The sequence below is a fragment of the Apium graveolens genome, chromosome 11 (genome assembly GCF_009905375.1).
Source record: "Apium graveolens cultivar Ventura chromosome 11, ASM990537v1, whole genome shotgun sequence".
Taxonomy (NCBI): domain Eukaryota; kingdom Viridiplantae; phylum Streptophyta; class Magnoliopsida; order Apiales; family Apiaceae; genus Apium; species Apium graveolens.
The window spans coordinates 168,948,868-169,020,956 of NC_133657.1; the positions used below are offsets into that span (position 1 = coordinate 168,948,868).

The following is a 72,089-nucleotide window of genomic DNA, read 5'->3' on the forward strand; positions in this document are numbered from 1 at the left end:
AAGGAGGATGATTGATGAACTCAGATATGCTGAGAGATGTTTGTTAAAGAACTATCTCAGAACAACTCCTGACATCGAAGAGATCAGAAAGTGAAGCCAAGTCAAGATCTACAACTACTCAAATTATGATATGTATACAGACTGAAGTTGTTATCAGAAGTTAAAGTTGGTAAAGCTTTAAGGACTATAAGTTGTAGTTATCTAGTCAAATTCTCATGCATTTGTACTTAATGTTTTTGACATCATCAAATATCTGTTAAACTTTTATATTATGCTAATTTACAAGTTGGGGGAGATTGTTAGATATATTTGATAATGTCATGTCTAATATGATTTATGTTTAATTTTCAGATCTTACTTAAACAGGACAAATCAACACTTAACTGAAATCAACACTTATACTGAAGTCAGAACTTAAGTTATCAGTACTTAAGGTTCAGGAGATATTTATCAGGAGATAATATCAGGACTTAAAGGAAACTTTCAGATAAGGAAGGCGGCTGATTGAAAGGAAAGAAGATCAAGACAAACGTAAGAAGAGATATGCATAAAGAAGGAATTCTGTGAAGAATGGAATACTTGGAAGAAAAGATATTTGATTGATATATTTTAGGAAGCAGAATTATATTCCATATCAATTAGCGATTATCTTGTAACTGTGTGATATATAAACACAGATATAGGGTTTACACTATGTGTGTTATCATTATAGAGAATATTGTTCATTGTAACCCTAGCAGCTCTCGTGATATTTGTTCATCACTGAGAGAGGACAGTTCTACATTGTAACAAAGTTTAATAAAGTTTGTTTTCTGTTACTTGTGTTCTTTGAATTCGATTTGATTGTGTTATACACTGTATTCAACCCCCTTCTACAGTGTGTGTGACCTAACAAAAATCAATTATTTTTCTGGATTTTTTTTAACTCGACGGATAACTGTTTTATCTTCATCCGTCGAATTGTCTCAATCCTAGCCGTTAATTGTCTGAACATTATCCATCAAGTATACTTACAGTTTGTAAGCATGACACGACGGATAAGTGACAGAATTTTTACAGTTTATTCATTTTTAAAAGGCTATTTTGGGCAATTTTTATTGGTCCTTTATTTCACTTTATTGTTTTTGTCAGTTTTTCTCTGAGATAGTATAAAAGCTAAATTATTTTTCTTTCTTTTCTTTTATCATTCTCAAGATTCAATTGCTCTAATTTCTTTCTTCTCAAAAGCAAATTCTCTCTCTGCAAACTTTCAAATCTTTAGCAATGGCACCTGTAGTGAAAATCATGTCTCAAACTGGTTACATCTATGAGAAAAACAACTTCTCAGCTTTAATAAACAAGGAGATTCAACAGTCTGGTGACTACCACAAAATGATGGATTTTGTGAAGAACTGCAAACTTAACTATGCTATGCTGGAATCACCCACCATTTACTATGAGGTTGTAGAGGAGATGTGGACAACTGCAGTATACAACTCAACAGACAAAACCATCTCTTTCACTCTAAAAGGTAAGCAGTTTTACATAAATAGTGATATTGTCAAAGCATGCTTTAGGATTCCTGATAATACTGTAACTGCTCCACACACAGACACTGATATTGTTAACATGCTTAACTCTATGGGCTATGCACTCACTACCTCTAAGTTAAGTGAAATTAGAAGGTTGGGTCTTAGGAAAGAATGGAGTTATCTGTGCGATGTGGTAACTAAAGTGTTTTCTGGTAAGATTAGCAATTTTAATTCTATCAATATATCCATGCTTAACATGTTTTACATGCTAGTTACTGATAAATACTTTAATTTCAGTGACTTGGTTTTGTTTGAGTTAGGCTTTAAGTTGGGAGAACTTAATAAGAGAGGTAAAAGTGTCTACTATGCTAGATTCTTTATGATGCTTGCTAACCATCTTATTGAGAATATTGTGATTGAGAACCCAACCAACAAGCTGAATTGTTGGGTTCAAGAAAGAAGGATTTTTACAGATTTAAATAGAGCAAATCATCATAAGGAGGTGCCCTTGTTCTATTTTCCAGTAATGGAGAGACCTCAGGTAAGTGAGGTAATTTCTTCTGTCTCTACTCTTCCAACCTCACACATTTCTTTGCCTTCTAGTGTAGCTATGGTACCTATGCCAACGACCAAACAGATGCCTACCTAAGCTGCCAAAACAAAAATTCCAAAATCCAAAACTAAGAAAGCCCCTTTAGATTTCTTTCAAAAGAAATCAGTTGTAAAATCTACTAAACCTAAAGAGGGGAGTGCGAAGGAGGTTAAGAAAGGTGAGCGACAGGGTAAAAATCAAAGAAGCCCTAAGAATAAGGTTGGAGAGGTGAGTGTTTCCCACCCTAGCCACACTGCAGTTTCTCAACAAACTGCAGTGCTTAAAAAGGATTTAAGCTTATTACTAGTTGCATCCTCCCAAAAGGATGTGACTATTGAACAAAGCTCTCAGCCAAGAGCACAGGCCAAGAAGGTAAGGGACACAAGCTCACCCCAAACTTATATCAGAAAGAATAAATCAAAAAGCCTTGGGGATACATAGGGCACACACTTAGTGCAAACTGGTGCTAAAGACCCAGTCACTGCACCTTCTCAAAGTCAGGTTGATGTGGCTCCAATAAATATGGAGTCACAGCCAAGATCTCTCATAATTGAAGTACCTGATACACCAAATTCTCCCACACACTCACTGGATGTTGACATGATCAATAAATTAATTCTAAATTCTCCATCTTTAAATCTCTTGGAGAGGCAAAAAATCCAAGTAAGTGAGCATCATTTTTTCGATGATTTGTTGGCTCATTTACCATTCCTTTCTGAGACTGTTGAGACATTTGTTCCAAAATTTTCATCAATCTGCACAGAGTCTATAATAGTCTCCACTCCAAACTCTTTCATTTCTACTATCCCGATGGATATTCATCATCCGGCGAGTAGTAATTATATCCCGACGGATAAGCCTAACAGCAGACATCCGTCGGATAGCAATACTACTAACCCGATGGATATTCATCATCCGTCAGGTGTCTCTGCACAACTTTAAATTTCTTCAATTCTTACAAGTGTAGAAGACTTAGCAGTAGTGCAATCACTCTTAGGACTGAGGGAAGGGAGTGATTTGAGTGAGAGTCTGGGTTGCTCCCAGGAAAAAGGAGAGGAAAAGAGTGAACCAATGCAAACCATTTCTTCAGGACTGGAAAAAGTGAGTAAGAGAAGTCTCACCTTAGATGGTGAAGGTGAGGGTGTGAGGGTGGGAAGCCAAGGGGAGCCCTTGATGTAAAAACAGAGAGATCATGAGAGAAAAGCATATACAGGAGTGATAAGGATGGAAATCATTGCAAGTGAGTCAATGAGTGTCAATGAAGCAGAAATGAAAAGACTATTTCAACAAGACTATCAAGGTGATATAGACTCTATTTCCCTAGATGCTGAGACATTTACTCACCCTGCTACAGCTTACCAAACTTTAGCTGTACAGGACAATGAGGAGGCTGAAAGGATGATACAATTGGTGCACACTACACAATCTCTACAAAGAGCAAAAGATGCAATCACTACTATGCCTTCCAACACTGGCAGTGATTTTAAATTGGCTGAAGATTCATTTGGAGATGCTGGTGGGGATGATGAGGAAGACAACATGAGCATGGGGGGGATGCAGACACTCCATCCTGGATGCTAACAAAAGATTGTTCCTACTCACATCTTCAATCAACACTATTCAAGCTGATCCATGACACCCAAGCAGCAATTCAATCATCTAATAATGTCAGCACAAAGAAGCTCCTTACAGCTCACCTTGAAGCACTTCAGCTACACAAAATCCAAGCTCTTAATCACAGTTAGAGTGTAGATGAAATCAAACAAGAAATTTCTAAAGTAAAACAGGATTTTATAGTAAGGTTGGATGCTAGAATGCCTGGAACTACCATGACTGAAATAGCTCATAAGCTAAGGAAGAAAACTGATCTCAATAGAAAAGTTGAGGCCATGGACTCAAGATTATCTGATGTAGAGAAGTCAATGGCCAAGATACTTACCAATCAATAAACTCAAACTGCTCTACTCCAACAGTTGGTGGCTGCTCAACTCCCCTCCACTCAACAACTTGATGCTAACAAAAAGGGGGAGAAAAGCTCAAGTAAGGGGGAGAAAGGCGCAAGTGAGGGGGAGCTACAGCTAAACATACAAGTCAGTAAAGTGATTGTGCCAACAATTGCTTTCACAAAGCCACCAGCCCTGGACAGCATTGACATCATAAATTTGGCAGCAGCAAAACTGAACATAGATGACAATCTGCTAAAGATTGATATAGCAGCAGCTGAGAAGGAATTGAAAGAGAAGTGGAGAAAGATAGATGCAGGGATTCAACAAAAGTTTGGGCCAATTCAGAAACCAGATAAAGTCTTTAGTCATCACTCTCAAGTCATGAAAATTTCTGTGAATGACATAAGTATGAACTATCTGGAAAATGGTCAAACTTCCTGCATCAAATCTCTAAAAGCAGATTTAATCATGAAGCCTAAAAGAAACTATCCAAAGTTTTCAGACAAGAATCATATGGATACTGTATATGAGACACCTAGGCCAGATGAGAAGAAGCTGTTGGCAAGGTCAATTGTATTTTACAAGGATCCAGCAGATTCAGCACTTAAAAAGAGAATTGCAAAGATCTACAGAAATGGTAAAGAAATATGTGTGGTGACTGGACACCCTCAGTTTGTAGAAGCCAAAAGGGAATATAAAGAGAGGATAAGGCAAGAAAAGAAGCAAGATGCCATAGATGCTAAGAAGCTCAAACAAAAGAAGGAGCAAGCTGTTATCTTAGCCAAACTTCAAGCTGTGAAGACTACAACTGAGATCTCTGCACAACCATCTGTGATTGCTAAACCTCAAAATCAGAAAGTGCAAGATGAACCTCAACAGACAAAGAAACCAAGGTACAACCAAGGAATCAAGAGAAAATTGGACTTCAGTGATGAGGAAAAGGAAGACTCTATTCCCAAGAAGCCTACAACTACAACTCAAACATCAAAACCCTCTGTGGTATTTGAAGAATTCAAAGTGTTGGATCCAACAAGGAATATTCATGGTGAGCCCATTATTCCTAAGAATAAGCCAGTAGACTGGGATAGTTTGCCAATTCCTGAGCTAAATTTACCTATTTTCAAGCCAAAGAAGACAAAGATAAGAGCAAGCAATAAAGTGAAGCCTGTGATTCTCAAATCTAAGACCTCAATCAAAGCTAAATCTACAGTCAACAAGGGAGACATATTGTACATCTGTGACATCAAGGAGTTTTCTGACATAAACCTTTACTTAGATGAATTGGAAGAAGTTAGAGGAATTGATGCTCACAGACATCTCCCTGAAAGGTTGGTATTCAAATACAAGGGAGGAAGAGAGATCATTTGGCCACTTCACGGGATTCTCCTAGAAAACTAAAATGTGCTAATAAAGGTCTACTCTTCATTCAAAAAGAATTTTGGTTACAATGTGACTGCAAGAAGACTAGTTCTAAAGAAGATTGAGGAGCTGAGGAGTATAAGAGCCAAAGATGCACTTCCAAAAATTCTATCTATTCCCTTTACAGGAAAGAGAGTGCATCTGAGGCCCTATTGGCTGATGGAATTCAGGGATGAAAAAGGAGTTAGAAGACTCTTCAGGTTGAAGGACCAATTGAGTATCTCTAGCAATGAGACTCTTTTGGAAATGCAGGAAATGCTAAATCTCTCAGAAGCTGATGAACTTGAATTCCACAGACAACTCCAGAATCAAATTGAAGAAAACAACAGAAGGCTTGGAAAGAAATCCAGACAATCAAGGAAATAGATCTATCTGCTCAGACTAGAGGAGCACCTTGATTATTATTGTGAGCAATTTCTTTGTTTACTTTGCACTGTTCAATTTTCAGTAATATTGTAGCACTTATCAGTTTTATCTACTATTTTTCAATCTGTATTTTTAGGATGTTTTGTTATCATCAAGTTTCTCTTAATTTATGGCTACAATTCCAGTAGACATAAATTGGGGGAGATTGCTAGGAATATGTTGTGAACTTGATGATAAATTAAATAAAACACCTTAGTAGATTTAACTTAGTAAATTTTGTAGCACCCGATGGATGATCAATTATAGTCCCGACGGATGATTCAATATAGTCCCGAAGGATGACTAATTGATATCCATCGGGTGAGTAGCTTATGTAACAATAAGTAATATAGCACATTTCTGCAAACAAGTTTATGTAGATTCTGCAGTAGAATATGAGTCATGTTTACTACTAGTAGATATGCAGAATAGGTTGATTAATTGTAAATATTAGATGTCTTGTAATTCTGCATAAATGAAATGGATTCAAGTGTCAAATATCTACCCGATGGATGATCAACAAAGCTACCCGACGGATGATCAACAAGACTACCCGACGGATAACAAACATGTACCTGACGGATGATCAATTCAAATATTTATTGACAGTGACAACACAGTCACATGCGTTGGGTGTTTGCAAAAGGAATTTGGCAGCCTGTTTAGCAGGGTTTGAGAACAAGAAGCATTACCATTTCCATGCTATTATGAAGATATTTAAAGATGCTGGAATAGAGTAGTGAAGCAGCATGGAGTTAGACTTGATAGGTTTTGTTTTATTATCCTGTCTTATTACCATATAAATTTGGTGATATATAAACCAAGTGTAGCTAGTAGAACAAACAACGAAGAAAACACATTTTAGAAGGGAAATAGAAAAGGCTGTAACTGTTAAGAATTTCTCGGTAGTTTTGTTTGTTCACTTGTAAAAAGCAGCTGTGAGCTATTCAAGCTTCACATGGTTCTCTCTATATATATATATATGGTGGATACATTCAAATCCACCAAAAAGTTTTAAAGACTTATGTTCTTATTACTTGTGTTTTGATTTATACAATTCTCTTATTCCGCACTTTGCAAATCAAACACTTATATATTATTGAGTTAGAACAGTTTTAAAAATCTCAAAAGAAGCCAGAATTATATTCAACCCCCCTTATGTAATTCTTGTTGTATTCTTAGGGAATAACAATTCCATCACAAATTCTGCCAGAGCTTGAGCTTTTATTATTGTCCCGGGTACAAATATAATTTTGAACTGGCTAAGTTCAATTGCCTAATTGACCAGTCTCCCGGATGTGTCGGGTTTGTGAATGATCTTTCTTAGAGGTTGGTTTGTGACCACTTGGATTTCTCGGCCTTGGAAGTATTTCCTTAGTTTCCTACTTGTTTGGATGAGGGCCCAGGAAAATTTTTCCAAGTTTGGGTACTGAGTTTCATCATCTTTGAGAACTTGGCTCACATAGTATATCGGGCTTTACGTTCCTTTTTCTTCTCGGATGAGCGCGGCAGAAATGGCCTTTGGGCCAGCCGCAATGTTGAGAGAGAGGGGTCCCGGGGTTCTGTTTTAGACATGATTGGATGGTTCATAAGATGCCTCTTTACTTCTTAAAATGTGATGTTGCACTCCGGAATCCATTCTATTAGCTTTTTGTTTCGGGCACCTTTAAGCAATTTGAAGAACGAAAGACATCTCTCTGCAAGTTTTGGGATAAACCTGTGAAGTGCTGCAAGATATTTTGCTAGCTTCTAAATATCTTTCTGGGTTTGGGGGACTTTCATTTCCATGTTTGCGTTTATCTTTTCCTGATTTGCTTCAATTCTTCTTTCGCTAACTAGGAAACCCAAAAACTTTCCTGCGAACACCCCGAATAAACATTTTTCTGGGTTTAGCTTCATATTGTATTTCCTCATGTTGTTAAAATATTCTTTGAGATCATTGATGTGGTCTGGGATTATTGTGGACTTGGAGATCATGTCATCTATATATGACTCCATGTTTCTTCCCAGTTGACTTTTAAAGATCATGTTCATCATTTTCTAGTAGGTTGCTCCGGCGTTGATAAGCCCGAATGGCATCATGATAAAAGCATAGATGGCCCAGTAAGTTATGAAGGCTGTTTTTGCAATGTCCTTTGGATCCATTTTGACCTGGTTGTATCCGGAGAAATCGTCCATGAAGCTTAGCATCACATTCCCTGCGGTTGCATCAATCAGCTGATTGATGTGAGGGGGAGGGTGAGAATCTTTTGGGCAAGCATAATTTAGGCTCGTGTAATCAACACACATCCTCCACTTTCCATTCGGCTTCTTAACCAGGACCATATTGGATAACTAGTCCTAATACTTAATTTCGTAAATGATATCTACCTTAAGAAGTTTCTCTATTTCTTTATCGATAGCTTGTTGACGTTCCGGGGTTAAATTTTTTCGTTTGTGTTTGATTGGCCTCTGCTTGGAATCAACATCTAGACTGTGCATCGCCACCAATTCATCAATCCCGGGCATATCCCCTGGGCTCCATGCGAATGTATCAGCATACACCTTCAACAGGTTTATGAGTTCCTTCTGAAAAGCTGACTCCAGGCCCTTTTCGACTTTTAGCTTCCAGTGAGGTTTCTAGGGTCGAATTCGACATCTATTGTTCGTGAGGCTGGTTCGACTTTGGTTTTTCTCTTTTGTCTTGATGAATTTTTGGATTCGAGCATCTGCATTGGTTAAGTTGTATCCCGAATCTTCTATGACGTTCACGTCTAATTTTGGCCTTTTACTGAGATGTTCCCGGTGCTTTTTTCGGCTTTGTCCCTTAGGTACTGTTTTCTGGGTATGTTTCGGCCATGACTAAAGCTTGCACATAACATCTGGCCGCCATGTCTGTCTCCATTAAGTTCCCCAATCCTTTCCGGGGTGGGGAACTTGAGCTTTAGGTGTATGGTCGATGGGATAGCCCGGAGCTTAGTAATTGTAGATCTTCCCAAGATCATATTGTAAGATGATGCTACACGTATCACATAAAACTCCATAACATGGGAGACTTGTCGGGGCCCTGTTCCAAAAGTGACGGGAAGGTAGATCACTCCCCGGATTTGTTAGGTCCCAATTTGTTTGTAGAAGGGGGGGTTGAATACAAACAGTACCAAATAATCGAATAAATGCGGAATAAAAAATGTGAAACAAAATTCAAGTTAAATAAAAATATTATTAAACTTGAAAGGTGTTACAACAACTGTATCGATTACAAGGTATTAATCTCAAATCAATTATCACAAATCTAGAATAAATTCGACATGAACTTTTTCTATTTTTGCAATAATTAGAATCAAATGCTAAACGCGATTTGAGATTAAGTTCTAGGGATTTTGATCCGCTAGATTGTTACACAAGAACAAGATAAAGATTTCTAGTTGATTGGATTTAACTTTACAATCTAGAAATTGATCTTGAAGTTTGCAGAGAAGAATGTAATATTGTTCTGCTTCTTTTTCTTTTGTTCTCGGGTTCTGTATTTTGGATAATTGAGTTGAATGACTTCTGCTTCTATTTATCAACAGCCGAATTAATTGAATTGGAATGACAATCCTTTAAGCTTGTATGACAATCGGTGAGACTATCCTTTTGAGCTAGCAAGACAATCGTTTGAACCAGCATGACTATCGGTAGGACAATCTTTTGAACTGGCATGACAATCTCCTTCCTAGTGTAACTTTCGGTATGACAATTGAAATGACTTGGCATGACAATCGGTATGACAATCCAGATTGTCATGCTAGTTCATTTTCAATTGTCTTGCTGATTTAAGATTGAATTTAATCCAATTAAACTTCTGAAAATTCCTAAAATTAATTTTGAATTAATTAATCAATTAATTTAATTAATCAATAAATTAATCTTTGCAGATATAATTTATTTACTTAATTAAATTATATGACTTAATTAATTAATAGAGAATTAATACTAACCCTGAGCAGCATCCATTCTTCTGAATATCTTCTGAAAATCACTGAGAATTATGAATCAATTCCGCCATTTCAACGTTGACACTCGATGTACTGTCTGGTTCATGAGTGACTAACTTCCGTGACGTTTCTTCATGTCTTGACTTTGACGCTTTGATTTTCTTCAGATTAAATCCTTGTAATTAATGATACTCTGACGAGATCTCTGTCACTTGATTAAATCCACGATCTTGATTTATATCACTGAGGCATGATCAACTTCTTGAACTTCTTCCAGTGAATTAACTCCTCAAGTCTGTAGATGAACCTTGTTTCTGAATCCTTTGACAGATATTACTTTGCGAGATCTCTCTGACGGTCGATCCACTATTTACTTATTACATTCTTATTTGAGTTGAGTTGAATCCTCGAATATACAAATAGGTCTATGACATATGACTTACAATCTCCCCCTATTTGTTTGTTAGACAATAACACACAAATACCTAGAGGATAACTCAACTAACAAATAAGAAAAAGATATAAACATACATGCAAAGTAAATAGCAGAAAAGTTCTGGATGAGATTTAACATTTTCCAGATTCCAAGTAGATGTTCCTCTAGACTGAACATATCTTCAAGTAGTTTCATCTTCATTTGTACAACCACATTTCCTGTTGAGAAGCCCATATCTCTTGCTTCTCCCCCTATGAGAATCAACTGATTAAATAAGAGCACCTTCGTTTTACCACCTCTCCCGTACAATAGGATCCGCAGATAAAAACCAATGGTAATCCCTTAACAGCTTCTTCCCTTATCAGAAAATCACCTTGTGTTTACCACCTCTCCCGTTCAATAGGATCCGTAGTTACAAACAACAATGGTGTGGAGTAGTGTACATTTTTAGGATCTTTTTCTTCCTCCCTGCTATTTCTCCCCCTTAGTTGAGGAATCCTCCAAACTATTTCTTAAGCTTTTATCTCCCCCTTAAAGAAGGAATGTATGCCGTCGTCTGAAGGAGTTCTCATATTTCACTTGGTTGGAAAAGAAATAACAAGTAGTTTCTCTTTCTTCCTCACTGTGAGTGTGTGATTCTGTTTAGTGTACCTCACATGTGTTTCACTCTTCTCTCCACTCGTGTTTACACTCTTTCTCACAAGTGTATCACTCCTCTCATAGCTCCATATTCCAGCTGTACCTGCAAGGAAAATCACCTTAGCCATCCTTAAGGAGGTCACAGGTGGTGCAATGGGAGTTCACAAATCCCCATCCTTGTTAAACTCGTCAGATGAATCTGAGTCATAATCTACAAGTTGCTAGTTTCCCTTTTAGGGTTCCAGATTTGAATTCTGGGAAGGTAAACAATGATCCAAAGAATTTAGCATAAAGATCAAGGTTCCCTTCTAATGTCTGTGAAGACATTTCCTTGTGACTCATCAGGTAATATCTGAATCATTGTCAACAAGTTGCCGATCTGCATCTATGTCAGATCCACTATCCGCAGATGCATCCAGGGGATTTAAGCCTGGGGAGGTAGACACTGACCACTGACATATGGCTTTTGGATCAGTATCCTCTCCTAACACCTGTAAAGGCAATTGGTCCACTAACGAACCTTGAACAATCGAATCTGACCTTAAAATGGTCGAAACTCTTGTTTCCGTCAACTCATCCTTTGTGTGTGTAACCTCTCCTTGTGCATCAAAAATTGATTATGTTTGAAGTGGTGACACTACATCGGATACCTTGGCCGACAGGCAAAATTTCAATAGACGCACCCTGTTGAGAGAATGAATCTAGTAACTGTTTTTGTGCCTTTTCAGCCATTACATCTTTTTGAGAAGATGTATGGGGGCTAGCAGTTGTCTCGATTTAAATACTACTCATCTATGTAGGAGACAGAGCTACTGGGTTGACTACAGAACCTTCCTTATGTGGTGCACTAGGCACTATCTCCCTCATGCTCATTCATACTACTTTTAGTGGTAAGAGAGTGTTGGTTGGTTCTGTTTTTGTGTTTGTCTTTACAGTCTGGGATAGATGTTGTGGGTTTTCAACCTCATGACTGTCAATGAAAGAAAGTCATTGGAGACTGAACCTGTAACACAGAACATATGGTAATAGAGAGAAAATGATTTACACTAGTGATTTCAAAAGATTTTACATGAAATAAGAAACCACTAATGTAGAAAGAAGTTTAATTTTGTTTTTCAATATGAATGAGTTTTTGGATAAAACATTGATCACTTAGGGTAAAGTCTAAGTAATTCTCATTCATGTCAAAAGCTTACAAATATCTGCAACATAATGTTAACAACATATCATTGACCGATACTTGTCAAGTACTTTAGATACTAATTGTTATGTTGCATAAACAATATATCACTGCACATATAAAACAATATGATTGTGCCTAGTGATAAGATAGTTATAAATATGACGACTCTACTTATTCATATAAAACTGTAACTGCAGTTAGAGTGCCATACCATGGCCTTGACGATTGCTTGAGCAGTATACTAGTTCATACCAACCTGAAGTGAGATTGTGAAGAAGAGATTGCATAGTCCAATAGATCTGCAGCTGCAAAGTCCATGAACTGTGGTGCACTGACTTCTTCTTTTAACTCACCAATCAGGAGTACACTTGTACACATCTTACTAGAGTACAATTCCAAGTGTAATGTGCAGCAGGTGCCTGATATGTCGTAATATTCTCAAGTCTCGTCACTGGTGCTATATGTTAGATACTGCTTCCTGATAATAACCTAGCACAATATACAAAATTACAATGATAACATTCCCAGCTTGCAAACAGCCATATCCCTCGGATACACCTTTGCTGTTATCTCCAAAGGTAACCAGGGGGCCAGCTTTCTCAATCCTCATTTGATAGCAGGGCTCTATCTCCGGTCATATGTCTTGATGATCCACTGTCAAGAATCCACACTACCGGTTACACCTGTTTAATGCCCTGCACTTCAAATGGATTAGACCTTCTTCGGAACCCAAACTTGGTTGGGCCCGGCATACTTGTAGAATTGTCCTTTGTCAGGCAAAACAACATTTTTAATTTTAACGATCTCAACATCCTCAATGACTGAACATTTGACCTTGTAAACAGCCTTAACAAATTTCTGTTTAAGCTTAGGCACAAATGTCTCCTTTCTAGCCTTAGAAGGACTAGCAGTCTTAGACCTATCATGCTTCTTGTTATTCACATGCTGACGAGTAGTACTCTTATCATTAGACACATGCTTACCATTAAAATAAGCATACATCATATTAAAAGCACAAGACATACAATTAGCAACACTACATGCTTTATGAGAGTGATTAACAGCAGGTAATTTATGCATGGTAGACATGGAATTATTGTTATCCAACTCATGTGTGTCTGAGTTAGTCTCAGTTGCTTTCACAACTTTGACTGGAACTTTCGACTCACTTGACTTGGAAACAATCTTCTCATTAGCATGATCTTCAGCACGTATTTCTTCATGAATAACAGAAGAGGTCGCATCAAATGGTTCAGCAATTGATGCTTTATAGAGGGGTTCATCAACACCCTTAAGCACATGTGGTACTTCCCTCCCTTTAGCACAGACATGAGGAGGGGAGTTTATGCCTAATTCTCCAATAGCAGCATTGTAATCATAACCTATTCCAGATGTTTGATTAACAGCTTGCTTACTGTAGAACTCTTTAGCCTTCGAACAAGAATTGAAGTAGGCTCTAACCTTAGTCTCAAGACCGGTGATCTTGTCTTTGAGAATAGTTTCGAGTTTTCTATAACAGTCAACTCTATTCTCTAGAAAAGATACCTGTTCTTTTAATTTGTCTTGATTAATGTGCACAAGTCTTAATTCATTGACCTCTTTCTCAAGGTCTGTGATCTGTAAACTTAACAGTTCATTATCACGACGTGCACAATCTAAGTTACCTCTTAGATGATAAACCATTTCAGCATCAGAAAGTTTTACCTCTATTTTTGACGATGAAGCTTTTCCATCAATAGCCATAAGAGCAAGATTTCCTTCATCTTCATCTTCACTGTCAGTATCATCCCAGCTTCTTCCCTTTGCCAGATAAGCCCTTTCAGAGTTCTTTCTTACTTGCTTTGGCTTCCTACATTCTGTGGCAAAGTGTCCCAACTCATTACAGTTATAGCATCTAATGGTGCTTCGATCAACCATCCCTGTTTTGTACCCACCACTGCTGGTGTTAGAGGATGAAGATCCACCTTTCTGGAATTTGTTGTAGTTGGACTTGTACTTAAGCTTGGGATTCCTCCTGAATCTGACATGGGAGAATCTCTTGACAATTTGGGCCATTGATTCATCTTCTAATTGCTCCAGCTCTTCCAAGGAATAAAAATCATCACTTGATTGATTTGTAGTAGGAGGATCATATTCTGCTACTAACTCATTTTCCTCACCCTTGGAAAACTGTACCATTCTTTCTAACTGTTGAGATTGTTGTTGTTGTTGACCTTCAGCTACAAGTGCAGTAGATGTGCTGACCATTCTATCCTTCCCGTAGACTTCCTTCTGTTGAATCTGCTCCAACTCATAGGTTTTTAACACTCCATAGAGCCTGTCCAAAGAAATCTCACTCAGATCTCTAGCTTCTCTAATGGCAGTGATTCTATGTTCAAGATGAGCTGGCAGTGTTAAAAGGAACTTTTTGTTGACCTCCCTGATTGAATAATACTTTCCATTGATGTTCAGATTGTTGATCAACGCATTGTACCTCTCAAACACTTCAGTAATTCCTTCTCCTGGATTTGATTTGAAATGTTCATATTCAGAGGTTAGGATTTCCAACTTGTTCTCCCTAACTTCCTCTGTGCCTTCATTAATCACCTCAATAGTTTCCCACATATGTTTGGAATTTTTACAGTTCATCACATGTCTGTTCATCAAGGGATCAAGGGAATCAATTAATATTAATTGAAGGCTGGCATCCAAGGAGGCTTCTTCCTTCTCAGCAGGAGTAAAATCTTCAGGCTCTTTTGGATAGGTTCTAGCTTCAGTAGTCACCACACCATCTATTATTACCTCCGGTTCAATAACCATCGGAGTTTTTATACCCTTCTTTAACAAGTTTGAATATTTGGGATTTGCAACTTGTAAAAATAATAGCATCTTCTTCTTCCACATGATATAATTCTCTTTATCAAATTATGGAATTTTAACGGTTCCAACTTTATGTGAAGTCATTATGAATTTTTGAATAAATAAAAATTCAAGGAGTTGAAAAATCACAAAAGTCTAGGATCTTGATTTGTTCGTTAATCAGAAGGCTCTGATACCAATTGTTAGGTCCCAATTTGTTTGTAGAAGGGGGGGTTGAATACAAACAGTACCAAATAATCGAATAAATGCGGAATAAAAAATGTGAAACAAAATTCAAGTTAAATAAAAATATTATTAAACTTGAAAGGTGTTACAACAACTGTATCGATTACAAGGTATTAATCTCAAATCAATTATCACAAATCTAGAATAAATTCGACATGAACTTTTTCTATTTTTGCAATAATTAGAATCAAATGCTAAACGTGATTTGAGATTAAGTTCTAGGGATTTTGATCCGCTAGATTGTTACACAAGAACAAGATAAAGATTTCTAGTTGATTGGATTTAACTTTACAATCTAGAAATTGATCTTGAAGTTTGCAGAGAAGAATGTAATATTGTTCTGCTTCTTTTTCTTTTGTTCTCGGGTTCTGTATTTTGGATAATTGAGTTGAATGACTTCTGCTTCTATTTATCAACAGCCGAATTAATTGAATTGGAATGACAATCCTTTAAGCTTGTATGACAATCGGTGAGACTATCCTTTTGAGCTAGCAAGACAATCGTTTGAACCAGCATGACTATCGGTAGGACAATCTTTTGAACTGGCATGACAATCTCCTTCCTAGTGTAACTTTCGGTATGACAATTGAAATGACTTGGCATGACAATCGGTATGACAATCCAGATTGTCATGCTAGTTCATTTTCAATTGTCTTGCTGATTTAAGATTGAATTTAATCCAATTAAACTTCTGAAAATTCCTAAAATTAATTTTGAATTAATTAATCAATTAATTTAATTAATCAATAAATTAATCTTTGCAGATATAATTTATTTACTTAATTAAATTATATGACTTAATTAATTAATAGAGAATTAATACTAACCCTGGGCAGCATCCATTCTTCTGAATATCTTCTGAAAATCACTGAGAATTATGAATCAATTCCGCCATTTCAACGTTGACACTCGATGTACTGTCTGGTTCATGAGTGACTAACTTCCGTGACGTTTCTTCATGTCTTGACTTTGACGCTTTGATTTTCTTCAGATTAAATCCTTGTAATTAATGATACTCTGACGAGATCTCTGTCACTTGATTAAATCCACGATCTTGATTTATATCACTGAGGCATGATCAACTTCTTGAACTTCTTCCAGTGAATTAACTCCTCAAGTCTGTAGATGAACCTTGTTTCTGAATCCTTTGAAAGATATTACTTTGCGAGATCTCTCTGACGGTCGATCCACTATTTACTTATTACATTCTTATTTGAGTTGAGTTGAATCCTCGAATATATAAATAGGTCTATGACATATGACTTACAGGATTGGAATCATAGAATTCCCGAAGCCATAAAACGGGTCTTTAAGGTAGGGGTCCATGCGTAAATGGCCCAGCTTCATCCGGTTGAGTGTGTGCTAAAAAACTATGTTTGCACAAGAACCGTTGTCCACTAGAATCCTTTTTACTTTGTTTTATGCAACATCCAGGGTTACTACCAACGCTTGGTTGTGTTTGAGATCCAGTCCTTCATAGTCGGAGTAAGAGAAGTAAATTGGTTCATCCTGAAAGGGCTGGATTATCATGACATCATTATCCATATATGGGCTCTGGGGTGGTGATGGCGTGCCTCTTATGACAATATTGACCATGTGTTTGACGTTCCCCGGGGCATTGTCTTTGTCATTGGGCTTTCTCTGCACATACTGGTTCATGTTCCCTTTTTTGATTTGATCTTCAATGAACATTTTGAATAAAAAATAGTTTTCGGTCGTGTGTCCGTGATCTTCATGATATCCACAGTGTTTCTCCATTGCCCTGTTCTCTGGGGGTGCGAGTAAAGGTTTCGGGGGATAGTAGAAGGGTTTCCTTTAACTTCCCTTAAGATATCAGCCCGGGACCTGTTGAGAGGCGTCCATTCGGGTTCCGGTTTGAGTTTTCTTTTGGCTTTCGGCTTTCTTTCATTCTTCTCAGGTCCTGTGTAACCGCTCCGGGGTGGGGTTCCCTGGGAGTGTTGAATCTAGTTGGACTTCCTGTCAGTCTTGAACCTTTTGTCTATTCTATAGGATGAACGCTTTTCCGGGGACTCGTCATAATCATTGATCATTAGATTCATATTCAGGGATTTGAGGAAATAGTTCTCCTTAATGAACTTTAAGGTTAGGGCATATGTCGAGATAAGACTATGGGGTTCTCTATGGATTAAGTATTTGACATATCCTTCGCATGATACCGGGTGTAAGTTTGTCCGGAAGATATTGATGGCATCTTTTTCTTCAAGGTTGAAAAGTTGATTGACATCTTCTTGGAATCTTTTGATGAATTCAGGGAGCGATTTTTTGCTCTTCTGTTGAATTGTTTCCAGATGGCACATCTGCAATTCGTTCATGTGATTGGCCCGGAATCGCTTTAGGAATATTTCTTGAAAGTCTTTCCATGAGTCTAGACTATAGGATGGAATTCTTCCAAACCATTTTTTAGCTCCACCCTTCAGCATTGATGCGAAGAAATGACACCTCGTTAGATCACTGTAGTCGTAGATGTTCGCGATTTGCTCGAATTAGTTAAGGTGTTCTTCGGGGTCATCTAACCCATCAAAGGAGCCGAAGTTGAAGTGTTTGAGCCTTGATTCCCGGGGAGTGGATTCTAGATTTCTAGTGAAAAGGTTGGCTGCCACCCCACCTCCATGTCGCATTCAACTTTTCTCTTTAAATCATGTGGAGCCCGGGTCATCTGCTCTCGCTTTGTTTCCATCTCAGGTTCAAAGTCTGAAGAGAAAACATGGATATTGTGGGATTTTCTCTTCAACTTTTCTTCTACCTCTAAGATTCTTTTCTTAATTACTGCTTTAGATTTTGCCTCTTCTTCTCTTCAGATGCGATCTCGGAGTGTTTCCCTTCAAATCTCTTCCTGAATATCTTTAGTTGGCCTTTTCAGGTTCTTAGCAATTCGATCCAGATTCGAGCCGCGGGTTTCTCCGGAATGTTCTTCTTGATCCCCGGGACGGGTTTCTGGTTCCGGGTGGTTCTTCTCTTTCCACAGGCTCATAGCAGCTTGGATCTGTTCCAGGGTCATGTTCCTCCAGGGATTTCCCGAGGTTTCAGCGTATTTGTGGTTGCCTTTTCAATAGTCAATCTTTGATCTCCTGGTTGGTGAGCTTGAGACGAAGTACGTGTTATGGGGAGCCCATCTTCAGTTTCTTCAACTTCTCCGTCCCTGGGTGGGATGATGGTAATCGGAACTGCCCTAGGAGCGGAAATCTTGCTTTTTCTTGTAGTCATTACACTTAGTACCAAGTAAGAATAGATCTAAATTGTGGAAATCACACTAACAACCAAATATGTGCTCACAAGGTACAAACACTACATCCAAACTAGATCTACTAACGATTTCTTAAAAATATGAATGTTAAGCAAAGTAGATATGGGAAAAGCAAAGCAATAATCTTATTGGGGTACAAGATTCTGTTCTCCTGGACGGAGTAGTGTGACTGATATCAACAACACCACTGGACGGGGGTTCGCCCCTCCTTTTAGCGCCAATAATAACTCTAATATTTCCCCAGGCTCTTCTCCTCACTCTATCCGAACTCGACTTCCATTCGTGCAGGAATGGGAGTATATGTGGTTAAGTTGTAGGTTGGGGATCTGCAAAACAGAACCGGAAGGGGGTGGCGTCCATGCGGCACCTCCGGCTTGAGAATGAAACAGAGTTTTGGAGAAGAAAGGTAGAATAATAATTACTATAACTATATGTGGTGTGTATATGTGTGTAAAAGAATAGAATGATTAATCTCCAAAATACCTTTTTTGATGCTTTTCATAGGCCCTCAATTAGGGTTTGGGGGTTTGTACCTCCAATCTGGGTTATTTGAATATTATGAATCGTTGGGCACCTAAACGTCCGTGATAAGCTCATGTCCCCGGATATGGACCGTTGAAAGGTTCTAGATCTTGGTAACCTGGACGCCCGTGATGAGAACACGTGTCCAGGTGTCCTCTGTTGCAGTAGTGTGCCAGAGTGTTCCCGGCGTGTACCACCTGAGAGTGAAAGTGTGTGTCACATGATTCAAGAATATTCATAGTACTAACAAACTTATGATTGAGAGTAATATTATGATATAATAGGACTTTTACTGAGGTCCACTGGCATGGAATCATCTATACTATATTATAATAGACGAAACATTAAAATTTTGGTAGTTGGTCGGTCGGTACTTGCTGAAATTACCGAATTACCCTAACTTAATTATTCATGTTATTTCTACTTAATTGCCCCTAATTTAGTATATTTTAAACCTATTTATTTTAAAATTATTTAAATCATAATTAGTGTATATTATCTTTTTCAACTAAAATACATTAATTTTTTTATCTTTTTTTATAAAACACCTCCTTTCACTACATGATTTATCATGTCAACATGTCGAAATAACACACACAAAAATCACACAGATTCGGGATAGAGATATTATACCCTTCAAATAATAATACGAAAATTTATTAACTGCTCAATATATAAACTCGATTTCTTATTCTACCAAACCAATCACATGAAACTAAAAGTAAAAAAGGTTGATCACGAGATACACTATCTGGATCAACAAGTCTAGAACTATTTAATATAAAAGGTTTGCATCTTTAATGAATTAAGCTCAAATTTGGTCGATATCAAAATCGCTAAAATTAATTCTCCAATCAATATAACAAACCTAGCCGATTATAATAAAAAATTTATTCGACTATATTTATTGATACATAATTATTTTTTAAAAAATATAATTAATAAAATAATAATTATTTAAAACAACCGTGCATCGGTTTTAGGCTAGTAATCTTAAATTTTGGGTACTAAACTTCTCTAATTGGGTTTTTCCTGGGCCATTATGTATGGATATTGAAAAATAAATAAATTGATACATGTAAAAAGGTCTTAGGCATTTCTCTTGGTCCTTTTGCCTAAAGAGGCAAGGATAGGTCCCACAGTCAAGAGTCATGTAAATAACTAAGTCGAAATTGTAGTAGGAATCTGAAATCCGAAATCCGAAATCGTGACTAGTCTAAGTCATCCTTTATTTTCGCAGCTACGAGTATATAAAATTTTGGGGCCATGCATGTATTAGTAATTAGTAAAGAAAGGAATGGGTGGATGAATGGCACAGTGACATTCTCTTAGTAATTATTTTTTATTTTGATGTTTTGTGAGATTGTTGATATGATGCAGCAGCTGATGTGCTGACAACTCTTGGAGGTTATGCCGCTGAATGGGAATGGGCATTGTAATTTAACGGTCGAAATGGTATATTTTTTCTTGTTCTTGTTTAAACTTCTGCACATACTGTGAAATTACCAGGGAAGAACATGGACTTGATTTTTGGAGACAGCTCTTCGCTTCATTTATTAACTTGCTTTCATGCTTTGCCCTCCTTAGATTAACATACACTTGTTGGGGGACACATCTTCCACATTTATTAAAAATTAATAATTTAATATTATATTTTCACTTGTACCCATTTTAAGTGGCACCTTATTAATTATTACACAATTTTTAAAAAATAATTGTAAAAACTGTTCATATAGTTATATTTGAAATTAAAAATGTAAGGGGAAAATATCCCAAAAAACTATTATAATGAGATCAAGAAAGTAACGCCTTTGATTAGAACTCGTGAAATTAAACGAATTGTGTTCAGGTAGTGTTTTAGAATCGATTTAGCGTTAAATTAAATGAACCGGCTTTAATTAAACTCGGCTCAAAATTCAGCTTGCACGAACCAGATTTTAATTTTTAAGGATCCGACACCTTGATAACTGATAAGCGAGTTATTATCTTGCACGGTGAAAAAAATTAAGAAACCATACTTGAATAATTTTAAATAGCAGCACTGTCAGTCCTACAGACTTAGCATATTGCATAATGTTATTGACAGGATTCAGGGCTACAGTGGGTCTGGGGAAGGATTAATAGTCGTGATATAGTAGAAATAAATAGATTAAAAAAAGTAGGAAACGAAGTGAAATTGTAATATATCTGTATAATATTATTATAAGCAAAATATAGTTTCATTTGGTCGGTCAGTTAATACTTTTCAAAAAAATATATTAACATCTTCCAAAATATAATTTAAACAAATATAATTTAATAAAAAAAATTAAAATTATGTATCTAATATAAATATAAACTCTATAAATTATTATATAACTTAATTTTTAATCACACTTAACTTCTTTCTTACCTCTTTTTTAACGAATCAAATACTTTCAAAATTAATTTATATAATTACAGAGAAAATTTCTATGGAGACCACTTTTTTATTGGAGATGTTGGAGACCACATATGTTCTACAATTAAAACATTATAAAATATATTATTTTGTGAAGAATGTTCTACGAGTATCACTAATTCATTTAAATTATTGAAGATCATTTAAGTTTAATAAGTAGAATGTGTATGTTCTGCAAGCTGAACAAATATTCTGCAAACTTAACATGTTTTGCAGAATAAAATATTTTTGTAATATTTTACATGCAGTACATGTATGATATTCAAAATTTTGAATAAAATAAAGATCTTTGTAGAGTATGATTCACAAATAATATGTTTTGCAATGTTTTTATGCAATATTTAACTTGCAGAACACAAGTGGTCTTCAAGGTCTCCAAAAAAAATGGTCTCCATAGAACTTAACCATATATTAATATAATTAATAAATCAAGAAAAAATTAAAAGTTATAAAAAACAATATCAAATCATGCACATACACCCCTCCAATTCAAAACTCTTACTTTCTTATAGGCTCTACACTCACGCAGTTTTATACTATATTATTATAAGAAAAACATGATTTTATTTGGTCTGTCGGTAAACATCTTTTTAAAAAATATAGTAACACCTTCCAAAATAAAATTTAAACAAATATAATTTAATGAAAAAAATAAATAATGTATCTAATATAAATACAAACTTTATGAATTACTATTTAATTTAATTTCTAATCAGACTTAACTTCTTTCTTACCTCTTCTCTAAGGAACCAAACACTTTCCAAACTAATTTTATTAATTAAATTTATAATATAAAAAATAATTAAAAATCAAGAAAAAATAAAAAAATAATTTAAAAAACAATATCAAATCATGCACATAAACCAATACTATTCAAAACTCTCACTATTCTATAGGCTCTGCCCGCGCAACGAAGCGATGATAGGCTTTAGTCGGACTTTTTAAAATTTTAACTATCTAAATTTTGAATCTTTCAATAATATAATACATATAAAATAAAACTTAAATATTTTAACTTCATTAATATTAATAATATATAATTATTATTTTTAATAATTCTTTTTTATAAATATTAAAATACTAAAAATACAAATGTTATAATTAGTTCGTGCATGACAGGGTTATTTAGGAAAAAATATAGCCCCAGAGTTATTTAGGAAAAAATATAGTCGTTGAGTCTAATTTAGGGCGGCAAATTCGAACTCGAGAAGATCCGATTGTAGAATACAAATTTTATTTGGTTATTTAAAATTTATCTATCTATCTATACTATAATAAGCGAAACATAATTTCGTTTGATCGGCCCATTAACATTTTCCTAAAATATGTTAACAACTTCCAAAATAAAGTTTAAAGAAATATAATTTAGTTAAAAAAATTAAATTATGTATATGATATAACCACAAACTCTATGGATTATTATCCAACTTAATTTCTAATTGCACTTAACTTCTTTTTTATCTCATTTGTAGAGAAAAAAAAACTTTTCTAATTTTTATTGTAATTCAAATTATAATATAACAAAATAATTAATAATTCAAGAAAAAAATAAAAAAAATAATATTACAAAAAATAATACCAAATCATCCAAATACATCATTACTATTCAAAACTTCCATTTTCTTATAGTACATGAACATTTTAAGATTTTAACTATCTAAATTTTGAATTATTCAATAATATAATGCATTCAAGATAATAAGTAAATATTTTAATTTCATTAATCTCAATAATATATAATTATTGTCTTTTATAAATTATTTAAAAAATTAAATCATGTATTTAATATAATTACAAACTCTATGAATTATTATTCAACTTAATTTATAATCACACTCAACTTATTTCCTATATCTTTTGTAGAGAAACAAAAACCTTCCAAAAATTTTTGAAACATTTTGGAAGGTTTTTGTTTCTCTACAAAAGATATAGGAAATAAGTTGAGTGTGATTATAAAAAAAATTAATTTTATAATATAATAAAAATAATTAATTTTAGTAATTCAAATTATAATATAATAAAAATAATTAATAAATCATGAAAATATTTAAAAAAACAAAATTACAAAAAATAATATCAACTCATCCCCATACATGGGTGCTATTGAAGACTCTCATATTTTCCGATAGATTTGCACCCGCATAGCGAAGCAACCTACGGTATTTTAAGATTTTAACTATCTAAATTTTGAATTATTCAATAATATAATATATACAAAATAATCCGTCTTTTATAAATTATTTTTATAAAATAATAAAATTATAAATAAATAATCTGTCACATTACACAGGTTACAGGTTAGTTACTACTTAGACAAAAATAGTGAAATTGTAAGAAGATAGTACAAATGTTGACGAATATGAAATAAAAAAAATTCACAAAATAGATTGCCGAGGGAGAGAATTGTGACGGATTCTACAAAAGGCTTAAATTAAGAATCCTATGAGTGTGTTGACGTTGAAATGTCATGATTGTGTTTGGATGATGCAAATAATCATTACTTTGGGAACGAGCCAATTACTATGAAAAGCAACCAAAAAAAGAAGGAAACGACGCAAGTGGTTTGGAAAACGAAACAAAGGAGATGGGGTATGAACAATAAGTGCAGCTCCAATATATTCCTAGCATGTTTCTCAAAAATATTATTATAAAAATAAATTTCGGTATTTTAAAATATTTTATTTTAATTTAACTCCAATAATATTTATTATAAGTGTATTATAATACTATTTTATTATTATATTTAAACTCTAGTTGAGAGAAATGATTTTTTTATTATTAAATACAAGATAAAGAATCACTAGTTTTTTATAAATAAGACATGAATGAAGGATTCTAACTTTTTAAGAAATCATAAAACTCTATTTTATACAAAATTTCTAAAATTTTAGTTTAGGATCCCAAATAAGTAATTTGGTATAATATAGTGCTTCCAATTAGCTACTAAGCATATTATTATAATACAAATATTTAGCTACTCGGAAATTCCAATAGATGCAAATCACAAGATAAGACCTGGGTGAGTCATAAACTCAATCTTCTCAAGCAATGGGCTCAATTTTAAAAAGATGATGATAATTATATAACTGCTGCTGCTGATGACAAAAAAAAGATATCACCATCCATTTGGTAGCTGAAAAATTATGATTTTTAATGAACATACACTATTCTAAACTGCGACTGCTTAAAATGAAGCATTATGTGCAATGTATATTGATGGTATATTAGTCTTCCCAGGATATTACAATTTACTATAAATACAACATTACACAGAGATGGCTTCCCATCCTTGTAAAAGGTAAAAATCACATTCCTTGCCATGGATTTGGAATCTTGCAAGAACTGACTGTCATGTAGACTAATCTTTGAATTTGGCACACAGTCGCGACTCCACTACATATATTTTGTTCCCGTGTACAAGAAACTATTACCGAGCCTTCAAATTCAAAACGCTTTTTTGTTACCCCCTAAAAAGTGATCATTTCACAGAGATCGAATCTCAGTGTCAAGATGAAAGGCCATGTTACTGCTTTGGGTTCTAATCGCAATGAACCAGACAACAGCAAAAACTACAAGTTTAGAAGCGGTTGCTTTGCATCTTGAGTGGAATATTAGTCACCCTTTTGCTAGTCTAAGTGAAAAGCATTTTAAGTTCTTCTAGACGTGCAGACCGAACTTCCTGATCAGTTAAGGCTCCGGATATCATTCGCTGCTTACGTGCTTGCACTGCTTCCATTCTTTCCTCAACTGTTCCCTGCCATCTCAAATGTTCAACTTTAACCCTATGCATATTTCAAATTCATAAATTTTCTTGACTTAAATTGGTATTCTCAAAGTTACACTCATGAGACACTACATTCAAATATTATGTCAAACAAAATTCTAAGGTGCAGAAACCATAGGAAGAAAACCAAAAAGAACATCAAAATGTTTACTCAAAGCTACACTCATGAGACAGTACAGTACATTCAAAGATTATGTCAAACAAAATTCTAAGGTCCAGAAACTATGGGAAGAAAACTAGAAAGAACATCAAAATTACATAGACTCGCACCCACCAACAAGAGAAGATAAAAATGAACCACTTAGCAGAACAAGACGAACTTCGGAAGAATATAAGAAATGATATTTGGGATTCAAGAGAAAACCAAAACTTGAATCACACATCAAATATGTTAATTTTTTTTAAATAAAATAAGTTTACCTTTACAATGAATCGTCTGATATTCACACTATTTGTTTGTCCAATCCGATGAATTCGCATCACAGCTTGTTCTTCCACAGCTGGATTCCACCATGGATCCTACAAAAAATATGAAAAATGTCATGTGGCCGTGAACTGTTTATTTAAAGATATTCTGTAGATACAAAGTAGGATGCGAATTCCATATAATTCAGATCTGAATCATGGTTTCCGACTCTTCTCAATTTGGTAAATTACACTTATATTGAGTATCGGAATTAATATTTCCTAGGGAATTCGACTTAGTCAGGAAGACCTATTGAGTAAACTACATTATCTTCTTAAATACAATTAATTTCCTATATGCTACATCTAATTCTATACTTTAAACAATGTGCACCAGGAACATATCAAAATTAGCCTTTTATTCGTCTAAAATTCACATGCAAACCCATCATGAGTTCCGTCAAATAATTCAGGTAAACATATGCCACAATGAAAAGGATTTAACTCAATCTGCAACAATGTTCAAACTCCCAAGATTGTATAAAACACATTTTTAATCAGTGGTACAAAAGATCAACAATACATAATTAGCTCTATAAAAATATGCATCTCTAAGTTCTAGACTGACCAAGTACGCAACCAGTACAAAGTGGATTTTCCTACAGCTGAACAAATCTGGAACCTAGACCCACACATGTAACATACCATGACAAAGGCATTAGATGCTGCTGTCAGGTTAATTCCAACTCCACCAGCCTTCAACGACATAAGCAGGACCTATATAGAAACCAAAATATCAATACAGGGTTTAGGGTTGTCACATAATAATAGTATGCCAGTACCAAGTACAACTACATGCCCATCCATTTAAGAGATCTGAATTGATGTACGACAAACCAGAATATTGCTATCTTCAGAAAACTGCTTTAAGACTTTCTCACGTTGCTGCTGGTTAAGAGTCCCATCCAAACGAACAAATGAAAATTTGCTCCTGGGCAAAAAATTGTAAGATTTAGTTACGATTAGAAATCTATAAGAAAAAAAAAGGACAACTTAATAATAGTATCCCAACTGGTAAAATCGCATTAATTTTCTCGATTCAACATATGCATAAAATAATTTGAAATGACATGGCCAGAAAATAGCAAATAAGAACAAAAATTATCAATAACAAAAACATTATTGACTAAAAAATTACGAAACCATCTAAAAATTTAACATTTTATATTGCATTGGATGTGATAATATTATTAACTAAGGAGGCAAATACGCAAGGGTAGGGAATCCAATGGAAAAGGAAACAAAAAGATGATGAAGAATAAAAAGCAACAGGACTTAAAAATCATCTAAGCTGCAAAAATCACAGTAGACACTCGATTAAAGCACCAGCTGCAAAGGAACTTTACATTACATAGTAAACACCCAAACATGAACAAAAAGCAAAGGCAAGCAACATGTATTAAACTTGGTATCTGTTCAAGTGCAAACAACCAAGAATACAGCATAAGCTGTAAGCAACAACAGCAACAGCTTTCTCTTATCCTAACAGGCCTCGACCTGATAATTTAAATTAATTTATAAACTAATTCCATATAATGACTCTTTTACAAATCCACATAACTTATTAACTGGACAGTGTGGAAAAATAGACATGTATGCACAGAGATCTATAAATGTCTTTTAAGTTACAGAGAAATGGAGATTGAAAAATCAGATTAGAACATAGAGAATAACAAAACCTGCGATACTCCAATAAGCCTTCTATAATGAGCACAATCAAAATACTAATTGATCATTTTTGGATAATGAAAAGCAACAGGCTCTGACAACGAAACCCAACAAACTATTATGTGATCTCTACAAAACAAGGGGTGATTACCGAGAAAGAGGGATCTGCAAAAGATCTAGAAAGGCTGTCCACTGACTGAAAACAATGCTTTTGGAGCCAGATGAGCGAAGATTTTCTAGTTCACTCAACAGAGTAGAAACTTTTGAAGACTCCACCCAATTTTTCTCAATATCAATCTGGAACCGACTCGAAGTTGGTGCTGTTATTAGATCATTCTTGGTGACGGTCTTTCTGTATAATGTAAAGATGTAATTATATTGACTAACTAGTGACTTCTTACATACTTTAAATAAAATAACAATATACCTACAAACAGGACAAAGACCAGATGTACGAGATTGCCAACTTGCCAACAAACATTCTCGACATATACGATGAGCACAGGGTGTCAACACTGCATCCTCAAAAGCTTCAAGGCATATAGGACATTCTCCCTCGTCCCCCTTGCGTAACTCTTCTACAACTTCCTGAACATAAGCCCGTGAAGGCACCTCGTTTGCTTCCCCTTCCATCAGGCCTGAACCACCCTTAAGGAAGCGTTTGGCAAGCTTATTCAGGTCAGAAAATTCTTGAGTATCACCTCGGCTGAATGCATCAAAGATAATGTCAAACCAGCCGTTTCATACAAACAAAGCATAAAAACAGGTTTCAAAAAAGCACAAACTACAGATGCCAACCAAAAATATAATGTACAAGTGAACTGTAACACTTTGCACTAAAATATCAATTTGGCGAGTAGTTCAAGAAATACTGGCCAAGAACTACCTTATGTCATTATAGGTGGGTAAATAATTAGCATTAACCACTAATGCAAGATCCAATTTACTAATTCCTTAATTTATAAGAAAATGATCATGTATCGCATTCCAAATTTAATCAGGTTGACTATAAAATCAAACCAAGTAGGCGTTGCAAGAATAGGGAGTGAATTTTAAAAGAAAACACAGTAATTGCAAATTAAATAATAGAGAGGAGCTTTATAAATCGTGACTTATGGCTACGGTGCATGTATTTGGATGGGTATGCAATATTAATTAAATAAAATGGAAGCTATGTGATAGCTCAACCATTGAATTGTATTTCTTTTCTAATAATTTCTCGTCAAGTTAGTGATTTATCTTTTACTAATTACTCTTCTTGGCACAAACAAAATGGTGAAATGTAAAGATTAAGTTGGTAAATTTTATAAGATTTATTTGACGGGCAGACAGATAACAATCATTGCACATTATATAAATTAAAAAAGAAACAGTCCAAGACCTATATATATATAATCAGGTCGTAACAGAAATACAAGTCACAGAAAAAGATATATTAATGGTTTTCCCACCTCATCACAAGAAATGGATGGTCACAACATTGGCGTAGACGCAGAAGTAGCTCCAAAATTGAAGCATAGTTATGAAGAACTCGCCCTTGCTCAACAAATTGATCAAACTTCACCTGAAGGAATGTAACCAGATATTTATTAAAACACGATTTGACGAACACCATACACACTAAAAGAGTATGGACGATGTGACAGTTAATTACAAAATACCTTTGATCGTTTAAACAAAGCATCATAGAAGTCCTTTTCAGCTTCTGTAAATGCACAATGGATAACCTTTGTATCCGCTGGCGGAAGAACTAAAATAGGCCTGTAACACAGATATATACACATTTTATGTACTGATTGCAGATTACATCTAATGAAAAGTGTGAAATGAAAATAAAGGAGATAAGATCACTCTGCTACTACACCAGCTGAACTATTTCTCACCTGCCTTCTCGGTCGGTGCTAAATTTTGTTCTTCTCAACATGATTGGGCGTAAGATAGATTGGACCAACTTTAACCCTCTTTCATCACCTCCTTCAAAAGGTTTTTGAACAAGCTTATTCCACCTAAGTTACATAAAAAGACAGATTAATGATATAATACTTGGGTATGTGAATCTTTTGCTAAAACCACATACTACAAACCATAGTTAGGAATTTATGCCGTATTCAATAATTATTACATAATATGTTTACATACTGCTCCTGTAAGAGGTACTTCTGCCCAAATATCTACACATTTGTGTCCTGATAACATCTTAACTTTTCATCAACATTTCTAACCATTGACATACATGATCACAATAGACCAATTAAGGCTCCAATGTAGTAGCCATGTGATTTAACAAGGGAATAGAAAAAGCAAATTTGGGACGATCAATTTTCAGACAAAAAACAGCATCCAGTATATTGGATTACTAAACAATTTTCCCTCTTTGAAAGCAAACCAAACACATCCACTATATCTGGAAGTGTAAGATGCACGCAGGCCTTACTCTTACTCCTGGCAGTACAGAGTCTACTTCCTCTTTATCTAAATCTAAACAACCTTGCCAGATAAAAATCAACCTCTAACGATACCTTGCCAAATTTCAGTCAAAAAATATGTAAAATTAAAACAAGCTAAAAATATTCTAGAATAATCTGCAACGGGATTTTAAAGCTTTTATTTGTTGTTCAATTCAAGTTTGTTGTCCTGCGTGGTAATCTTCCATCAGTATGCACCCGGATAGGAGAGTTAGGTACTTCAGCAATCTACTTTAAGGGTCTATCACCATACACTAAAGCGATCCCTTCAAAGATTACTATACAATCACTTCTCACATTATTTCCAAAGCAATATTCGAGTACAAAGCCGACCAACCACTTAGAAAAAGATGCAATTTATCTCTGAAAAATGAGGCAGTATAATGATGGTCTACCGTTATAAACGGCCTAACGTTAGATACATTGTCTTTACACATCACTATGTGTCCATGTTCACCCTTAATATAGTAAAAGAAGGCAAAAGGTGTAATGTCCAGAAAGTGTTCCACCTGGACATTTTGCCAAGATATATCAACAATAAGCAAGGTTTTGTTGACATATGCAAGCACAACTTTATTCGGTGCAAAATTCAGATAAAAACATACAAGGTTAAAAGTTTCAAAACATGTACATCCATATTGTCCACAAATTATTAACATGCAGAGTAAAACTCATCAATTCTCAACTTTGAAGGATGTTGAAGAAAAAAGGATACCAGGCCCAGCTTCCCCAAGGTTCGACCCTCAGAAAGCGAAGAAGACTGTAGATATCCTCCAAGTTGTTCTACAAAGATAAGAATGAATCAGAAAAGATGGAATATAGTAAATAAAATATGCAACATTAATAACGTTTGTACATCATCGAAAATTCCACAAAACCTACTACGGTAAAAGTATTCCTATATAATATACATTTTACTCTACATCTAACAATACAAAAAATGAATACTCCAATAAAGACAAAAACACAATATTATTATTTACTAAAAATTTTAAAAAATGTAACTGCGCTATTTTTTTGTCAAGGTAACTGCGCTATTAAATGTTGCAACTTTGGGACACAAGGAGACATGTACTTGAAACAAACAGAATCTGCAACTTGGTTAGATATTGTCAAAATCAAGTGTAGAATAAGGTTGTGAGAGCAAAGTATATCAGTTCCAAATGAAATGGCAGGAAGAAATTTAAAAATCAAAGATAAAGTATAGGTTGCAATAGATTTTGAATCTAAAACTCGCCGACAACTTTATTTATAGAAATGGAACTTTAATCCTAATATTTATATATAGGGGTTATATATATATTTATTTATATAAATATATCTATAAATAGTACGGCAAAGTTTATTATCTTCAGTTTTCTGCCTTAAATAACAAACCCTTTAAAGATTTGGATTAACTTTAATTAACATGGATATTCTTGATTACATTAATCATTGAGCTGGGTCGTATGAAAACAAATCACAAAATTGGCCAAGCGGAGGATGAAAATCCAATCAATGCTAGCACTGTAATAGTCAGGACAACTCTTACAATTTTCTAAAGAACCTAACCCCTTCAGTTACCTTTACTTTTACAAATACTTATATTCCAATCGTATAGCCATAATGGATTAACAAAAAGGTAATCATGATTATGCTTGAAGGAACTATAAGTGTTAAGTGCCAGATTCAATCAGTTTTTCACTAAGCACTAAATTTTATAAGTTTAGCTTATTTTGATTGGCTCCTATTTTTGAATAGTAGTGGATCCCCCTGCATACAGAAAAACTACACCAATCAAAATGGACTAAATTTATAGATTTCAGTGCTTAGCATGTACCCATGGGATGGGCACACGCTAGACAAACCCTTTATAAATTTGTATAATGAGCAAAAGATGTAGGCTGGTTTATAATAAAAGAAAGGACAAGGTTCTTCGGCATGCAAATAATTACACTTAATATTATTAAAAGATTAAACACCATGACAAGGTTAACAAAACTACAGAAATACCTGTATAGGAGTACCGGTAAGACACCAGCGCCTATCAGCAATAAGTGCAGCTGCGGCAGTAGAAATTTGGCTCTTAGAATTTTTTATGGTGTGAGCTTCATCAAGCACAACCCTAAACCATCTCACCGAGTAAAGTCCCCCATTATCTTCAGCATTCTACAAAATAGAATCATATATTCAGATATATGATATTGATAAATATATACACGCTTATTCTCCATGGGGCAGAATGAGCCCACATGGAGAAAAAGAAACTGAAACACCCGTCAACTTACCTCTGCTGAAAACTCCGATGCTAATACTCCATAAGTTGTTAGTACAACATCATTCCGCGCTAAAAGCTTTGAATCCTTTGATCTAGTTTGTCCATAATGAAGATATATAGACAAAGACCCGGGTTGTGAATGAGCTTCAATCTCTTCCTGCCGATCAAAGGAAAGATTCAATTACAGGTCGTGTTTCTCCATTAATAATTGGATAATACATTTGCAAGCTTACAGCATCAACACCAGATAAATCTCTACTACTATCCGCACCTTCCATTGTCCTAAAAGAGTCATAGGACATACAATGAGATTTCCTCCACCCCTGAGGGCTAATTGTTGTTTACCAAGTTTATCAAATCCTGGAAACTTCTTTGCTTTCTTAACTGGTGGTGATCGATCAGCTTCAATATTTTCGTTAAAAGACTGACTTGTGGACTCGTTACCCAGTGTTCCACCTTTTTCTGAGTGAGCAAGAAGAAGGGATATGGTCATGATAGTCTTACCAAGCCCCATAGCATCTGCTAAAATCTTCAATGCATTCACAAAAATAAGATTTGAAAATCCATGCCTTTTTAGATATAAAGTAAAGTAAATAAAAATCATTAAGCAGGATAAGATACATACTCCTCCTCTGGCCATCTGAAGGGTGCTTGGCAATTCTACTGTAGCATCGCCAGAAAACGAATTAACGTAAACAACCAACTCCCTCCTAGAAACAACAATGGAGATTAAATCACTAAAAAGATTGAAGGATGACATACACGATACTTTAAGAATCCACTTACTTGTCTGCAAGCCGATATGCATCCCAACATGGATGAAGAGTTGTTGCTGCATCATCCAGATATTGTCCCTTTTCTAGCTGAAGCATCCAATAAAGAGCCTGCTTTTGATAGGGCCGAAGTTCACATTGTAGGGTACTTGGAGGGTCCATTTCCTTAAAGTTCAAGATCGGGAAAAACACTGGTCACCTATATCTTACTCACTACTATACTTTACCACAGAGCAAGCTAAATATGGTCATACCTCCAATTGAGAGCTGTCACCGGCCCCGACAATATTATCCAGATCTGCGTCAGAAATAGGTTCCTCATTTTCAACTACTTCTCCGTTTGGAGATGGATTCTTAAACTTGTTGAGATGCAAGAGTGTGGCAGGACTGTCAGACTTCTCCTGTTTAAATACAGATTATAAGATAATATTCTGCAATTCCATATATCAACAAGTATTAGAGGCAAGAGAGCACAGTACCTTTGAACTTAGAGGAACGCTTTTAATACACAAATCATCTGGAGTAAATTCCGCCTATTTATATTGAGCAAACGTAAGAAACCTACTTTAAAACCTTGAATTAATCTATAGTCTTTATTTTCGGAAGATAAATTAACACTGTAATACATCCATAAAAGTCCTGCTAATTGAGAGCAACTCATAACCTTTTTGAAGGGATCTAATCCTAGTAAACGGAACATAGTTGGTAGAGGGTGGATAACTGAGTCGTCAGTCGAACTTCCAGTTGCCTTGAGTGAAGTTTGGTGTCTTTGGTGAAACATGGAACTATTTATGTACACACTGCAGAAAACAAATTCAATCAACCGATCAGTTTATGCATGCTATGCATTACCTATGCATAAATCTCTTCAACTTTATTCATATAAGCATACCTGACAGACAAGATAATAGTATCCATTAAGCTCAACACGGCAGGAGCAGATTTGCAAGAACCCTCAATCCGTATCTTCTTATCTCTTACCAGTGGCAAAAGACATCTAGCCCACTCATTTGGAATGCGACCAATCTAACCAAGTTAAACCATAGTCCTTTATGAACAGAAAATAAGCATTCACATAGCTTTTACCAGCTTTACAGGCATAATTCTATATAACTATTCGTTCCTCCTACTAGCAAAAGAGGTGCAGAGGCAGAAAAAGACTATGCATAAAACATAATAAATAAATTTAGTGTTTTAAAAGACACGAGTATTCTCAAGATTACAAATAACGTCCACATCTAAATTGAGCAGGAGTGATGTACAAAAGAATATGCTACTGTCCATATCGAGCAATTGGGTTGGAAAAAAGTGAAGTATATAGAAGTAGAGTGGGTTATAGGTATGTATTAACAAACTTTAGCCAAAAAAGAAGAAGAATAAAAATGAATACTGTATTCCTTCATCTGCCGAATAATTAAACAACTTATATAAGCGTATAAATTCAGATATTCGGTTGGTTTAGAAGAGATATTATGACTTGAAAGTTAAAACTACATAGCACTCCTCCAATTAAGTCTTACTGAGTAATGCTAGTTTAATTATATAATGAGGTTTTAATACCATAAAATATACAAGACATAAAACCAATGTTTTGCTTTCAAATGTAATGAAGCGTACTTAAATCAATAATGCAGAGAGGTGCAAAAGGTAAATTTAAAATACCTCCCCACAAGCTTTACTAGAAAACCTCACAATTTCCGAAGAAGCATTACCCCCACGCCCTCGTCCTCCACCAAACTTTCTTGGCGTCCCCTTCCTCTCCGGTGCAAATGTAAAATTCACTTCCTCCCCACACTTCAAACTCCTCCCTTTACACGTCGACAACCCTGCAACATCACTACACCCCACAAACCACCACTCATCACTACTACTACTCGAACACTTACTCAACCCATCCAACCCTTTATTCCCAAAACTACCCACAAATGCACTATCTTTCACCACATTATTCCCATCTCCCCCCAAATGAACACCACCTGTTTGATCCAATGCCTTCAATTTCCTAGTCGTAATTTCGAGTTCTCTGAACCCATCCACACCTTTACTCCCGCCATTCGACACCGAAGCACCAATTTTCCCCACATTATTCCCATCTTCCTTCAAATGCACACCACCTGTTTGATCATATGCCTTGGCTTTACCAGCCATAATTTCGGGTTTTTTCGACTTGGGTGTGTCTAAAATGATGTTAATTGCAGCAGTACAATCATTATTTGACATATGAAGAGCTCGAATTATGTCCATGTCAGAGTAATCTTGACCAACAATTGACCTAATCATTGGTACTAATTCGTCTGTAACTTTGTTGCCCATTTCAGTATATGTTAAACCCTAGTATTAAATCAAATAGATAAGCAATTTGAGGGGGTTTAATGATGATACTAGTAATATGAAAAATGAGTTTGAGAATGAGATGTATGTATATATGTGAATTGGCGGGTAAGTATGAAGCCCGGGAAATGTATGGGAAACGTTAAGAGGTGTAAAGAAGAAAAAATGAAAAGGTGTTCAAACCCAAGATATTTTGCAAAACAAAACACGGAAAATCGGAAAAGCGTCGACGTCATTCAAGTGAAAAGCGGGGTTTTGAGATTTAAAACGATAAAGAACACCGAATTTGGTCCAAAAGTTGAATCAACTAGTCCAAATTTATCGTCTAAATTTCGGTCTGAATATTAAAATATTTTTTTTTAATATTTTAAGTTATTTAATATTTAATAATAAACAGTTTATTCTTATAAAATATAAGATAGTATTTTATTTATTTACTATAAATTTATTATATTATTTTAAAAATATTGTTACGAATAAATAATAAAATTTTAATTAAATACCATATATATATTAAAAATAATAAACACGTTTAATTTTAATTTAGAATTCAAAGAAAAATAGTTTATATCCAAATTTGGACAGATATATTTCACCGATCCAAATTTGTACGGAAATTTAGACTACTTCTACATGAATTTGAACTGAATTTACCTCCTGAACCAGAGCATGTCGCTTAAATGCGGTTTACCTTGGTTCACGTGGTTTGCAGGCTATTACGTGAATCCGAAGGGTAGCGGCTGCGGATTACCTACGATAAAAAAAAAATTTGAACCGAACAGTTCAAATTTGAATTTTTAGGCATTCTTAAAGTTGCTCTTAGACAAATCTTAGTTATTAAAAATTTTGGATGATTATTTTTCCGGAATCTGAATAAAAAAATATAATTTGATATAAATAAATTAAAATATGTGAATAACATGTTAAGTTATGTTGGGATGGAAGTAAACTGAAATTTTTGAAGTCTTTAACGAGTGATTTAACTCCTTCAGTTAATCAATAGCTTAAAAATTAAAATCAACTCCTTCGATATATCAATCAAGTTCTTAAATGATAGTGTGCTGCATAGACGAAAACGACACGGAAATTTCGTGTTTGTTTTTTAATTTTGATTATACGATACGAAAATATACGGACACGAAAGTAAACGATAAAAAATTAGTGTCGGTTTTGTGTTTATACTTGGAGTACACGACACGGGATACACGAAATAAGTAAATTAATAAATAAATAATATATATATATATGTATGTATATGTTGTGTAAAACATACCTCTATGTAACAAGATTAAGTCATTTGACAACCCTAAGATTTAGTTGTGTGATAATCTTTGTATTTTGTAATTTTATTTCTTAAGTCTGTAAAAGTTTTAAGGAGATTAGACCGGTTGATTTTTCTATGAACAACCATCAAACTAAGAAATAAACTCCGGAAAAAGATCAAGTTTGATCGTGTCTCAGAGAGAAATGAAAAGGCTTGGGTTTGAATAAAGTTGTCTATGGAAAAATGTTTTAAATCACATATCGACAAGTCACAAATTGAGAAGTGCTATGGAGTCATATCGATAAGTCAATTATGCCTGTAGACTAGTCATTATACTTGTAGAGTAGTAAATTTGCTTATAGAGAAATAGAGATGTAGACAAGTCATTTCACACATGTAGAGAATTGGAGATATCAACAAGTCATTTTACACATGTAGAGAAGTGGAGATATCGACAAGTCATTTACACTTGTAGAGAAGTGGAGATATCGATAAGTCATTTCCTAATGTAGAGAAGTAGAGATATCGACAATTTAAATACATGTAGAGAAGTGAAGATTTCGAAAAGTCACTTATACATGTAGAGAAGTTGACATATCGATAAGCTTTTGTACATCTCGATAAGGACATCTTTATACAGTATTGAAGATCTCGATACAAGCTCCACATTACAGAATTCAACTCAAATTGAAGATTTAAGATTATCAGTCAACAAACAATTCTATCATTGAAATGGAAAGTCTACAAATGTAGCTTGAAGAGTGCAAGATCAAGGGTCAAGATGAACTGGACAAAGGAGGGTCACAGAGCTGGAAGATTACATGTAGATATGTTGCACTCAAAATGGAAATAGTCAAATAGACTTTAGAAAATGTGCTACTCCATTTAAGTGTAATCTTTTGTAAGTTGTGCATGTTGATCAATAAAACATGTCACGGGTCCTTTATTTAGAGGTAACAAAAACAGATCTATAAATCTTGTATTCTCTCAAGAAAAGTAGTTGAGTTCTTATAAGAACACAAATTTGTGGCACAACAAATTTGGTTTAAATATAAATCAAGTGAGTTTTGATAATTGATTGTGTCTTTTAAATTAAGTTATTTATCACTACAAATTTATATTTAGCTGTTTAAGTTCCAATGCCACAACACGGTCTGATTTTCAAGATAGTAAAATCAAGAAAAGCAAGAAAACACATTTACCCTCCCCCACACTATGTGTTGCACATCATACCTAACAAGTGGTATTAGAGCAAAATATGAAAGTGAACATATTAGATCTTGGAAGTATGAGCACACATAAACTTAACAGTATCGAGATTCATGTCTTTGACAAAGTGAACTACATTCTATGGAAGAAGAAAATGAGGTTGTTCATCAGGATGGCTAATCCACGATATCTTGAAATTCTCAAGCATGGACCCTTCATTCCTATGATGAGGGTACCTGAAGCAACTATGGTGATATAGTCATTCTTGATCACTTTGCTCCTAAGGATCCATCTACATATAATGAACCAGAAAAGAAAAAAGTTTCACTTGACAATAACTTGCAACTAATTCTTATTGAATATATTGATATTGTCATGTACAATAACATTATCAAATGTGAGTCAACTAAGTAGATATGGGAAAGGATAGAGATTCTGTGTGAAGGTACTGAGGAAGTCAGGTCAAATCAAAGAAGAATTTTGATGTCACAATATGAAGATTTCATGGCTAAACCTAAAGAAGGCATAACTGAGGTTTTTGAAAGGTTCAACAAATTGATAAATGACTTACAGTTGCATGACAAGTATTATGAATTTGAGGAGGTCGACCTAAAATCCTTGCTCACTCTTCCTGACCACCTAGAACAAAAGATCTCTTTAATAAGAGAAGGAGAAATCTAGAGAGAATAACTTTGAAGGTTTTATATGGAATTCTTAAAACCTGTGAGTTGGAGATGATGCAGAGAAAATCATTAAAGCTGAGTCAAGTACATGTTGTAGATGTGCCAAGTGCATTGATATCTAATCAAGAAAATAACTGAAGATGAAACTGAATCTCAGACTCAAGTTATGCAATCTGTTGAGAAGAAGAACAAGGAACCTCAAAAGCAAGTTATTCTGGAGTTGGAAGAGGATGAGTATTACACTCTTGATGAATTGGATGAAATTGACCAGTCTATGGCCTACCTGGAAAGGAAATTTTCAAATATAAGAGTCAAGAAGCCTAGGTACTTCAAGGGTAAAGTTCAAATATCCTACAATAACAACTGGAAAGGAAAACCTCAAACAAATACAACTGGAAAAAGTGGCTATAAATCAGGATATATGGACAGATCTAATATTAGATGCTATAATTGTGATGAACTTGATCACTTTTCCATATAATGCAGAAAGCCAAATAAGGTGAAGAAAGATGAGGCATATTTGGAGCTTGAAGCTAAGTACGAAGCACTTCTGAAGAAGCAACAAGGAAAAGCTTATATTGTTGAGGGAAAGCGTTGGGATGACACAGATGATGAAGATGATGGTGAAGAATATATAAATTATGCTCTCATGGCCTTAGAGGAAGGAGGGTCATCTGCATCAAAATCTGTTTCTGTTGCATTTTATGCCTCGAAACCCAACAATTAGGACATAGATCCCCCAGGAATTTAAATTGTCTGCTACCAAGCCTAAGGGGGAGATGGGGTCCAAGCTAAAACCCACAAGTCAAAATGAAAATATTGGAATGGAAGAGAGACTCAAGATGACAGCTAAAGGCCCTTGCTATAACAAGGAGTTTGGGCATTTTCTACAAGGCCTGAGAGTCTTAGTGAATCTTAACCATCACACTTAGAAGAAAGCTGTCAACAACAATATGAACTTCTTGAGAGTGGTACTAGTCACCAGAATAATGCTGAATGAAAAGAGAGTGGTGGTCAATGTAAATGATTCTGGAGTTGAGAGATGCATGCAAGTCTCACTGGCATTTCTCAAATATAGGAGAGCATATCATATGTTAGGACTATGTTGTGAACTTGATGATAAGTTAAACAAAACACCTTAGTAGATTTAACTTAGTGAATTTTGTAGCTCTCGACGGATGTTCTAATATAATCCCGACGGATAAACTTTATAGTCTCGACGGATGACAATTTGATATCCATCGAGAGTGTAGCTTATATAACAAATAAGTACTGTAGCACATTCCTGCAAACAACATATTTTAGTTTAGTAGATTCTGTAGGATTCTCCAAGTCATGTTGACTACTAAATAGATATGTAGAATAGGTTGGCTAATTATAAATATGAGATGTCTTGTAATTCTGTATAAGTGAAACAGAGTCAAGTGACAGATAGACTCCCGACGGATGATCTACAAGTCTTCCAATGGATAATCAACAAGACTCCCGACGGATGACCAACATAGTCCTGGCGGATGATCAAATTCAAAATAGTTGTTGATAGTGACAACATATTCACATGCGTCGGGTGTTTGCAAAAGGAATGTGGCATCCTGTTAAGCAGGATTTTGAGAACAAAGAAGCATTACCATTTCCATGCAAATGTGAAGATTTTCAAAGATACTAGAATAGCGTAGTGAAGCAGTATGGAGTTAGACTAGATATGTTATGCTTTATTATCTTGTCTTACTGTAATGTAACTTGGTGATATATAAACCAAGTGTAACAAGTAAAGCAATAAACTAAGCAAGCTTATTTTCAGAGAAACATATCAAGCTGTATTCTGTAAGAATTTCTCTGTAGTTTTTTTTTTGTTTAACTTGTAAAGCAGTTGTGTGCTATTCAAAGCATTACAGAGTTCTCAATCTGATATATATATATATATATATATATATTTGGTGGATACTTTCAAATCCACTAGAAAGTTTTAAAGCTTGTATTTTATTACTTAATGTTTTGATTTCTATTGCTCTTTTATTCCGCCTTATTGTCAATCAAACACTGTTATATATATATATATATATATATATATATATATATTATAATTTAGAACATTTTTAGAATCTCAAAAAGAAGCCATAATTACATTCACCCCCCCCCCATTCTGTAATTTTTGTTGTATTGTTAGGGAATAACAATCGGTATCAGAGCAAGCTCTTGAAGTACAAAGAGTGTAAAGATCACAAAAAACAACAAAATGAACAAAAAGGATGTTGGAGTAAAGATCCCATTTCTGGACAAAGATAATAATACCATTGGAAGGTGAAGATGCACCTACATCTTCTTTCCCAAGATGAGGCCTATGTGGACTGCATAAAGAGAGGTCCACATGTACCTATGAGAGCTGCAACTGGCAATGAACCATATGTTCTAAAACCTAGGCATGAATGATCAAATCCTAATATTGAGCAAGTCAGGAAGGATAAGAAGGCCATGAACATATTGTTTAATGGTGTTGATGGTGATATGTTTGATAACATCATTAACTGTAAAACAACCAAAGAGGTTTGGGACACAATACAGATTATCTGTGATGGTACTAAGCAAGTAAGGGAGAACAAGATGCAGCTCCTGATTCAGCAATATGAGCATTTCCACTGTGAAGAAAGTGAGTCACTTACTGATATATTTAATAGATTTCAAAAGCTACTAAATGCTCTGAAGCTGCATGAAAGAGTCTATCAAACAAAAGACTCTAACCTCAAGTTTTTTATACCTCTCTTAAAGGAGTGGAAGCCAATGACAGTCTTATTGAGAAATTCTCAGGATTACAAGGAATTCACCTTGGAGAGACTGTATGGCAACCTGAAAACCTATGAGCTTGAAATAGAGTAAGATGAAAGGATGGAGAAAGGAAGGAAGAAAGGAGGATCCATAATATTGGTTGTTGAGTTAGAGAAGGAGAAAGAGATAAAGGTGGAAGATGTTGAGTCTACATTAAAGGTGTGTGAAAGCAAGGGTAAAGGGCTGGTAGCTGAGAATGAAGATCAGTGAGCCAAGGTGACATGGATGATATTGATGAGCATCTAGCATTTTTATCCAGGAGATTTACCAAGCTCAAATTCAAGAAGAATTTTGGAGCAGCCAAGCCAAATAGAAACATGGTTGATAAGTCAAAATTTAAGTGTTTCAATTGTGGCTTGGCAGGTCATTTTGCTAGTGAGTGTAGAAAGTCTGATTCCAACAAAAAGAAGTTTGAGCCTGTTAATTATAAACAGAAATACTTTGAGTTTCTCAAACAAAAGGAAAGGGATTTCATCACACAGGAGAATGATTGGGCTGCAGATAGATTGGATGAAGATGAAGAAACAAGTTATGTCAATTTAGCCCTAATGGCCAAATCAGATAAAACAGAGACCAGTTCTTCAAGTAATCAGGTAATCACCACTAATCTAGCACATTTATCCAAAGCTGAGTGTAATGATGCAATAAATGACATGTCTACAGAATTATATCACATGCGTGTTACACTTAAGTCTCGCACTAAGGAAAATGCTAAAATAAAATAGAACAATTTGTTTTTAAGTGAGAGGAATAATGTGCTAGAGTCTCAATTTATTGAATTTGAAAAATTGAGAATTGAAAGTAAAATTGCTAAAGATGAATTAACTGAGTCCTTGAAGAAAGAAGATATTTTAAGGAAATAGCTTGAGAGAAAACATGAAGTAATTAAAGCAAACGCTGCGGATAAACGTAAATAAAACAAAAATTTCGAAACCCAAAAACAGGATCCATGTATAATTATGGGCAGATTATGGAGATAACGAATCATACCTTTCAAGAGCTTAACTTTCACGAACTCAACGGAGATCCTAGCTATCACGCTTTGTGTCTACCTCTCGGAGAAACACCTCTATGGTATCCACACGAGCACCTTCAAGAACGTCTCACGAACTTGACTACGGAATGTATGTACTAGCCTCCTTCTTGACGATCTGAATTGCCTCTGCCTCTCTTTGTTGCTAGGGTTTTCTAAAAAACGTACACCCTCTTTAACCTATCATTATGTATTTATAATGGCTGATTAAAAAGGCCCATAACAGCAAAACCCAACCCTAGTAGGTATTAGATTAAATAATAAAAACAAATTTCTATTATTTAATTAATAACTAAGTCATACTTAATTATTATGGGCAAAAACATTCCTTTTAATTCAAATTTATATTATCTCAATTAAGTCTTACTTAATTATAATAAAATTCAAATAATCATCAATTAATTTAAATCCATAATTTAAATTAACTATTCCATTAAGTGCTCTATTTGTGCGACCCTATAGGCTATTATTTAATTGTCAATAATTTTATTCTCTAATAAAATTATAAACAATGAGCGATATCTAGTAATACATCATTGTTACCCAATTAAACAATAATTAAATCGTGATTAGATAAAACCTTTCGTGATTAATGTTTTTCGTGTAATATAATCCCTTTAACCATACATATTATAGATTAAACTCGAGACATGTATTTAGTCATCCTCTTCAACATTTAATCCAGGTTTACTTGATCCATGAGTAGATTATCGAGACAAATCATTATTTGAGCATGACAATGCTTATATAATCTCACTCAATCAAGAGGCCAATAATATCTCTCCTAATTATAGGAGGGTTAAATCCTTTATCTATCATTCATATTTCTCATACGACTCATGATATACCCGATGTCCACTTTTATCATCACCCGATCAAAAGTAACTTTTAATGTAGTCAAAGTATATTAATCCTCGTATAGAAATATAATGATTTCAAGTCAAAGGATCGTTACACCATTATCACTGTGAGTCTTTCTTATGACTTTATTAAACATAAAGAATCTCACTATGGGTCTGTCCTGTACCATGTACTCTCACATTTACCTATGTATTGACTTTAGTATCCCCATACTTATAACCAATGAGATGTGGTTATCTTGTCAAACAACATACTAGTCTATCTATGTATTATTATTGTCCTATATAATAATACTCGACTAGGGACCTTTAAGAATATGATATATTATATAATCTCAAGTTCAAGTCATGTACTTAAACTATACAATTTGTATCATGATTCTAAGGACATTTATTATGCTAACAAAATATCGCAGTAATTAAGGTCATAATAAATACATTTATTGAATGATCAACTGATATAAAGATTATAAAAGAATAATGTATTGCCTCTAGGAAACCTATACTAACAATCTCCCACTTACACTAGAGCCAATCACCCATATATCTAATACCCATGGAACTAGTGTGACCATCGTGCTTCTGCCGCGACAAGCCTTTGGTCAATGGGTCTGCAATGTTATCATTTGTGTGCACTTTACATATGAGTATATCACCCCTTTCATTAATCTCTCGAATAAGGTGAAATCTACTGAGTATATGTTTAGCCCGGGAGTGTGATCTAGGTTCTTTAGCCTGTGTAATGGCTCCATTATTATCGCAATATAGATCAATGGGATCTGCGATCGATGGAACCACTCCCAAATCAGAAATGAACTTTCGAATCCAAACGGCCTCCTTAGCTGCTTCACAAGCTGCAATGTACCCAGCCTCCATTATAGAATCAGCTACTGTTTCTTGCTTTGAACTCTTCCAGCTTACAACACCCCTGTTTAGACAAAACATAAAACCAGACTGTGATACAGTATCATCTCTGTCTGTTTGGAAACTTGCATCGGTGTAACCTTTTACAACGAGTTTCTCTTCTCCTCCATACACCAAAAATGAATCTTTAGTTCTTTTCAGGTACTTAAGAATATGCTTCACTGCCGTCCAGTGACCTTCACCCGGATTAGACTGGTATATGCTCGTCATGCTCAAAGCATACGAGACATCTGGGCGAGTACATACCATTGCATACATGATAGATCCAATTGCTGAAGCATATGGAACTTTATTCATGTGGTCCTTCTCATCCAATAATTTCGGACACTGGTCCTTAGAGATCGTTATCCCTTGAGACACGGGGACATATCCCCTTTTTGCATTTTGCATTCCAAAACGATGCAAAACCTTATCAATGTATGTGCTCTGACTTAGACCGATCATCCTTCTAGATCTTTCTCTATAGATCCTCATTCCTAGAATGTAGGATGCCTCTCCTAAGTCTTTAATGGAGAAATTGCTCCCTAACCAAGTCTTAACAGCCTTTAGAGAAGGTATGTCATTCCCCATTAGTAGTATATCATCAACATATAGTACTATGAATGCCACATAGCTCCCACTAACCTTCTTGTAAACACACGGTTCATCTTCATTTTGAACAAAGCCATACTCTGTGACTATTTCATCAAAATGGATATTCCATCTCCTAGAGGATTGCTTCAATCCATAAATGGATCGACGCAATTTACATACCTTGCCAGCATTCCTTGGATCGACAAAACCCTCAGGTTGTGTCATGTACACATCCTCTTCAAGGCTTCCATTAGGAAAGGCTGTTTTGACATCCATTTGCCAGATTTCATAATCATGGAATGCTGCAATGGCAAGTAAAATCCTTATAGACTTGACCATAGCCACTGGTGAGAAAGTTTCATCATAGTCAATACCATGAATTTGTTTGAAACCTTTTGCAACCAGCCTAGCTTTATAGGTCTGAACATTTCCATCCATGCCCTTTTTCTTCTTAAAAACCCATTTGCACCCTCCCTATGGGTTTTACCCCTTCAGGTGGATCAACCAAAGTCCATACTTGGTTTTCGTACATGGAATCTATCTCGGATTTCATGGCTTCAAGCCATCTCTTAGAGTGTGGACTGTTCATAGCATCTTGGTATGTGAGAGGCTCATCTTCATCTATGAGCATCAAATCACCACACTGAGTCATGAGAAATCCATATCTCTCTGGCTCATGGCGAAATCTACCAGATCTACGAACAACCTGTGTTTGTTGAGCATTATCATTATTCTGCTCTTGTTCCACTTCAGGTTCAATGCTATTTTGCGGTTCTCGATCTTCATCGAGATCTATAGTTCTCCCACTGTTTCTTTTAGAAACAAAATCTCTTTCCATGAAGACAGCATCTCGAGCAATAAACACTTTCTGCTCAGAAGGACTATAAAAATAATACGCCTTTGTTTCATTCGGGTATCCTACAAAAATGCACTCTTCGGATTTAGGTCCAAGCTTGTCAAATTCTTGACGTTTCACAAACGCCTTACATCCCCAAACTTTCATAAAGTTCATGCCTGACCGTTTCTCCTTCCATATCTTATATGGAGTCTTTTGAACCTTCTTAGTAGGAACACGGTTAATTGTGAAAGCCGTTGTTTCTAAAGCGTAACCCCAGAAACTAATTGGAAGATCCGCATGACTCATCATCGATCGCACCATGTCCAACAAGGTGCGATTTCTCCTCTCTGAAACTTCATTCCATTGAGGTGTTCCTGGCGGAGTGAGTTGTGATACAATACCACACTCTTTCAAATACTCTCTAAATTCGGTGCTTAAGTATTCACCCCCACGATCGGATCGTAAGATCTTAATACTTGCATCTCCGCCAATTTGCTTCTCTACTTCAACCTTGTATTCTTTAAATTTTTCAAAAGAATCAGATTTGTTCTTCATAAGATATACATATCCATATCTACTGAAATCATCAGTAAATTTTATGAAGTAGTAGTAGCCTCTTCTAGCCATTACACGTATTGGGCCACATACATCACTATGTATTAGCTCCAGACGTTTAGTGGCCCTTTGACCCTTACCGGTGAAAGGGGCTTCAGTCATCTTACCAAGCAAACAAGATTCGCATTCTTGGTATGATTCAAAATCAAACTTATCCAAGTATCCATCCTTATGTAATTTGGATATGCGTTTCTCATTTATGTGGCCTAGACGACAATGCCAGAGGTATGTTTGATTTGAGTCATTCATTTTAAGTCGTTTGTTTTCTATATTATAGACAGGGTTATCTAAATCAAGAACATATAAACCATTAAATAAACGCGCAACACCATAGGTTAAATCATTCAAAGCAAAAGAGCAACTGTTGTTCTTTATTGTAAATGAAAAACCTTTCTTTTCCAAACAAGAAACAGAAATAATGTTTCTGCGAATCGCAGACACGTAAAAACAGTCTTCTAGTTCTAAAACAAGCCCAGAGGGCATAGATAAATAATAAGTCCCTACAGCTAAAGCAGCAACTTTTGCTCCATTGCCTACTCTTAGGTCCACTTCTCCCTTAGCCAAAGTTCTACTTCTCTACAGGCCCTGCACATTTATACAAATGTGAGAAGCACATCCAGTATCAAATACCCAAGATGTAGAAATAGAAAAATTGACTTCTATAACATAAATACCTGATCCAGAAATCTGAACTGCTTTCTTTTTCTTCAGATCCTCCAAGTAAATTGGACAGTTTCTCTTCCAGTGACCATCTTTCTTACAGTAGTGACATTCACCCTTGGCCACACCACCTTTAGGCTTTAAAGCCTGTTTGGGACCTGACTTTGGCTTGGGTGTAGAATCAGATCCAATCTTCTTCTTACCCTTCCATTTGCCCTTCCCTTTGGCCTTACCTTTATTTCCCACCATCAGTATGGGAGCAGGTTCAGCTGTCTTCATGTTGGTCTCATATGTTCTCAACATATGCAACAATTCAGTAGGTGTTTTGTCAAAATCATTCATATTGTAGTTCACAACAAACTGAGTGAATTTGTTGTTCAAAAAATTCATGATTAGGTCAATACCAGTTTCCAGACCAATCGGGAAACCCAAAGTTTCAAGGTACTCAATGTAACCAATCATCTTCAGAACATATGGGCCAACTGGTTCACTCGCCCCTTGTTTGCAATTAAAAAGTGACTTACTCGTGTTGAACCTTTCTTGACGAGTTTGGCTTGCAAACATGCTTTGCAAGTGCTCATTGATAGTATATGCATCCATATGCACATGATGTCTTTGAAGCTCAGCACTCATAGTTGCCAACATAAGACATGCAACATCATTTGCATCATTCTCATCCCTTGTGCGTGCTGCTCGTTCATCAGCAGTAGCACCCTCAGGAAGGGGGCTTGGAGGAGGAATATCAATGACATGAAGCTTGTGCTCCTGCCTGAGGACAATCCTCAAATTCCTCTGCCAGTCTAGGAAGTTGTTTCCTCCTGTCAGCTTGTCCTTCTCAAGGACTAAACGTACAGATAGTGTGTTTGTGTTGTTTGCCATTACTCAATATCTACAATAATAAAAGCGCAAAATAAACATTAGATTGTTTGAGTTAAAATTTTATGTTCATATGATTATGATATATTCATAATATATCTCCCACTATTTTTTTTATCAAATTAATAACCCTAACTATTAATTCGGAAAGTATATCGCATAAATCTTTCTAGTGAGCCAAGATCCATATTTCGTCATGTTCTAAGTCAACCACTGGTATCCTTAAAACATGATTGTTTAGGTAGACAACAGTTGTCAATTATATCATATATAATTCTTGGATAATTTGGTGAACAATAATTGATCTTATCTATCTAATAGATTTTTAACCAAACTCTATGCTTCTAAGTTCATAATAGTTGAATATAACCGTTTATATTCACCTTATTATGATGACTCAGTTAAGTTAGACCCAATGATACAACATCCGAATATAACCGTTTATATTCGTCGCATTTCACCACGATAGATAGGAGTCCTCTGCCACTGACATCCCTTCCCCTTATCGATCTAGGATTTAATGAGTGTTCATTCATTGGAAAGCATCTTATTAAAACTTAATAATTTTACTTAGGGATTTTTAATTTAGAACGATCATGATCCCATCATAAAGAGATTCCCAATTTTTCCTTGAATAAAATACTTCAAATCAATACTCGTCAATGGTTTGATTTCCAGGTAGTGGAGGAGTCACATCGGTCTCGCTTAAAACCCACAACCTTACAAGTTCTATGAACCCATTGTTGACAAAATCGCCCCATGTCAGAAATAAAGAAAATTTGTATTTTATTCCGTGTTTCATAAACACGAAAATCTCATGATCGTTTGTTGATTTTAAATCTTGAGTCGTTACAGATTTTATCTTGTCTAAAGGCATGGCATGGGTGATGTATCTAATACATACATGCATCATTAATCTAATTAAAACATGTATTTTCTACTCTACACATACTATTTATACATCATATGAAAAGTGCGTAAAGTAAACGTGCAATAGTTATGGCCCAATCCTATGTGATCTTTTCAGGCTAATGAAAAGATCAAGGTCAATCTATGGTGTAAAAATAACTATTACATATGTCTTCTCTATTGCTTCCATTGTCTCCTTGGCCTACATAGGATGCCTCATTGTTCCCTTGTCCTTCTTGGATGTTACATTAAGAATTATACTAATGAATTTACAAAAGAACTCGAGTTACATTCGAGATAAAACAACTACAAATAGAAAATGACATGCAAGTCGTATTTATTACAAACCAGAAGAATAAACCATTACAACTAAGGTCTTAAGGCCATTACTATGCACCATGCTCAATTAACCATTAAAGAACATGATAGATCATATAAAGATGACATACTATTTATCACTTATCATGATCCAATCAAGAATAATAAATAAGTAAAGCATATGTCATAAGCACAAATTAAAAACGAAACCCTAAGCACGCGGATCGACCTCCGCGGTGAGGTCGCTGGGGGGTTCGGGGGGGCAGCGAGCCCCCCGATGGCGGAAATTTTTGCAAAATCAAGTATCAGAATACTAGCAAAACATGTATCATAATACTATTCCAGAAGCATGTATCAGTATACACACGACCCATATTCAGTTACCAAAAACATGTATCAGTATACATATTATAAGAGATCGCATACATATGAGTTATGGCAGATCTTAAACATACTAGTATCATCATATAGATCATTAACATATTCATCATATCATTCATATAACATAACTGTTATCATGGCAGACTCATATAACATAACTGTTATCATGGCAGACTCATATAACATAACTGTTATCATGGCAGACTCATCACACATGCATACTTATAAAAATACAGTAAACACGTAACCAAATCAGCCCCTTATACACGTAGCTCTGATGCCATTGTTGGGTTCCGAAGGCATAAAACGCAGCGGATAAACGTAAATAAAACAAAATTTTCAAAACCCAAAAACAGGATCCAAGTATAATTATGGGCGGATTATGGAGATAACGAATCATACCTTTCAAGAGCTTAACTTTCACGAACTCAACGGAGATCCTAGCTATCACGCTTTGTGTCTACCTCTCGGAGAAACACCTCTATGGTATCCACACGAGCACCTTCAAGAACGTCTCATGAACTTGACTACAGAATGGATGTACTAGCCTCCTTCTTGACGATCTGAATTGCCTCTGCCTCTCTTTGTTGCTAGGGTTTTCTCAAAAATGTACACCCTCTTTAACCTATCATTATATATTTATAATGGCTGATTAAAAAGGCCCATAACAGCAAAGCCCAACCCTAGTAGGTATTGGATTAAATAATAAAAACGAATTTCTATTATTTAATTAATAACTAAGTCATACTTAATTATTATGGGCAAAAACATTCCTTTTAATTCAAATTTATATTATCTCAATTAAGTCTTACTTAATTATAATAAAATTCAAATAATCATCAATTAATTTAAATCCATAATTTAAATTAACTATTCCATTAAGTGCTCTATTTGTGCGACCCTATAGGCTATTATTTAATTGACAATAATTTTATTCTCTAATAAAATTTTAAACAATGAGCGGTATCTAGTAATACATCATTGTTACCCAATTAAACAATAATTAAATCGTGATTAGATAAAACCTTTCATGATTAATGTTTTTCGTGTAATATAATCCCTTTAACCATACATATTATAGATTAAACTCGAGGCATGTATTTAGTCATCCTCTTCAATATTTAATCCGGGTTTACTTGATCCATGAGTAGATTATCGAGACAAATCATTATTTGAGCATGTCCATGCTTTTATAATCTCACTCAATCAAGAGGCCAATAATATCTCTCCTAATTATATGAGGGTTAAATCCTTTATCTGTCATTCATATTTCTCATACGACTCATGATATACCCGATGTCCACTTTTATCATCACCCGATCAAAAGTAACTTTTAATGTAGTCAAAGTATATTAATCCTCGTATAGAAATATAATGATTTCAAGTCAAAGGATCGTTACACCATTATCACTGTGAGTCTTTCTTATGACTTTATTAAACATGAAGAATCTCAATATGGGTCTGTCCAGTACCATGTACTCTCACATGTACCTATGTATTGACTTTAGTATCCCCATACTTATAACCAATGAGATGTGGTTATCTTGTCAAACAACATACTAGTCTATCTATGTATTATTATTGTCCTATATAATAATACTCGACTAGGGACCTTTAAAAATATGATATATTATATAATCTCAAGTTCAAGTCATGTACTTAAACTATACAATTTGTATCATGATTCTAAGGACATTTATTATGCTAACAAAATATCGCAGTAATTAAGGTCATAATAAATACATTTATTGAATGATCAACTAACATAAAGATTATAAAAGAATAATGTATTGCCTCTAGGGCACCTACACTAACAATTGATGCTCAAATTACTAAAGTTCAAGGTATAGAACCTTTTGTGATGCATCCTGGAAAAGAGCAAAGAGAAGCTTGACTCCAATCTGGTTGAAGGACTCTTTATAGATGCGGACTCGACGGATGATGAAAATCATCCATCGGATAATCAAAAGGATTATCCGTCGAGAGACAAGGAGCCACATATGCCGGCTGTGAGTAAATCAGTTAGTAAAGCTAAGTTAGTTAAATTGAATGAGAAATATGGACCAGTTTCTAAAAACTTTGTTCCAGGAGAATCAAGTCAAGTTACAAAAGAAAAGAAAGTTAATGTTGGGCATCTGTCTATCAAGCAATTGAATGACAGATTAGAAAAAAATTGAATTTGTCTGTTAATTGGAAGAATGTTATGCCTACTCCCATGTATGTACCTTCTTTTTTTCCCAACATGACTGCCATGCCTATGAATGCTATGTCTGCTCAGAATATGAATGCACAATTTGCTAATATGTCATTTGCATCTAATCCTTATTATGCTGCATTTAGTATGCCTCAAATGCCATTTAGCATGCCTTACTGGAATAACATGCCTTTTCATGTAAACCAAAATGTGCATGATAATTCTGTTTTAATGGCTGGTTTTGAAGGTTCAACTCAAATGACTAAAGATGAATCTGAAATTCCCAAGTCAAATGAAGTGAAGCCTAATAAACCAAAAAAGAAAGCTAACAAGGCAGGACCCAAGGAAATTTGGGTACCAAAATCAACTTGATTTGATTTTGATGTGTGCAGGGAAACATAAAGAATCTTTGGTGTGTGGATAGTGGTTGCTCAAGGCACATGACTGGAGATTCTACCATGCTCACTGAGTTCAAGGAATGAGCTGGCCCAAGTATTACTTTTGGAGATGACAGCAAAAAGAGCAACAAAATCAAACAAAAAGATACCAATATTGAAGCCTGTGTTGTGACAAACAAAAAGAGCAACAAAGTGGTTCTCACTGGAGTGAGAAAAGGGAATGTGTACCTAGCTGACTTCAACTCATCTAATGCAGAATCATTCACTTATCTTCTCAGTAAAGCAAGTCAAGATGAAAGTTGGTTATGACACAAGAAGTTGTCCCATCTGAACTTGAAGACCATGAATGAGCTTGTCAAGAAAGAATTGGTTAGAGGTATTCCTCAAGTGGAGTTTACTAAGGATGGATTGTGTGATGCCTGTCAAAAAGGAAAGTAGATCAAAGCATCATTTAGAAAGAATCTTGATTCAATAATTAAAGAACCTTTGCAACTGTTACACATGGATTTGCTTGGAACAGTCAATGTGTTGTCCATCTCAAGGAAAAGATTTTGCCTAGTAATTGTAGATGATTTCTCAAAGTTCTCTTGGACATATTTTCTGAAATCCAAAGATGAAGCTAGTGAAATCATCATCAATCACATAAGGCAAGTCAACAATCATCCTGACTTCAAAGTGAGAAGAATCAGGCGTGACAATGGAACTGAGTGCAAGAATTCTGTGATGAGATAATTTTGTGAAGAAAATGGGATTATGCATGAGTTTTATGCAGCTAGAACCCCACAACAAAATGGAGTGGTAGAAAGGAATAACAGATCTCTTATTGATGCTGCAAAAAAAATGCTAGAAGAATCAAAGTTACCAACATATTTTTAGGCTGAAGCTGTGAATACTGCATGCTACACTTAGAACATTTCTTTGGTTAATCAAGCAAAATGCATGACCCCCTATCAATTGTTCAATAATAGGAAGCCGACTCTAAATTTTCTTCATGTCTTTGGTTGCAAATATTATATCTTAAGGAATCAAACTGACCAACATGGAAAGTTTGATGCCAAATCAGATGAAGGAATTTTTGTTGGATATGCTGTTGGAAAAGCATATAGAGTCTACAATCTAAGAAACAACATTGTTATGGAATCAATACATCTTGTATTTGTTGATAAAGAGATTAAAGGACTACAAGATGGAGATTTCCATGAAAGTCTCAAATTTGATAATATGGAGATGGTTAGTGATGACAGTGATGATGAAAGTGACCAAGAAACAGTGGCCAAGGATAATGCAAAAAAATCTACAACTAATAAAGCACATAATTCAACATCCGTCGAGTTACAGAATACTTCATCCGTCGGTAGACAATCTGCTTTATCCGTCAGTAGACAATCAACTTCATCCATCGAGATACAAAGTGCATCATCCGTCGGAATAATGAGAGAAGCTGAGAGTCAAAATAGATCACTTATAGAAAGAACCCCTTCTTCAAATCAATTCACTAACTCATGGGGAGTTTCTTATAATCAAAACTCAGTCACACATCAAGACAACAATGAGGCCTCTTCATCTAGAGCTAATCTACCTCAACAAAGAAAATGGACTAGAGATCACCCTTTTGAGCTCATTATTTGTGATGCATCTTCTAGAGTTCAAACAAGGAAAGCAACTCAAGAAGAATGTCTATATAACAACTTTCTTTCTAAGGAAAAACCAAAGAAGGTAGAAGAAGATTTGTTAGATCCTGAATGGATTTTAGCTATGCTAGAAGAGCTAAACCAAATTGAAAGGAACAAGGTATTGAAGCTAGTACCCAAGCCTAAGGGAAAGAATCCAATTGACACCAAGTGGATATTCAGAAATAAGATGGGTGAAAATGTCATAGTTTTCAGGAACAAAGTTAGATTGGTTGATAAGGGCTACTGTCAACAAGAAGGAATAGATTTTGATGAAACTTTTGCTCCTATTACAAGACTTGAAGCCATCAAAATTTTCTTAGCCTATGCAGCCCATGCCAATTTCAAAGTCTATCAAATGGATGTCAAAAATGCCTTTCTGAATGGAGATTTGGAGGAGGAAGTCTATGTCAGTCAGCCTCCTGGTTTTGAAGATCCGAATTTTCTAGAATATGTCTATTATCTATTGAAAGCATTTTATGGATTGAAGCAAACACCTAGAGCCTGGTATGACACTTTATCAAAGTTTCTCTTAGAAAATCACTTCACAAGATGTACTGTTGATAAAACTTTATTCTTTAGAAATGTTAATGGTTCTAGTATACTTGTTCAAATTTATTTAGATGATATTATATTTGGCTCTACAGATGAAAAACTTTGCAAAAAGTTTGTCAAATTGATGCAAAGTAAGTATGAAATGAGCATTATGGGAGAACTAAGTTACTTTCTTGGTTTACAAGTTAAGCAAGTTAGTGATGGAATATTCATTAGTCAAACTAAATACATTTATGATCTTCTAAAGAAGTTTGATTTAATGGATTGCATATCTGCAAAAACTCCCATGGCCACTGCAACTAAACCTAAATTAAACAGTTCTGAGAAGTCTGTGGATATTTCAAGCTATAGAGGCATGGTTGGCTCACTTTTGTACTTAACAGCTAGTAGGCCAGATATAATGTTTTCTACTTGTCTTTGTGCTAGATTTCAGGCTGATCCTAGAGAATCTCACTTAGTAGCTATTAAGAGAATTTTCAGATATCTCAAGGGAACACCAAAACTTGGCATTTGGTACCCTAGAGATTCTGGCTTTGATCTAACTGGTTATTCAGATGCAGATTATGCAGGTTGTAAAATAGATAGAAAAGGTACAACATGAACCTGTCAATTTCTAGGGAACAAGCTTGTGTCCTGGTTCAGTAAAAAGTAAAATTCAGTTTCTACTTCTACAGCTGAAGTTGAGTATATTGCAGCTGAAGTTGAGTATATTGCAGTTGGACTATGGTCTACAAGTGGACAGAATTCCTATTTTCTGTGATAACACAAGTGCAATTGCCATCACTGAAAATCCAGTACAACATTCAAGAACAAAGCACATAGACATCAAGTACCACTTCATTAAGGAACATGTGATGTATAGTACTGTGGAACTTCATTTTGTTCCAAGTAAAAAGCAGCTTGTAGATATCTTTACCAAACTACTTGATGAATCCACCTTTACTAGGTTGGTAAGTGAGTTAGGTATGCTCAATTATTCTTAAATTATTTCAGATATTTTTGCAAGTTGAAATGCAGTCAGAAACCTAATTGATTTTTTTTGTCTTACATGAATTTTAACTAAGTCAAAATTTACATCTCGACGGATGTTCATTATCCATCGAGCTTGATCATCCATCGAAATAGAATAGCTTGGTAAAAATCAATTACTTTTTTGGATTATTTTATACCCAACGGATAATTGCATTATTTTCATCCATCAAAATTGCCTTCATCTTAGCCGTTGGAACTCTGAACATTATCCATCGGATATACTTACAGTCTGTAAGTACATCACGACGAATAATTGACAGAATTTTGATAGTTTATTAATTTTTAAATGGCTATTTTGGGTTATTGTAAAAACCCAATTTTTTTTGATATCGGTAAAAGACCTTATGAATAGTAACCTTGGGGTTTAATAAAAACTTTTGTGACCACACCATATACAAATTTTTAATTTAAGATTCTGAGTTGATATTATGATTATACATACCAAATGAATATATTTAAACGCTATTAGTTTTCAAAGAAAACGAACTTTGAAAAATGACCATATTTACGAATCATCGAGGATTACAAGGATCACAATATAATTATGAATTTAAAACCCTACGGATTTATATCCAAGGACGATACTTCAAAACATGAGGAATAAATACGAAAGGATTTACGTCGCGAACCGTTTGCGAGAAAGTATTACGAATGCGTTTAAGCGACCAAACTAACGCGTAAACGATTAAATAAATATAACGCACTAACTAAACGTGGTAGAAAAGTAACCATGGTTACTTTATTAAATAGTGAGCTAAGGAAGTAGGATGATCAACTAGGGCTAGAGAATAGTGAAGCTAATTAGCTTAGCTTGTAATCTAAAAAGCCTAGCTAGAATTGTCTAAAGATTTGGCAACAAAAATCAATCCTATGACTTATAATAGAAGAATAAACAAGATATCACAACATTATTGCAAGAAACAACCAAGGAAGCAACACATTTTCTCTCTCTCTCTCTCACACACAAAATACCATGCTGATTTTCAAGAACACCATGGAGAGAAAAATTCATATATCATGTTCTACTAATTCAAAAATCACCAATTTTTTACCAAAACTCTCTCATATCATGGGTAAGTCACGCAAAAAATTTCATGCCCATCCATGAAGTTCTCAATTTTATAAAAATATTTGAAGTTGAGGGTGAATAGTAACTCCGAAAATCACTACCTTATTTTCTTGATTTTTCATAAAAGTTTAAGGCTCTTAAAGCTAGACCAATGCTTCATCAAGGATCTTAGGACTGTAATAAGTATTAACAAGCTTCAAGAAAGGTATAAACATTCATCCAAAAATTTTTTAAGTTTTAAGTTTCAAGAAAAGTAAGGATTTTGGATATAAGTATGGTTTTGATGATTGATTTGATATTATCTTGATGTTTAGTTAATTAGTTTAAGGTTGATGATTTTTACCTCAATAACATGATGTTCTTGAGAGGAGTTAGTGTTGAGATGATGATTTGATGATTGTTGATGGTGGTATAATGATTTAAGACGTAAACGAAACTCGAGTCGTGATCGTAACCTCGTTAAAACGAACAAAACTCAACTTAAGTTTCTGCAGACGTTCCTGAATGTATAAACTGTAGTTTCCTGAAAAGTGAGACTTTATTGTGATATAAAATGTTATGAGGATCATTTAGGCGCTTGAATCGCTTGATTCCGATTTACGGATCGAAAGTTATGACCGTTTTAGTAAAAGGGATTTACGCGACAAAACTGCTACAAATTACGAAATTTGTAAATATAAATGATCAACTTAAAAATATTTAAAAATCATGAAATTTTTACAAAGAGTAATAAATAGAGTTTATTAGCTTCCATAATAAGTTCAAGTAAAAATGTTAATTTTTCAATTTTATAAAAATGTCGGAGCCGAGGTCGCGTGGAGTACGAATGTCAAAAACAACCCCCTGTTAGGAAACTGCCAATTCGGGATTTTCACCCCTATTATCAGAAAACCATTTTTAAATGATGTGTTCTAAATCTTGTCTAGATTGCGCACATGAAAACGGTGCGTCAATTGAGTTAACGGTTTGAGAGATATCAACGTTTTAGTGAAAGCGGTTTGAATAGTAAAACTCCATAATTGACCGAACTTTTGAAATAGTTTTCACCTAACTAAATTCATTTTATCAAAATGAAACTTTTAGGATAAATATTAAAAGAACTCAAGAAACTCCTCGAGGTAGTTTCGTATTAAAATATTAATTTTATGATTTATTAAAAATGATGGAGTGCGAGTCGCGTAATAGTAATATTCGGTAAAGTCAAATCTAGAAGACCACTTTAACCGTCCGTTTCGACCAAGGAGTGATACCTATTTCGAGTCGGTCGAATGATGAAAGTTATGAAGTATTGAACTTACTAGAAATATAAGTTGGTGATGAGAGTAGGAATACTGATTAAGATTATGATGTTTGTTGATTAGAAAACCCGGAACGAGAGGAAGTCGGGAAACGTGTCTTGGAATCCAGACAAGTTTTCAAACCCTACCTTTTAAAACTATTGTGTTGTGTTTGTTTTCAAATAATGTCGATATATACATGATGCTATATTTACGATTTTTTACGAACTATGTTATATAATATCAAATTTAGATATATTTGATAATGTCATGGCTAATATGATTTATGTTTAGATTTCAGATCTTACTTAACAGGACAAGTCAGTACTTAACCATTAATCAGTACTTATACTGGAAGTCAGGACTTAAAGGATATCAGTACTTATATTATCAGGAGATAATTATCAGAAGTTAGATATCAGAACTTAAGTGCTGAAGGATGTTCAGATAAGGACAGTAGCTGATTAAAGGAAAGAAGATCGAGATAAACATAAGAAGAGATATGCATGAAGAAGGAGTTCCGTGAAGAATGGAATACTTGGAAGAAAAGATATCTGATTGATATATTTTAGGAAGCAGAATTATATTCCATATCAATTATCGATTATCTTGTAACTGTGTAGTATATAAACACAGACATAGGGTTTACACTATAAGTGTTATCATATTCAAGAAGATTATTCATTGTAACCCTAGCAGCTCTCGTGATATTTGTTCATCACTGAGAGGTAACAGTTCCAAACTGTAACAGAGTTTATTGTTTCAATAAAGTTTGTTTTCTGTTACTTAAGATATTAAAGTTCGATTTGATTGTATTATACACTGTATTCACCCCCTCTACAGTGTGTGTGACCTAACAAGTGGTATCAGAGCTAATCTGTTAACACACATACAGTTAAAGATCCAAACACAATCATGTCTGACACAGAAACTCCAACTAAACCTACAAAAACTGAAGAACCTCCAAAGATACAAATCCAAAGTCGGTATGAGACTATCAGAGTTCCCATACTGAGACCATCTGAATATCCCATATGGAAGGTAAGGATGACCATGTTCCTGGAAACAACAGATCCAGAATACCTTGATAGATCAAGGAAGGGCCTCACAAACCAACCAAACTCGCTGTTGCAGTTGCAGGTGAAGCAGCAAAGACCGTACCAAAGGAGAAGAGTGATTATACTGCTGAAGATATAGCATCAATTGCTAAGGATGCTAAGGTATGACACTTACTGCATAGTGCCATTGATAATGTAATGTCAAACAGGGTAATCAACTGCAAGACTGCTAAGGAGATATAGGATGCTCTGGAAACAAGGTGTCAGGGAACTGACACAATTAAGAAGAACAGGAAGACAATACTCACTCAAGAGTATGAACATTTTGACTCAAAGACTAATGAGTCATTGAATGGTTTATATGATAGATTTGTCAAACTTTTGAATGATTTGTCATTGGTTGATAAAGAGTATGATCTTGAAGATTCAAACCTTAAATTCCTGTTAGCTCTTCCTGAATGCTGGGATTTGAAGGCAACGACAATAAGAGACAACTACAATCTTGATGAAACAACTCTTGATGAAATCTATGGAATGCTCAAGACTCATGAACTTGAGATGGAACAAAGAAGCAAGAGGAAAGGAGGAAAGTCAAGGACAGTTGCTCTTAAGGCTGAAGAAGAATCCCCTAAAGCAGCTTCCTCAAGGAAAGACAAGGGTAAAGCTCTTTTCATAAAGTCTGAAACTGAGTCATCAAGTTCTGAAAGTGATGATGACTCAGATTCTGAAAGCTTGCCTGAGACTGATGCTGATGAGGAGATGATGAAGCTGTGTGCTCTTATGGTGAAAGGAATCATAAAGATTGCATACAGGAAGTTCAGGAAGGGAAAGAAGTTTTCCAGGAAAGGCATAAGTTCTGATAAGAAGAATTTCAGAAGATCTGAAGGCAGAGGAGGAAAGTCTGACAGAGGAGATTATACCAATGTTAAATGCTATAACTGTGGTGAGAAAGGCCACATATCTCCTGATTGCAAGAAGGTAAAGGGTGACAAAGGCAAGGCTCTTGTCACAAAGCAGAAAAGCTGGACAGACACCTCAGACTCTGAAAGTGAGGAGAACTATGCATTGATGGCAAATGTTGATAAAGAAAGTGTTGAGAGCAGTTCTGAAGCTGCTGAAACAAAGGTACCTCAGACTACTTATGCTTTTCATACTGATGATATTAATGAGTTGAGAAGATATCTTAAAACCATGTTTGTTAGTTATAGAGATCAAACTTTAACATGTGAAAGATTAACTTCTGAAAATCTTGCTTTTAAGAAAAGAAATGATTTCTTAGAAAAAGAGTTAGTCATGTTCCATCAAACTCAGAAGGATAGAGATGATGCTTTTTATGTTAGGGATGAAGTGCTAAAAATGAATGAATCTCTAAAAACTGAGTTAGAAAAGGAAAGAGAGATTATCAGGACTTGGACTAACTCTGGCAAAACAACTCAAAATTTGCTAAGTAGTGGAAACTGGAAAGAGGGCTTAGGTTATGGAGAGGATAAGAATGATAAAGGAACTGAAGAAATTAAGCCTGTTTTTAAGCAAAAGCCAAAGTTAAAACCTGTTAAGTTTGTAACTATAAAGTCTGAAAATGAGAAATCAGAAGTTAAAGAGGAATTAACTTCTGACAAACTAAAACAGGAAAAGACAGCTGAAGTAAACATAGGCTTAATGACAAAGAAGCAGCTTAAGCATAAGCTGAAAGATGTTAAGAATGCAAACAAGGTAAAATCACCTAGGAAAAATAGGAATGGAAAGGAAGGTGTGAATAAAAGCAATGATTATAAACCTGTTCCTGATGCTCCTAGGAAAACATGTCATAACTGTGGAAGTTCTAACCATCTGGCTTCTTTTTGCAGGAAGAATAAGAATATTAACTCCTTACCTTCAAAATCAGGAGTTAAGAGTCAGTCTGTTAGATACAAACCACAAAATCCTTGTTTTCATTGTGGTAGTTTATGGCATTCCATTTATACTTGTAAGGAATATTATAGTTTGTACTATGATTATTATCAAATAAAACCTTCTTTGAAGAAAGTTTCCATTGTTCCTTCTAGTGTAAATTCTGATTCAAAATCTGATAGTGTAAGTTCTGATAAGAAAAATGTTAACATAAACTCTGATGCTAAATCCGCTGCAAATGTTAACAAACTTAATAAGACCAAAGGATCCAAGCAAGTTTGGGTCCTTAAAACTAATAATTAGTGGTCTTTGTGATTGCAGGGCAACAGGAAAAATATTCTAGTTCTGGACAGTGGATGTTCAGGACATATGACTGGAAATAAGGCCCTGCTATCATACTTTGTGGAGAAGGCTGACCCAAGTGTTTCTTATGGAGATGGCAACATTGGAAAAACATTGGGATATGACAATATCAATCTTGGGAATGTCATAATTAAATAAGTAGCTCTGGTCTCAGGACTTAAACACAATCTGCTGAGTATAAGTCAAATCTGTGACAAAGGTTATCATGTTGATTTCTTTGAAGAACACTGTGAAATTGTGAGTAAATCTAAAGGCAAAGTTGTTCTAAAAGGATACAGGCGTGGTAACATTTATGAATCTAAGCTTTCAACAAGTACTGATGGTTCTGCAATTTGTCTGATGAGTAGAGCATCAATTGAAGAAAGCTGGAATTGGCACAAGAAACTCTCTCATTTAAATTTCAACAATATAAATGAACTGGTCAAGAAAGATCTTGTGAGAGGACTGCCAAAGTCAGTATTTGCTCCTGATGGCCTTTGTGATTCCTGTCAGAAAGCCAAATAAAGAAAATCTTCATTTAAGAGCAAGACTGAATCATCAATTCTTGAGCCTTATCATCTACTACATGTTGATCTATTTGGTCCAGTGAATGTCATGTCTATTACAAAGAAGAAATATGCGTTGGTCATAGTGGATGAGTTCACCAGATACACATGGGTGTATTTCTTGCACACAAAAAGTGAAACTACATCTATCTTGATTGATCATATCAAACATCTAGATAAATTGGTCAAAGATTCTGTGAAAATCTTAAGGAGTGATAATGGCACTGAGTTCAAGAATTTGATAATGGAAGAGTTCTGCAAAAACTATGGAATAAAGCAGGAATTTTCTGCTCCTGGAACTCCACAGCAAAATGGAGTTGTTGAAAGGAAGAATAGAACTCTCATTGAAGCTGCACGTACAATGCTTGAAGAAGCAAAGCTTCCAACCTATTTCTGGGCTGAAGCTGTGCAGACTGCTTATTTTACTCAAAATGCAACACTCATTAACAAGCATGGAAAAACACCATATGAGATGGTAAAGAAAAAGAAGCCAAATCTGAAGTACTTTCATGTATTTGGATGCAAGTGTTTTGTTCTCAAGACTCATCCTGAACAGCTATCCAAGTTTGATCTAAAAGCTGATGAAGGAATCTTTGTTGGATATCCACTTTCCACAAAAGCCTTCAGAGTCTATAATTTGAGAACAAAAGTGGTCATGGAATCTATCAATGTCTCTTTTGATGACAAGAAGATTACTGGTCTTGAAGATTTCATTGACCATGATCAGCTGAGATTTGAAAATGAAGACTCAAATTCTGATACTGAAAATCCTGACAGTCTAAGTCCTGATACTGTAAACTCTGATGGATTAAACTCTAATGTTATTGAAACTGTGGTGACTACGTCAAAGGAAGATGCACCTATGCAGGGGGAGCATACTCAAGAACTTACCACATCTCAAGAAACATCAGAACATACATCTGGCTCTTCAAGTTCTGATTCGTCAAGTTCTGATAAGCCAAGTTCTGCTAGTGCTGAAAATCTAAATTCTGAAGAATCCAACTCAGAGAGCATAGTTTCAGGGGGAGCATCAGAAAATGAAATTGAAGACAACATGGATCATGGGGGAGCATCCAGTTCTAGAGAAAACCTTCCATCTGCAAGGAAGTGGACAAAATCACATACACCTGATTTGATAATTGGAAATCCTGATGCAGGTGTTAGAACTAGAACAGGTACTTCAAATGAATGTCTTTACAATTCTTTTCTCTCTCAGACTGAGCCAAAGAAAGTGGAAGAAGCTTTTCAAGATGCTGATTGGGTGCAAGCAATGCAGGAAGAGTTGAATGAATTTGAAAGAAACAAAGTTTGGACCCTAGTGCCAAGACCAAAGAATAGATCTGTTGTTGGTACAAAGTGGGTATCAGAAACAAAACTGACAGTGATGGCATAATTACAAGGAATAAGGTAAGGCTGGTTGCAAAAAGGATATTCTCAACAGGAGGGAATTGATTATGATGAAACATTTGCACCAGTTGCTAGGTTAGAAGCCATAAGGATATTTTTGGCTTATGTTGCTCACAAAAAGTTTACTGTCTTTCAAATGGATGTGAAAAGTGCTTTTCTCAATGGAGAATTGGAGGAGGAAGTATATGTTGAACAACCTCCAGGATTTGTAGATTCCAAACATTCTGATTATGTCTACAGGCTTGATAAAGCACTTTATGGACTTAAGCAAGCTCCTAGAGCATGGTATGAGACTTTAGCTCAGTTTCTTCTGGAAAGTGGATTCAATAGAGGAACAATAGATAAAACACTGTTCTACCTCAACCATGGAAAGGACTTACTTCTGGTCCAGATTTATGTTGATGATATCATTTTTGGGTCTACAAATGACAGACTTTGCAAGAAGTTTGCCAAACTGATGCAGTCAAGATATCAGATGAGTATGATGGGGGAACTTAGCTATTTTCTGGGTCTTCAAGTCAAGCAGAATGAAGAAGGCACTTTTATTTGTCAAACTAAGTACACCAGAAATTTGCTGAAGAAATTTGGAATGCAAGATTGTTCAAGTGCATCCACTCCCATGGCCACTGCAACAAAACTGGATAAGGATACTGGTAAATCAGTAGATATTACTGATTACAGAGGTATGATTGGCTCTCTACTCTATCTAACTGCTAGTAGACCTGATATCATGTATGCTACCTGTCTTTGTGCAAGATTTCAAGCAGATCCAAGAGAACCTCACTTAACAACTGTGAAAAGAATTTTTAAGTATCTTAAAGGAACAACTGATCTGGGATTGTGGTATCCTAGAGAATCAGATTTTAAACTAATAGGTTACTTAGATGCAGATTTTACAGGTTGCAAAACTGACAGGAAAAGCACAAGTGGAAGCTGCCAATTCCTTGGAGGCAGATTGGTTTCTTGGTTTAGCAAGAAACAAAAGTCAATTTCCACATCAACTGCAGAAGCAGAGTATATTGATGGAGGAAGCTGTTGTGCACAGATTCTTTGGATGAAGAATCAGTTACTGGATTATGGGTTAACATATTTCAAAATCCCTATTTACTGTGATACTCAAAGTGCTATTGCTATGACAGTTAATCCAGTTCAACACTCTATGACAAAGCACATCAGCATCAGGTACCACTTCATAAGGGAACATGTGGATGAAGGTACAGTGGAATTGCACTTTGTTCCAACAGATCAACAACTAGCAGATATCTTCACAAAACCACTGTGTGAAGCCACTTTTACAAGATTGGTAAATGAACTTGGAATGGTTTCAGGTTCTTTTTCTAAATCTGCCTAGTTTTGTTCTGATGCATCAGACTTTATGATCAGTATTTACATAATGTAATCTCTTTGTGTATTATGTGATTAATTGAAATATGTGTTTAAGTACTGATTGTTGTCTGATATATGTTTCTAAACTCTGATACGTGATATGTATGTTTAAGTAAATATTCAATCCTATGAGGATAACTGTGCTAGATACTGACCTAGTAGTCTTCAATAAACAAATGATCCCATGTAAGAAGTAATTATTTCTGTGGAAATTTTATGACACAAGCAAATTCTGATAATTGAGCTTAGTTGAGTTTACTTTGTTTATCTTATTACTAAGTCACAAATTAGAATAATGCTACTCATCTGTTAAGTTCTGATACTAGTAAAACTGCTGAATGTACTAAGTGCTGATAAACCTCACTTATCAAAAGAAAAACCAAAAGGATCAAAGAATAAAATCAGGTACTCCTTTGAGATCTAGAGTAAAAATATGGAAGGGACGACCCAAGTGCATTGCTGGTATTAAGTAAATATGCATTAGAAAAGCAAAATATTTTCTTGGTGACTTTTCACACTCTATGATTACTGGAGAAATACTCTGATAATAGCATAAATTCTGATAAGCAGTCGTGACTCACTTACACTGAGAAGCCACTGTAAAATAGAATTTAAAAAGATGCATAAAATTAGCACAAAACAGTTGAGGTGGACTCAAGCATGAACTCATTCATCAGTAGGTTTCAAGATAATGACAGCTCTTTAGTAAAATTTTAGTTATGCCTTATTTCTAAGATGTACTGAAGTGAATCAGACTTTACTCTTTGTCTGCTATTTAGCTTGATGCACACACTAATCACTCCATCTGAATGATGAAAATTACTGTGGTGGTCTATGTTGTTTTAGATAAACAGTCATTGTGTCACCTTGCACTAATTATGAGGACAAGTTCTGGTTACATATTCTGAAGATTAAGTTCTGAAGAGTATAACTCAGAACTTGTATGAGGATTTACTCAGATAAGCATTCCTTTTTCGAGTTAAGAAATTATTTTCTGATGCAGTGAAAAATAATTAAATCAGTGGGAACGGTTTCAATTTTGAATTAAAACTGTTTCACCTTGATTAATGGAATATCTGGGTAAGTGGAACGGTTTTTCCTTGAAAACAGGCAAGTGGGCAAGTAATGATTACTGTTTTCTCGCGCCCAGTAATCCGTTATTACTGCATGTCTGACAGGTGTCCAATGGTAACATTTTTTTTCCAGAGTATAAGTACGACAGAGAGAGGATTTCTTTAATCTTTTATTTCCTTCATACTTTTTCTCTCTACTTGCTTTTACTCTCTCTTTCTCTCTTCTTCTCACGTTGGTTTTTCATACAGACATTTTATCAAATACCTAACAGGCACTTTTAAATCTCAATTTTTCACATGGCACCTAAGGATTTAATCATTGATGGAGCTAAGTTTGTTCCAAACAACTATGCTGCAATTCTTGATCATGCTGAAGCTCCATCTGAATTGCATTTTGTGCAAGATCTTCTTGCACACAGTGAGATTGGGTATGCATTAACCCAGCCTTCAGTCTTTTCGATCCAACAAGTTCTGACATTTTGGCGGACTGGGCACTTTGATGATGGTGGTAGACATGGCACTCCTAGTATTGTTTTCGAAGTGGGTGATTCTTCTTATGCAGTCACTCCTGGTATAATACGCAAGGCTCTACATCTCCCAGAAGGTTGTACCTTTTCAATTCCAGAAGAATCAGCTCTTCAGGAGTTAATGGCAAATTTGGGGTATGAAAAGAGTTTGGAAAAACTTGGGCAGTTGAAACGGGCTCATATCAGAAGAGAATGGAGCATCTTCTTCGACTGCATCACTAAAGCTTTTGGGAACAAATGTTCGAATTTTGATGCTATCCCAATTCTGAGTCAGCACATCGGGTATGCTATTATAAATCAAACTCATTTTGATTTTACAACTGGTATAATTGGTTTTATTGGGGATAGGATGACAGAGGATAGGAATGTTGTCTATTTTGTTAGATTCTGTCAACTTATTTATACTTTTTGTACTGATGAACCTCAATTAGTCAGTTCCTCAACCCCACTTTTTAAAGTTGCAAAACGCTACTTTAATGACCTGGTAAATGCTGACATTAAGAAATCAGTGGTTAGACCATTACAAATTCCTCAGTCTGTAAAACAGATCCTAGTAAATGCTGATCCTGATACTTATAGATCTGTTTACTCTGATGTCCAACTAACAACAAACACTCAAAAACCATCATCCTCAGCACCTACCACTCATTCTACTCAACCTACCCTCAGGAAATATCTCAAATCCTATCTCTCCACTTCACAGACTGTTCAACCCTCATCCTCAGCACCTACTGTGAAGCCTTCATCCTCCAAGCCAAAGAGGACAAAGACTGTTCCTCAAACACCTCAAAAGAGAAGGAGGATTGCCTTGAGAGATGAATCTGATACTGAGGACCAGGTTCCTTCTTCAGAACCTGTTGTAGGTGAAGCTGAGAAAGAGACTTCTCAGAAGGATTCTGGAATTGGGGGATCTAGGCTTCTCAAAAGGCTTAGAAGAATGACAGTTCCTGAAACTCCCAAGGAATCCAAATCAACAAAGAGATACAAGAAATAGAGGGCAAAAAGGCCAGTTTCAGATGATGAAGAGGAAGCAGCTAAGGAAGGGGATCAGGAATCTCTGATCTCACAAGACAAGGAATTTGCTACAGTCATTTCTTCTCCATCAACTCCATCTAAGGAAGCTGTTTCTGAAAAGGCTAACACACCATATGTGTCTCCTGTTGATCCAGGCACAAGTGCTGATATTGATGTTCAAACCTTGGTTGTGCCTGACGTAATTCTCTTAGAAGCTCCAACAGCAACTAATCTTTCAACAACACCTGTTACTGATGCTGTTCAAACTCCAGAGTTATCTACAACACCTTCTCTGCATCATGATGCTGATGATCAGACTTTAGGTGAGCATCTGGATATGGATGTTGATCAGAACTTAGAACCATATCAGCAATTAGAGGATGTTGAAGCCTCCATTGCTACACACACTGTTGTCTTATCAGAAGATACTGATTCTTTAAGTTCTGATGCTGCAAATGCTGGAGATACTGGTGATGCTGCTCCAACTGCAGATGCTGATGCAGCAGGTCCTTCAGGACATGCTCCTCAACAAACTATTCTTAAGTCTGAACTTATTAAGAAGTTTGTTACCCGAGAAGCACCAGTACCTTGGAGTGAAACTCCTGCAGGACGGGAGTGGACTAAGGAATGGAACTCAGTTTCATGTGTTCCAAATGATATTCATCTTGCTGAGAACTTGACTAAAGCTGATGAAATGTTAAATTCTGATGATTTCAAAATCCAGCTTAGAGTCACCGCATTGAGTACTAAACATCTACAAGGTCTTCATTCAACTACTCGTGCAGAGCTACATAAGATTCAGGAAGAATTTATTAAACAAGGAGAAGTTTGGAAAATTGATAAGAAAAAGTTCTTCCAACCTACCTTTGACAGGATTGCTTCTATTGAGAAGACTCAAGACCATCAACAAGCTCAGATTGGTGATATTCTGAAAAATCAAGCTTCTCAGCAATCACAACTTAATGACATCCAATCTTCAGTGGAATTGCTTGTCTCTCTTCTATTACCTGTTGATGCCAAAAAGGGGGAGAAAGTAATTAAGTCCAAATGCAAGACTGACAAGACACTGAAAGGTAAGGATGATGGAAAAGATGATCGAGGAAGCTCTGGAATGGGTAGAGGTCATAGTCAAGGTAGAGGATTCACATCAAGACAAGCTAGTCACAGGACAAGTTCTGATACTGGGAAAAGAATAAGTTCTGCTACTGGTAAAAGGATAAGTTCTGATGAACTTTTAGATCTTGATGAGGAAATGTCAAGATAGTTATTTCTTCAGGAAAATCCAGGAATGGACTTGAAGAGTTTAATGGAAGAAGAAGCCAGACTTAAATCAGAGAAAGTTGCATCTAAATCTGAAGCTTCTGGTAAAAAGCCACTTCCAAAACTCAAAGGCATTGTGATCAAAGAAAGGACACATACTGAAGCAACATTGGCTAAATCACAACCGCAGATAGATCCAAGATCCAAGGGTAAAGAAAAGGTTGGTGAACCTATCAAGGTTTATGTGCCTCCTGAGAATGAAGAAATTACTGATGAAAAGGATGATCTTGCTCTGACTTCAAGAAAAGTTCTTAAAACAACCTCTGACATGGCTCAAGTTATTCAGAGTCAAGAAGCTGTAAGTTCTGATATTTTGAAGAAGCAAGTAACCTCTGACGCAGCTCAAGTTAACTTGATATCAGAAGTTAGACCAAAGACACTCCTACCAGGATTCACTAAAGCAAAACAGACTCAATCTTTAAAGACTGCTGCAAGTGGTTTTGAAGCAAGAGTAGTTACTGGAAAGGAAGCAAGAGATAAAACTGGATTGGGAAGTGCTGATGAAAGAAGAATACAGAACACTACCAATGATCCAACTTCCTTGAGTGAACCAGGTATTGGAGCAACTCCTGAGAGATTGAATCAACTGGAATCTGTACAAATGGTTTACCATACCTACTTGAAAGAATACATCTTGTTGTATTTCATGACAGATGGTAGGGTTTATCATATAAGACAAAATGCCATTCTGTTGAAGTATTTTGAAGAATTGGAGCATGTACTATTCTTACTTCAAGTGGATGACAGATTGACAGGGACTGCTGTAAAATTTTTGAAGGATCAGATTCAGAGACAGAAAAGGCTTTATTCTGTTAAGTTTGACAGCACATACGTTCCAAAGTACAGAGATCACAAGGGTGATATAGTTGAAATGAAGCCCAATTATGCTCAAATTGTAACTACCTTTTTAGGGTACAAGGCTGTGGAATTCAATCTTGAGTCTGATAAAGCTTATTTGATCAGACTGGATCAGGATATAAGAAAAGCAAAGATCAATGATCTCAGAGCTGCAATCTTTCAAATTGGTGAAGATACTGCAGAGCTTAAAGATGCGAAAAGGAGAATGATTGATGAACTTAGATATGCTGAGAGATGTTTGTTGAAGAACTATCTCAGAACAACTCCTGACATCAGAGAGATCAGATAATGAAGCCAAGTCAAAGATCTACAACTGCTTAAATTCTGATATTTGAACAGACTGAAGTTGTTATCAGAAGTTAAATATTGGTAAAGCTTTAAGGACTGTAAGTTGTAGTTATCTAGTCTAATTCTCATGCATTTGTACTTAATGTTTTTGACATCATCAAATATCTGTTAAACTTGTATATTATGCTAACTTACAAGTTGGGGGAGATTGTTAGATATATTTGATAATGTCATGGCTAATATGATTTATGTTTAGATTTCAGATCTTACTTAACAGGACAAGTCAGTACTTAACCATTAATCAGTACTTATACTGGAAGTCATGACTTAAGGATATCAGTACTTATATTATCAGGAGATAATCATCAGAAGTTAGATATCAGAACTTAAGTGCTGAAGGATGTTCAGATAAGGACATTAGCTGATTAAAGGAAAGAAGATCGAGATAAACATAAGAAGAGATATGCATGAAGAAGGAGTTCCGTGAAGAATAGAATACTTGGAAGAAAAGATATCTGATTGATATATTTTAGGAAGCAGAATTATATTCCATATCAATTAGCAATTATCTTGTAACTGTGTAGTATATAAACACAGACATAGTGTAACGCCCCCAAATCCGGGGTCAGAAGATTTGGTCGTCACTATGAAACCTCAATCCAAATCAACCTGTTTAATCGATAAATAAATGCCAGCGGAAGATAATTATCATAAATGACCCCAACTAATCCAAGATCTTTTAAGGTTACAGTTCTAGAAACAAGATGTCCAAATTCCACCAATAAATTTTTCACTTTCTTTTAAAACTCTTTTCAATACTTCTCAACCTTAAAACTTAACCCGCTAGTATAACTTCGAAAAGAAGTATACTAGTCCCAAATACAATACACAATTATAATATAATATAATATAATATAAACAACTTTACACAATAAAACTTACACTAGCCCGCAAACCCTGGATCAACCACCTTCCAAAAGCTTTTTCTTTGCTTCCTCGAATTACGCAGTTAAACAGCGCAAGCTAATCCTCACTGGAGGTTAAATTTAAAAAAATAGGCAAGTATGAGCGAAAGAAATGCTCAGCAAGATCATTATGACATATATAGGGTCGTTTTGATATAAAACCGACATCTGCATTAAAGCAAAACATTTAAAATCATAGTTGCTGAATCATAAAACTCTTTTTGATATTTTCCAGCGAAAGGCTTCAGCAATACTTTGAATCTTGACGAGAGCAAGGCTCGTAAAACAGTGTTTACGGAAATATCGTAAACCACAATAACATGAAACAATGATCATGGAATGAATCATAAACTTTACTCAAACCGAACACTTGAAATCAATACTTATTTTGCTGTCATATCAAACTAGATATCACTACGAACTTTGATGCTCACAACATCCCATACTGAAGTCAACACCAATCATCTGTACTAATACCACCTTTGATATTTAACAATAAACTAAGTATTCTCAAAATAAGAAACTGAATCAAAACTGCATTTTACCATTATTCCAAAACAGAAACAGTTGATAAATCATTTATTCTATGAATATCAAAAACAATAAAGAAATAATATTTTAGATTGGAACCAATTATGCACTATACTGTTCCTGATGATCAGTCACGAAACAGCACCGGTATCCCGCAGCCATACCGTAAATATAGGTACTACCCGTATCCCGCAGCCATACGGTACCTATAGGGCGCCAGAAAAGGCATAACAAGCCTTGTAAGATATTACACTTCCGTATTACACTTCTATATAATAGCTCACGCTGGACCGGTGCCTCGGCCTCTTACGCAACCAGTAACCATCCAATCTTAAAACCTTTTATTGAAAAAAGGGTCATAATAATCGACACCCAAAATAATTTTATTCCCCCAATTCTTGGGTAGGAATATTCGCAACCAAATCACTTTTCTCAAAATCCCAAAACATTTATAAGTCCGATAATTGGATAAGTAAAATCACTTGACTATTCTGAATATAGAATAACAGATGAGCATTTGCACAAACAGAATTATTTAATTCAGCGATATGTAAAACATTTATCTATTCCGAACTGAGAATAGGGAAAGCAATACTTGCATGATACGATTCAAAATAAATATCACTTGAACAATAAGTGATGATAGGGATACTTGCCTTTGGGTTTTTAGCAGTTAGTCACACTCGCAAAACCACATCTATTCTGACATTCTGTCTCAAAACATCACCGTCCTTCTTTTCAACACTTTACTGATATACTGCTCCTGCAATTGCTAGAAGCCAAATATCCAATACCATTCCATTTCACTCTTTATCCAACGTCTTGTCCAGATCACTCGAACGATCCGTATCTATAATTAAAAGATACACCTTAATCATCTAAATGATAATAACTCGACGAACTGCGCGTCAAAAATCCTATCGTCTACCCATACGATAGCCCACACATAAAGGAAACAGTCAAATACAAGACTTTTGACTCACGTACACACATAATTCACACAGCACATAAGCACATAACTCATATATCACATAATTCATATCACATATGACTCAGTTCATCAAAAGGGTTGACTCGATACGTTTAAAATGGAAATCGGGTCAAAATATGATTTATCGATCAAAAATCGACTCAGAATGATTCATAAAACAAGCGACCTTTCAAAACAAAAGAATTTGGGTCTCGAAAGTATTTTTATTGAAAGCGAAATATTTTTCTGAGTCTGTACGCGTTCGTTTCATATTAAACGGACGAACGGTTTATTTATTATGAATTTTTGAACATTTTTCCGAATTAAAACGGGTCTCCGAATAATTTATAACTAAATAATAGTGCTCAAACACTCGAAATAATTTTATAAGAATTATTGAGCCTGGAAAATAATTTAAAATAATATTCTCTTGGAAATCGGACAACAACTCCTCTATTTCTCGGACTGCCAGTCGATATCATATCGACACAACCAACAACAATCAACACAATAATTTATATTTACGCGTATAAACACTCCAGAAATAAATAACACGGCCACCTGAACCAAAACTCGGACCAAAAGTGACTTC

General features: G+C 35.2%; 1 protein-coding gene across 3 annotated transcripts; it reads right to left on the reverse strand.

The window, feature by feature from the left end:
• Positions 1-24,532: 24,532 nt before the first annotated feature.
• LOC141697416 (DNA repair protein RAD5A) lies at positions 24,533-35,374 on the reverse strand. 3 transcript variants are annotated; one of them, XM_074501793.1, is made up of 20 exons: positions 34,473-35,371; positions 33,703-33,836; positions 33,475-33,610; positions 33,290-33,343; positions 33,065-33,211; positions 32,824-32,975; positions 32,663-32,747; positions 32,309-32,566; positions 32,048-32,194; positions 31,773-31,928; positions 30,496-30,563; positions 29,199-29,321; positions 28,977-29,076; positions 28,767-28,879; positions 27,743-28,021; positions 27,467-27,667; positions 26,485-26,578; positions 26,293-26,364; positions 25,603-25,701; positions 24,533-25,152 (listed from the first exon to the last, which is right to left on the reverse strand). In XM_074501793.1, the coding sequence occupies exons 1-20, from the start codon at positions 35,121-35,123 to the stop codon at positions 25,030-25,032; spliced, it is 3,192 nt and encodes a 1,063-aa protein (XP_074357894.1). In that variant the 5' UTR covers positions 35,124-35,371; the 3' UTR covers positions 24,533-25,029. The 3 variants fall into 3 exon arrangements, with proteins under 3 accessions (XP_074357894.1, XP_074357895.1, XP_074357896.1); XM_074501794.1 differs by having other exon boundaries at positions 25,045-25,180; positions 34,473-35,372; XM_074501795.1 differs by lacking the exons at positions 24,533-25,152; positions 25,603-25,701; positions 26,293-26,364; positions 26,485-26,578 and having other exon boundaries at positions 27,473-27,635; positions 34,473-35,374.
• Positions 35,375-72,089: the final 36,715 nt, after the last annotated feature.

Coding starts and splice junctions, on each gene's coding strand:
- LOC141697416 (XM_074501793.1), bottom strand. CDS start 35,123: ATGGGCAACAAAGTTACAGACGAATTAGTACCAATGATTAGGTCAATT. Junction 33,344..33,474: donor GATTAGATCCCTTCAAAAAG/GTTATGAGTTGC, acceptor CAATATAAATAG/GCGGAATTTACTCCAGATGA. Junction 29,322..30,495: donor CCTTGGGGAAGCTGGGCCTG/GTATCCTTTTTT, acceptor TATGTAACTTAG/GTGGAATAAGCTTGTTCAAA.